This window comes from Nicotiana sylvestris, chromosome 11, assembly GCF_000393655.2.
Source record: "Nicotiana sylvestris chromosome 11, ASM39365v2, whole genome shotgun sequence".
In the NCBI taxonomy this organism is placed as follows: Eukaryota; Viridiplantae; Streptophyta; class Magnoliopsida; order Solanales; family Solanaceae; genus Nicotiana; species Nicotiana sylvestris.
Window position 1 is genome coordinate 159,763,098 of NC_091067.1, and position 72,089 is coordinate 159,835,186.

A 72,089-nucleotide genomic window follows, 5' to 3' on the forward strand; every position below is an offset into this window, starting at 1 on the left:
AACTGAACTTTTCTCTTTCAGCCAGCATTAGAGTTTTAAACTCTAAACTGAGCTTTTCTATGCAATCAGCATTAGGGTTTTAAACCCTAAACTGAATTTTCCTTTTAGTCAGCATTAGGGTTTTAAACCTTAAACTGAACTTTTCTCTTTCAGCCAGCATTAGAGTTTTAAACTCTAAACTGAGTTTTTCCATGCAATCAGCATTAGGGTTTTAAACCCTAAACTGAATTTTCCTTTTAGTCAGCATTAGGGTTTTAAACCCTAAACTGAACTTTTCTCTTTCAGCCAGCATTAGAGTTTTAAACTCTAAACTGAGTTTTTCCATGCAATCAGCATTAGGGTTTTAAACCCTAAACTGAATTTTCCTTTTAGTCAGCATTAGGGTTTTAAACCCTAAACTGAACTTTTCTCTTTCAGCCAGCATTAGAGTTTTAAACTCTAAACTGAGTTTTTCCATGCAATCAGCATTAGGGTTTTAAACCCTAAACTGAATTTTCCTTTTAGTCAGCATTAGGGTTTTAAACCCTAAACTGAACTTTTCTCTTTCAGCCAGCATTAGAGTTTTAAACTCTAAACTGAGCTTTTCCATGCAATCAGCATTAGGGTTTTAAACCCTAAACTGAATTTTCCTTTTAGTCAGCATTAGGGTTTTAAACCCTAAACTGAACTTTTCTCTTTCAGCCAGCATTAGAGTTTTAAACTCTAAACTGAGTTTTTCCATGCAATCGACATTAGGGTTTTAAACCCTAAACTGAATTCTTCCTTTGTTCGGCATTAGGGTTTTAAACCCCAAACCGAACCTCTCCCCAGCTAGCCGGTGTTAGGGCTCCAACCCTGAACCGAGCATGCATATCCTCTTTCATCAATTTTATGAACTTCCTGGTGAATAATTAACGAAATTTTCCTAGTGAAACTGGGGTAGAAAATTTCGTTCGTTTGTTTGTTTTTTCCTACATTTGACTAAGGTCCTGAACTCTGCCAGTCACATTTTATTCGGTATCCCGGAGATTAAACCAGTCGCCGCAACTCGCAAGCATCAAGATTCAGATCAGAGTCTACAAGCAGAATCAGCTAAGACCCAAGATCAAGTCGTGAAAGAATCATAGATAGGAATCTTGTAACTAGCAGTTGACATACGTATAAGTAGTTAGTTCAGTTTCTAATTTTCGTTTGGTTGTAATAAGGCGGTCAGTAACGTAGCAGTGACAACAGCAGCAGCAGTAGCAGCAAGCATTGCAATCCCATGGTAGTCCCAGCTACCAAAACTTCCCGAACTACATTGACCTGATTCCTGTTTAGCCCAGGATATGTAGGAAATCTTTGAAGCAAGATTCGGTCAGATCTTTCAAAAATGCTTCATACGGAGTGGTCTATAGGCAAAAATCGCTCATACACGCTCACTTTATCTTTGCACGAAAACCCTTCGTGTTTCCAAACAAAGAGGGGCAGCTGTGAGCAAGTGATTTTTGTTTTCGCAAGACAATCGCTCCAAAAGAAATAAAAACAAATATAATTGGCCCTGCTGTACAATTTCGGATTTCTGTGCGGCACTTTGTTGATTTATTTGTGACCTTAGCCCATTTTTATTTATTTACTTTATTAAAATAAAATTAAAAAAAAAATATATGTGTCCTGCATAATTCAAACCGTAATCCGGTCGTTAAATAGAAAATCATGAATAGGCATTTTCGTCCGTGATTTTATTTGGTTTGACTTTACCTGTTTTGAAATACTTTAGTGTGTGTGCAAATAATTGTATTGAGTGTGTATTTAATTTTAAATTTGATTTTTTGGCTTAGTTTTGTTTTAAAATAAATCAGAAATAAATAAATAAATAAAATAAAATAAAAAAATAAAGAAAAGACCCCTTCCCTTCCGGACTTGGGCCAATTTTAACAAAATTGGCCCAAACAAACAGCCCAAGACCCAGGCCTGCCCGGTCCAGGCCACCTGATGCCCAGGACGTCCAAACGACGTCGTTTGAGTCATACCTGATCTGGACCGTTGATCTCAGAATGATCAACGGCCAAGATCAATCCCCCGTAACCCACCAATAAACCCGACCCGTCTCACCCGGACCGACCCCAACCCTTTACCCTTGAAACGACACCGTTCCACTTAAGCTATCAGATCCAGACCGTAGATCTAGATTGATCTAACGGTCGAGATCAATCCACCCATTAACTATATAAAGTCATAATCCTACCCTGCCCCCCTATCCGAACCCCAGCCTTCGTCTTCAACCTCATCCCCTTCAAACCCTAGAGCCGCCCTTGTATCCCCCACCATGAAAACCGGCGGCATGAACACCGGTGACCTCGCCATGAACACCATAGAACCCCCTCACCACCCTGAACATAGACCTGTTGACCGTTTGGTTCGAATCACCCCCCAGGTCCTCGAATCTTCATTTGAAGATTCGAGTCAAACTCGATCTACACCAAACAACCCCAGCTTCATACCAGACACTCCCCAGACCTTCCTCGTGACCAAACCATACTTGGTTTGGTCCGAATCTAACCAGGGAAGCACGAATATTAGATCTGAGTTTTGAAACCACAAGGTCCTTCGTCACTGGTTCAAACCGGTTCAAACCAAAGAGTTTAAGGTCTGATGGACTTTAATCAAGTGTTTCTCATTTGAGAAACACTTCGATTGAAGCCCGTTCAGCCTTAAGAAAGTTGTTCAAATCCGAGTTCAAATTTTTAACTTTGCAAGCTTTAAGGTGAGTTTGTTTGGTTTCCTTTATTTGTTTTAGTCCGTGTGTTTTGTTTTAAATATCTGGTCATGTTTTGTTTCAATTTGTGTCTTTAAATTTTACCACCTTCTGATTGACCACTTTGCCTGAACCACTGTGTTTTGTTTGAACCCCTCCTATTCTGATAAGACATGTGTATTGGTTGTATCCCAAATTTGTACTGACTTACTGATTCCTCAAAGTATAATCCTGCTTAATCAGTATAAGTCGAGTCATGTGTCCCATGCTTTTGAATGTCTGATTTGGCTACGTTTGTGTATGTTAATACTAATATAGTCGAGTCGACATGTGTCGTCAATTATTTCAACTGTCTGAGCATAGTAAATCGATTTGCTTCTGTTGAACATTTGTTGAATCAATTCAGAACCAGTTTTGTTTACTTATAGCTGTTGATTTGGATCAGTTAATGTAAAAAGGATTGTTTATGTTTAAATTCTGAATTGGAAGGCATGTGCACTCGTGCACAGCATGTGCATTGGTGCACCTCATGTGCCTTGTGCACAGCCTGTTTTTCTGCATTAAGAAGCTTTTAAGTTTTAAACAATTTGACAGCATATGCTGTCAGATATATTCTACTGCCCATACTTGCTTTTAGATAATAAAATGAAAAGTTGAATCTGCCAGGGAATGTGAATGGGTTTTAATACTTAATTAGCTAAAGTTGGAATTGAAAATGGAAGGCACATGGGAAGGGTACTGTGATTTCTGAAAACAGGCTGTTAAAAAGAGTAGGATAGAGGCTTATAAAAAGGGGGGGCTGGAACTTGGAGGTTTGTAAAAGAAAAAATACTGTGAGGAGTTTGAAAAAGGAGAGCTGAAATACATACAAAATAGATACACATAGATAGAGGGAGATTAAGGGATAGAAGGGATACACCCAACAATCAGAAACTTTCTTCCTCCTATTGTTATTGGGTTTTCAGTTGTTTCAATTTGTTCAAGCCAATTCTGATCCTTTGAAATCCCAGTTGTGTCTATTAGTTGAGTGCCTTCATTGGTTTACTACTGTGTTTGGTCTGTCCGGAGTTCTGATTCTACTCCACTAGGTGTTGCTTTTATTTGGCTATTGCTTTCTATTGGCCATAGTTGCATTTCTGCACTCGAGCTTGCTTCTTGCTATATTGCTTTGCCTGCTGCTATCTTGCCCTGCTGCTGCTGCTATTTAGTTTCTTGCTGATGCTGATTTCCCTATCTTTTTCTTCTTCTCCTTTGCATTTTCAGTGTTTCCAGGTACACATTTCAAACCCAACTTTGGTGTTAACTGTAACAATTCAAAAGCATGAAATGAAAGGAGTTTTCCTGAAGAAGATTTAGATACCCGTTTGAAAATGTTTGTGATATACTGACTTCAGATTGTATAAATTGATTAATGTGATTCATGTAATGAAAGATTAATTAGATAATACTCCATCAAGTTTAGCCTCTAGCTTCTTAGTTTGTAGTTGTTTGCTGGTACAAAAATATAATGACACAATACAGAGAGGGCATGGAGAATTAGTATAGATTTTGACTAGGATTCCCGTTCAACTGAGCGACATGCATAGAATAGAATATTTCCACCTTACACGAATGTTTCTTTGTTCATTTTAGTTTTCTTTTATCATAACTCATTAGGCAGTACATAATATTATGTTCAAATCCCGTTAGTGACAATGCCTAGTAGTTAATTCCTTTAATTCGGCCCCAATCGGTCTAGTAAATTTCAATTCAAGAAATGTTTGGACACAAGTATAATGTTGGGTCAATCTCGAGTGTAATTTCTTGGCCCAATTAAAGTATGTTTCACGAGTTATGACATCCCTCCACTTTGTAAATAATCAATCAGAAATTGATAAGAATCCGAATTAGGCAAAAGCCTATAGTTGAATTAGCACGTACCTTTTCACTTAGTTTTAGAGACAAGCGCATTAGAAATGTAGCCACTTTAGGATATCTTTTCTAAAAAAATAGAGATGAGCCTCGCCAAATAAAAGTGCAACAACTGTGGGGCCCTCCATAAATAACCATGATAATTATCTAGAACTCAAGATAGGCCATTTAATAAATTTCATGGCTTTCCTACAAAATAATAACGCTTTAGACTCTTTAGGCACGGTTTAAGTAAATTATATTCTTAAAATCGGGTGCACATTGATGTGACCCAAATTCAAGTCTCAACGGAGTCAAAAATGTGTTAACAACTACGGGTGCATTGATTGTGACGTGGTTCGATATGCATTTTCACGACGTTGCAATTCTGTAAAATAAATGATAATAATAAAAGCGGTTAAAACTTAATAAAAGCACATAAGTCACAACATGTATTTAAATCAGATATTTAGCCATTATAACAATTTAAGCGACCGTGCTAGAACCACGGGATTCGAGGGTGCCTAACACCTTCCCTCGGGTCAACAGAATTCCTTGCTTAGAATTTCTGGTTCGCAGACTTCATTTGGAAAAGTCGAAAATCTCCTCGATTTGGGATTCAAGATAAACCGGTGACTTGGGACACCAAAAGCCAAACCTTTCCCAAGTGGCGACTCTGAATTAAATAAATAATCTCATTTCGAATATTGTCACTTAAATTGGAAAAACTGCCTCGCGCATTTAACCCTTCGGGGCCGGGTGTGCAAAAAGGAGGTGTGACACACAGTGAATATAAGGACCTAAGAACCCTAAAAAGACAATTTTTTCACAAATAAGTTCGAGCACGCACTCGTCACCTCGCGTACATGAACTATAATAAACATAGCAGACTCAAATCCTAAGAGGAAGTCCCCCCCCACAAGGTTAGGCAAGATACTTATCTCAAAGACGACAAACCAATACTTTAAAATGCATTTCTCCGATGAACAAACCTCCGGACTGCTTAAATCTAACCAAATTAACTTTAAAGCACAAATAAAATACATAAGAAATGATTCTGAATCAAAAAGTCTCAATCTTTAACAAAATCCAAAAATGGGTCCAAAAGATGACCCCCCCGGGCCCGCTCCTCGGAACCCGACAAATTTTACAAAAACCGAATACCCATTCCGATATGAGTTCAACCATACAAAATTTATCAAATTCCGATACCATTTGGTCCCTCAAATCATGATTTTTCATTTTAGGAATTTCTTCAAAAACCAATATTTCCCAACCCAAATCACAAATTAAATGATGCAAATGAAGATAAAATCATGGAATATGTTAGATTCTAGATGAAGAACACTTACCCAATCGGTTTGTGTGAAAAACCCTTAAAGAATCGCTCAAAACCGAGCTCCACAAGTCAAGATATGACTAAAATGGTCTAACCCTCGATTTGGGAATATATTCTGCCTGCCCAGGGGTTGTTCTTCGTGTTCACAACCCTTCTCTCGCGTTCCCGATGAGTAAATTCCTCGTCAGCGACTTCCAAACTCATTCTAGACTGCCTTTAGTATAATGACCATAACTTTTGCACACAACTACAAATGACAAATGATTTGATGTTCTGAAAACTAGATACCAAGGGCTATAGTTTCATAGGTTGCACATTTTCTGATCATTATATATTACAAGATATAAGCTTCCAAAGTCAACCCTGTGAAACAGAGATTTTCTAGCTCTCTCCGGGCAGCCTATAGTGTAACTATCATAAATTTTTGTACACAAATCTAAATGCCAATTAATTTACATTTCTGAAAACTAGACACAAATAGCTACAACTTTTATATTTGGATCCTTTCGAAATTCCTTATAGATTGTGAGATATGAGCCTCCGAAGTCAGACCTGTGCAACCGAGATTTCCTTCTTCGCGAATGCGAAGAACAAACTTCTATAAGCCAAATTCTTCTTCGACAACGCGAGGATCCTCGCGAACGCGAAGAACAACACCAAATATCAGATAATCAGCATTCAAAGTAGCCCAAAATGATTCGAAACACACCCAAAATACACCTGAGTCTCCCGGAACCCGTCTAAACCTACAAACAAGTCATATAACCTAACACGGACTCACTTGAGGTCTCAAATCACATCAAACAACGCTGAAATGACAAATCACACCATGAATCAAACTATGAACTTCCAAATCTTCCAACTTCGAAAACTTGTGCCAAAACCTATCAAATCAACCCAGAATGACGCCAAATTTTGTAGACAAGTCCAAAATGACATAACAGAGCTGCTCTAAGTCTCGGAGTCGTATTCCGACCCCGATATCTCAAAAGTAAACTATGGATAAAACTTATCCATTTTCCAAGCATCAACTTTTTCAACTTTCGCCGAAACGCCTCAAATTACCCTACGAACCTCCAAATCTGAATTCGGATGCACGCCTAAGCCCAAAATCATCATACGAAGCTGTTGAGATCACCCAAACCTATTCTGGGGTCATTTACTCAAAAGTCCAATTCCGGTCAAATTCTCACCGTTTAAACTTCCAAAGCTAGATTCCTTCTTCCAATTTGAATTTGAATTATCCGTTAGCTGAGTTCAATCATGCACGCAAGTCGATACTCATATTATGAAGCTATTCCAGACCTTACACCGCCGGACAGAGCTTAATTTCTCAAAACGAGCGGCCGGGTCGTTACAGGTATTTATTCCATTTTTAAAAAGTTTAGGGAGGTAATATGATTCCCGCAAAGATAAAGTGTGTAGTTATAAATTCGGGTATAGGTCGAAGGACACTTATGCATTTTTCCTATAATCTATATTATCTATATAACGGAGGGGCAAATAGAGCTGATGTGGAACTTCTCAAATGATATAAGTTTATATTGCACATAAAAATTTACACTTTTAAACTAAAGTTTGATGGACAATTCTGATGTGTGAAAACTTAAATGATTCACCGTTTAAAATATACTAAAAGATTGAACTATTTCATTATAAAAATCATGTTTTGCCATACGAAAAAAATAGGAGAATGTTTAATTTATTATAAAATTTATTTGTGTTTATATTTTCGACCTCCGATCTCTATTTTTCTTTTAGTTTTGTTACTTCAATTATTGGCTTTGCACCGATGAGATAAAAAGTTAAAATTGATGAAGTTTCAGTATTTAAGATTGGCTATAGATTTGCAAAGTTATGAGTAAGATGCATGATTTATGTATATGGATTGTACTTATGTATAATTCTCTCTAAAAAAATAGAAAAAAAGAATTATTATCTTATTTTACCCCTTTCGAAAATGAATACTAGTATTTACATACAATTCTAAAAAAGAAGAAGAAAGAAACACATTAGGGAAAATTGTTAAAAAAGAAGGACAGGGTGTAACGGGAAAATTATACTTAAGGGTGAAAAATGCAAAAAACGTTGGACTTGGCTAAAAGTACAATCCACTTAGGATCGTAAGTGAGTTTCCAGATAGTAGGTTAAAGTTTTAATGGTCACCTCCTTTCTATCTCCGTCTTCATCTCTCTATGTGTTTTTGGCATTTCCTATAGAATTTATTTTTTCTTTTCCCCTTCTTCCTAACATGGAATTTGGTCTCTGATGATGGTGGAACACAAATCCTAACAAAACACTGCTGGTGATTTCAGTTCTTCCATCTAAACCTCTTCTCAAGTACCTCTCTTTCCTTTTTTTTTTTCAAGATCCAATTCTTCAGTGGTTATAAATCTTGTGTTGACTAATTTGATTGAAGTTTTTGGTAGGTGACTTCAAAAATTCAATTATTATCATCTATAAAGCTTGTGGTGACTAATTTAATTGAATTTTATTCTGGGTGTTTTCAAGATTTAATTTTTGTCTATTTCTTTAAGTTGTTAGAATTTTCTAATATTTGTGTTTGTTCAGAGTGTATCATGAATCCTATAAAGGATAACATACAAAAGCTGGTATAGTTGACTCCAAATATTTTGTTTATTCATTTTTGACTATTGTAACTTTCTTTAAGTCTTCCCGGAATTCTCTCAACTTTCACGACCCACCTGGAGCCATGATTGACGCAATTCTATTATTTCCTTCATTTTGATTGGTGGAAGATGGCAACATTTGTTGCCAATTTAACCATATCACTTATCACATTCCTAGGCACCTCAGCTGGTTCGAGTCTCATTTAGGAGCTAGAGCCAAACCCTAAATAGATACATAAATATAATGATTCGACCGGTTGTTTTAAGTTCTATCACATCGTTCGATAGTTTGAGGCCATTGTCAGCTTCAGTTCAGGTATTATGACTTCTACGTGTGGTCGGAATTGAATTTTGGGAAGTTTGGAATTGATTTGAAAAGAAAATTCTCATTTCGGAAGCTTTAAGTTAAAAGAATTGGGTAAGGTTTGATTTATGAGTAAACGACCTTAGAACCGGGATTTGAAAATTCCAACAGGTTTGTATGATGATATTGGACTTGCACGTATATCCGGATCGGGTTTTGGATGACCCTAGAGCGTTTCGATGCCTATTGTGGAAGTTAGCATTTTTGGAAGAATTTCATAAATCTGGGTTGAAGTGCATTTCAGTGTTATCGATATCCGTTTGGGATTTCAAGTCTAGGAATAGCTCCGTATGGTGATTCTGGTACTGGGAGTGCGATCAAAAGTTGATTCAGAGGTTCGTAGGTCATTTTAGATTCGTTTGACTAAAGTTAGAAATTTGAAAGTTTTTGAAAAGTTTGACCGGAAGTGGACTTGATATCGGGGTCAGATTTCAATTCCGAAAGTTGGAGTAGGTCCATAATGTCGAATATGACTTGTGTGCAAAATTTAAGATCAATCGGACATGATTTAAGGTTTCGGCATCGAAGTAGAAATTAAAGTTTCAAGTTCTTTAAGTTTAAATTGGGGATATATTCGTGATTTTAACATTATTTGGTGTGATTTGAGTGTTCGACTAAGTTCATATGGCATTCTCGGACTTGTTTATATATTTAGGTGAGGCCTCGAGGGCCTCAGGTTGATTTTGAGTGGTTAACGGATCAAATTTTGGAATTGAGGAGCTGCTAAAGTTGGATGATTACTGGTGTAATCGCACCTGCGGAGTGGGCACCGCAGAAGCGGAAAAGGACTAGAGCAGGGGAAGTCGCAAAAGCATACATTTAGGCGCACATGTGGGTGCATAAGTGCGAAAGTGAAGGCCGCAGAAATGGGAAGGGTGCAAATGCGAAGAAGACGCCACAGAAGGGAGCCCCAGAAATGACTAATGGATCGTAGATGCAAAAGTCGTCTCGGCAGAAGGGTTCCTTTAAAAATTCGGAATTGGCCATTTTTCTCCCATTTTTCATTTGGCTTGGGTGATTTTGGGGAGCTTCAAGGGGAGATAATCCTCAAGTATCACAAGGTAAGTTGTTCCCACTCATTATAAGTTAAATACATGATGTAGATACGGATTAAAGCATGGAAATTAGTAGAAACTTGAGGCTTGAGAAAAAATCTAGAAAATTAGTACTCTTGGATTTTTTACTACGATTTTGGACATGAATTGAGAGAAAATTATATATTTGAGTTCGTGAGTTTGTGAGCAAACTTTATCTTCGAAAATTTTTGGAATCCGGGAACATGGGTCCGAGGGCGATTTTCTCAACTTTTCGGTCGGGGTTAGAAATTGTTATAAATTGGATTATTATGAGTAATTGAACATATATTAATGAGTTTGCATAATTATTGGCTAGTTTTTGAGCGTTGTGCATTGATTTGAGTCTTCGGAAGGGCGTGGAATGCCGATTATGGAACTTGAGAGCGAGGTGAGTCTCCTTTCTAACCTTATAAGAGGAAATTGTCCCCATAGGTGAATTAATTGGATATGTGCTTCTATTTGTAGTGGCTACCTACACACGAGGTGATGAGAGTCCGTGCATAGCTACTATTATGCTTAAGTCCGGGTAGTCTAGAACCCAAAAACATGCTTTATTTGAAATAATTATAACCTTATTGACAGTTTAAATTGCTTTAATCGTATCGAAGTGGTAAATAATTTTCTAAAAGAGTTAAACTTCGTTTTCTAGACTTGTAAAAGAGAAATTGACACCTCCTTGAGTAATTTTTTTCCTGATGAAATCTTGATTGACTGTTTGAATGTGTGTTTGTGTACTTGCATCGCATGTATGATTCGTAAGCGAGGTGATTGTTTATTTATATTTGACCACGTTGCATATATAATTCGCGAGGGGTAATAGATGCATCTACGGTTCACGTCATTTGACCCTCTAGCAGTGCATAATTTAAATATTTGTTGGATCAGACCGTACAACCTCAGCATAATTTGCGCATGCTTGTATTGCTTGCCTTGAGATTCATAGATGTTGATATTTGTTCTCCCTAGCCTTAGATAAATGTATAAATGGTGGAAATGAATTTGAAAATTTCCTATAAACGAACGAATTGCTTACTTGCCTCATGATATTGAGTTACAACCATTTTTATGAAAATTCATGATTTACTATATTATTGGTATATTATTATTGAACCACTAGTAAATGTCAAAGTCAATCTCTCGTCTCTATTTTTTCGAGATTAGATGGGATACTTGTTGGGTATACGTTGTTTTTGTACTCATACTACACTTGCTGTGCATTTTTGTTGCACTGGCTCATGTAAGTCTAGTGGCCTAGTTCGTCGTAGCAGCATGATTGATACGTAGACTTAGGTGAGGTGCACTCCTCGAGACGACCCGCAGCCAACAGAGTTTCCTTCTGAGTACTGTATTGTATTTTCTCTACTGTCCAATTTGTATTCCGAACGGTTATTGTATTACATTATTTCCTAGAAATAGCTCATACACTTGTGACACCGGGTTCTGGGATGATTATGTGATTATTCAATGTTAGTTTTGTTAAAGACATCATTTTTATTTCAGTAAATTTCATTATTTATTGTTTAATGTATAAAAGAAATGATTTCAATAAATGCTAAAATGAAAATTTAATTAACTTCTTGGTGTTGGCTTGCCTGACAGTAGTGTTCGGGGCCATCACGACCCTTAGTGGGTTTTGGGTTGTGACAACATGGTATCAGAGCACTATGTTCACGTATGTCTCACGAGTCAAGAGCAAGTCTAGTAGAATCTTACGGATCGGTACGGTGACGTCTGTACTTATCTTTGAGAGGATACAAAGCTGTTAGGAACACTTCCCTTCTTGATTTCTCATCGTGTGATTTGATTCCTTTGAGGATTATGCCTTTGTTTCCTTCATGCTCGATCTTACGCGATGTGAAGTGCTTATTATACATTAGGATTGAGGAAATTTAATGGTACTATAGATGTGGTGCGGGATGTCTCTCCCCGCATGGTTGTTTGGGCTATTGTCTTCACCTTGCAAAAGGATATTCTGTCATTCCAGCTCCGTAGTTGTACTTCTGAGAGCTTGAGGCCATGCACAGGTTGCTATGATGCTCATGAATGGTTATTGCACGGTATTGATGTGATGGTGGGATGCTCGTCTATGCGTGAGAGAAGTGTACGACTTGGAAGGAGGGTTTCTCAGTGCATGATTCAGATATTCGATATTGTATTTCTGGAAAAGAAAAGTCAATTGGACTATAAATGATCAAGTTTGGATTGATAGAGTAGCGAGACTCGGTGTTTTCAAGTGTGGTGGAATTTTCATCTACGGCGTGGTGTCGTCGTCCTCGATTGAATATGTTAAGTTTGCTGGTGTTATGATCATCTTCAAATCACTTGTGGGGCAGAATATCGTGAGATAGTATTAAAGAAGCGGCTGTCAGAGCTCGCAGGGTGCGGTGGTTCAGGATTGAATCGATATTTCTAATGTCGACGGCTCGAGAAAAGATGATCTTCGAAAAGGTTTAAAGTTAGTAGCGATCTATTGGTTCAAGTGCTACCGAGATAGATTTTGATCTAAGGCATCAGATGAGCAGCAAAGGATAAGGAAGAATATGTGGAAAGTGTCATGCGGTGGTTAACTTCTAGAAGGCCACGTGTAAGACCCAAAGTGGGAGAGTGACAGTAGCATATGAGTTCAGTGGCAGGATAACTACACAGTTTGAGGAAAAACTTAGGGTGATTTGGGACTTTTAGCGGACGATGATTGGGTCCACAAACTTAATTTGAAATACTGGCTATTATACGGCGAGGAATTGGATGCAACAAAAATGAGTTGTTAGATATGAGGAAGGATGCAACATAACTTTGAATTGGGAGATGTTGTCATGTATTTAGTTGATGTCCATGAGGAATGAACGGACTTGTTCAGCTAGTGATTGAGCATGGGCTCAGGATGGGTTGTTGATTTTTGTAGTAAGTGTGTAGTGTAACGTCGTTGGGAGATGGCGGCGTGTAATTTCCACATGTGAGTTATGTCTTGTGAGCAGGTCAGCGGTCGCGTGGTTGGCAAAGCTTCTGCGAAGAATTTTACTGATTATCCAGGAAGAAGTCGAATATGTGAATGTTGCTAGAGATTTAGAGTGTTCATGAAATGCTAACAGAAGGATTTCGAGGAATTTGGCGGGTTGGTTGTGTAAGATCATGTCATCAATGAAGAAAGAATCTTGGTGGGTTCCAGAATTGTGTAATTGTAGCTTCAAGCTAAGTGGGAGAGTCCTACCGCCTGCGATTGGGTTGCATGGTTACCTACTAGTGAGGTTTCTAGTTATCAGCATAACGGCGAGTTATTTCAGCTAAGGGAAAAGAATATGAGTGGTAATTTGGGCAAATGGGTTGAGAGATATGTGCTATAAATGGCCTTATCGATTCTTGTTCAGGCTTTGGGAAGACTCATGATTTGTGTTTTGTATGGAGGTGGTTTACAAGGGAGTGATTCAATCGAGTGCTCCATGGAGATGGGTGTTCATGTGCCAGCGGATCCTTGAAGTTGATTATATTCGGGACCAAGCCAGAGTGGGTTACTCTCAATAACGGTCCTAGTGAATTCAAAGGTTAAAATGTGGTGCTTAAGGATTTCAAGCCTGCGGTGTGGTTAAAAATCGAGCTTTTGCAGCAGATCCTAATAGGAGGCTCCGAATGTTCTATGATAATTTCGACTTGTAGTGTAGCAGTTGGGTGAATGAGAGAAACAGACTTCGGATTCGTAGAGGGATTATCGGAATGGGTGTATCACTTGAGGATGCGAATATACGCCCAATGAAGGTATGAGATGGTTCGTGGGATTTGCGATAGCATGGTCTTGTGATATAAGGCCACTCGAGATGAGTGCAGATTGAGTGCGTAATGTGTTGAATGGAGTTATTATTATTTCTAAGGCAATCAAGGATAAATTGGAAGAAGTTAGATCGGTTAGCCATAATGGAATTGGCATATTGGTGTTAGTGATCAGTTCCTTCAGCGTGATTAAGTTATGCATGTGATTCGTGACGGCGTGTGAGGCTTGATGGCCGCCATGATTGATTTTATTTGGAAATATTCAGGTATTATAGTCTGTTATGTGTAGGCGGATCCTGAAATGGTTATGGTGGTTCAGACCACTACTTGAGGATTGGAATGTCCTATGGTTATGAGAAGTTAGTCGCGTTGCGAGGGTTCTCTTGGAGTGAGTTAAGTAAAAGTTTCTAGGTGATGAAGTGTTTACCCTATTAGTGGTTCAGGAGTTATGATGAAATTCTGATGTTATCACATATTGGCTTGTTAGGTGCCGTGAGCGGTATGTGATTAGAAAGTGAGGATCCAGGTTACGGTGAATATTCTACTAGATTGCCCACATACTTGTGACATCAGGTCTTGGCACACACGCTAGTAGACTTATGATTTTGGAATTGTTTACATGATTACGATATGTACTCTTTTGCTTCCATTTAATTGTGTTCCATTTGCAAATTTTCTAAATCTTTTAACAAATGAGAAAGTAACACCCACTTCATAATTTATTTAAACTGGAAACCACTAGTTTGATCAGTGTTGGCTTGCCTAACAGCGGTGTTGGGCATCATCACGGCCTGAAATGAAAATTGGGTCGTGACAAATAAACCATCGATTCGATTCGGTTAACGGTTTCGGTTTGATTTTAAACAACCGTACAATTAGGGTCAATGTTTATGCCAATATGGTTTAAATATGCTCCGGACGTAATCCTATCGTGACAACATTGCCCGAGAAAAAAATTAAAATAATTTTGGGTTGACTTTTACATAAACTTAATTAAAATAATGTATTTTCTATTATTTGCTCTATTCATGTTATTTGCATGTTATTGCTGATTTACCGCTTTCCTATCTATTATCACTAATATAAATTGTCATCATGTGACTCCTAAAAATATGTTCGCACACTCACGCCAGAACACGATGTTCTTCTGCAACCTTAAGCTTGTCTTTTAAATGAGATAACTATGAGTTAGTTGGATGATAGTGCAACCGTGCGACTCTGATGTTATTCTTATCCCAAGTTGTCCGCTTGGAGCCACTAGTCTGAATGTCCAATACTAGCAAAACTTCAATAGAGCGATCCTTGAAATAGGTCATCACACATCAAACCATTTGATCTTGGCGGACTTAATAACCAAGTATCTTAAATGTTTAAAAAGGACTAATAGAGAAATTAAAAGCAAAGATGGACTAGAAAGAATGATTGAAAAAGATTTATTATTCCACTTCCAACCAAGAGGTTGTGAGTTTGAGTCTCCCCAAGAGCAAAGGTGGGAAGTTCTTGGAGGGAAGGATGTCGGGGTTCTATTTGGAAACAGTCTTTCTACCTCAGGGTAGGGGTAAGGTCTGCGTACACACTACCCTCTCCAGACTCCACTAAGTAGGATTATACTGGGTTGTTGCTGTTGTAATGTTTGTTATTCAGAGTTAATTGAATTGTTACTTTGTTAAATTTAATTTGTAAATTGAGCTTATAAGTATGACACACATTTAGGGGTCGTTTGGTATGATGGATAAGCAAAAATAATCATGGGATAAAAAATTAGTACCCTTTATCCCTTGTTTGGTTACTAATCCTGGGATACGTTATCCTAATTATAAACAGTATTGAGATAGCTTATACCTTTGCCAGAGGGTGGAACAACAATCCAAGGATAAGTTATCCCGCGATAAAGCAGTAAAATTGACATCCTAGGATTAATACAACATACCAAACAACTAATAAGGAATAATACTAGGATGTCTAATTCCAACATAATTAATCTCAATACAACTAATCTCGGCATAATTTAAATTCAAACCAAACGACCCCTTAGAGTATACTTTTGACATCAATATTTGATTTATCCCTTGGATTATCCTTTATAAAATTATAAATACAAGTATTTTGGTATGAAATATTTTAGAAAGAAAAATATTTGGGATTTTTATATAATATAGACGCCTTCAAATAATAGTCGATATATATATATATATCTAATATGGATCTTCTTTATATATGGATCGCGTCAATTTGTTTGATGGAGCTACGATCTATATATATAGAGAGATCTACAATTGCCTAAAAACTTGAGGTATCTTGTAATAAAGAGATAGTTACCTAAACGTGTAAGCCACTTTTTGCTCTTGTTTATCTTGTAAGCCACTTTTTGATTATATATATATTCAATATAATCATTCAAAAATAATTATATATATATATATATATATATATATATATGGCTTACGCTTGTAATTCTTTTTGATGGACCGGTCAAATATGCCAAAGCCCAAGAAGATTTTGGATCACTTGATTAGAGTCAAATAGCACGAGCTAGCCAGTTTTCGGACGGGTCATTCAAAAATAGCTAGCGTTTGCAAGTCATTGAAAAATAGCTACTATTTTGCTGCAATAGAGACCGGTCCAGCATAATATACTGGAGTTCGGTGCACCTGTGTATGAACTTCCAGCATATTATGCTGGACCACTATACTTTGCTAGCTCCAATACAATATACTGGAGCTTCAGTATATTATACTGGACTTCCAGTATATTATGTTGGAGTATTTTTCGGATTTTGAACAGTATTTTTGTTCTAATTTATCTTTACATAAAAAATGTCTAAATTTCAATGACTTTTGAAACTGTGGCTATTTTTGAATGATCACTTATAAACTTGGGTATTTTTGAATTTCTCCCCTTGGTTAGAAGGAACTTGGCCCAAGCCCAACTACCTTCTACTAGCCGGACGAAAAACAAACTATTGGATCGACAATTTCCAAGCTACTTTCTAGTCCATCTATCCTCAGCGCTAGTTTGCTCCTTCGTATCTCTTTCTGCAGCGAGCTTTTCAGCTTCTTTTTCCCTTACGACATCAAAGTGTATGTTTCTGCTTTTTCTCTCCATACATATTTTATTTCCTGCATATTACTTACCATTTAGGCCAAAACCCTTATCTTTTGCGTTGTTTTTTAGTGTTAACAACTAATTTTAGTTAATGGGTGTGTTTGGTATAACGGAAAATATTTTCCAAGAATATATATATGTTCTTATTGTTCATACCAAACGCACCCAATATATGTTTCTTGTTGTTTTTACTGGGTCGTTGTTGTTGTATGTTCTTGTTGTTTTTAGTTGTTTATAATCAAGATTCTGTTTGTAGATGTTTATGTTGCAGCACAGTGCATCTCTTTTCCAACTACCTCGGACTTCCCATAGCAGAGTTTTTTCACCCCAATTTAGTCATTGCCACTCAATTCTAAGTTTTCATCCCAAGCAAAGCTCATGTATGAGGACGCTAACGAACTGCCAAAGGGCAAAAACTTTGCTGACCACATTTGAAGAAAACAACGATGATGGCGATTATATTGATGTGGAAATGGAGGAGGGGGAGGAGGAGGAGGAGAAGGAGGGCTTTTCTCGTAGTAGAGGGTTTAGAGGTAGAGAAGATGAGAAGAATTATGACAAAGATCCTGAGCTTGCTGAGATTCTTGGCAGCTGTCTTGATGATCCGGATAAAGCTCAGTCAATGGTCAGTTTTTTTGCTGGCTCATATGCTTTTTGAATTAATTTGCGGTTGTTTGTTTTTGTTTCCTTCGTCTTTGGTACAAATCATCTTAATTATTGCCGATCATAAGGTTTCAGGTTAAAATCCGTTGAATCTCAGCAGAGACAATAAAGCACTAGGTGATTTCTTCCGTTTGCTGCCCAAGCCTTGGTGGGCAGAGTTGTGGGAGGTAGCAGGTACCCAATAAAATAGCGAGATGCGCGCAAGCTAGACCGAACACTATCATCGTAAAAAATAAAAAAAGATTGCCCGATTGTTTGTTCCTAATAATTTTGTAGCCATTTAGTTAATTTCTCTTGAAAGGAACAACAACAACAACAAACCCAGTGGTTTCCCATGAGTGGGGTCTGGGGAAGCTAAGATGTACGCAGCCTTACCCCTACCCCTGGAAGGGCAGAGAGGCTGTTTCCGATAGACCCTCGGCTAGAGAACGAGTGAAAAAGAAAAGGTAATTGCAACAAGTAGGAATAATAGCAAGATGATATAAGATCGAATCCAAGAATGCAATCAAACTCTAGGTAGTAATAGTCATCTATGAATAACAGATATCATATTAACACTAATGCTAGCGAACTGAGTAAGACAAAGAAAAATGCTCGGCTACCTAAAAACCTTCTACCTTAATCTTCCGGACATACTCACAAATAGAAATTAGGATGATATTTATTTCGTAGCTCAAAATTAGTCTCAACTTCTTAGAGAAACAAGAGAATGAAGGCACTTGGATCGTCAAGTGGGGTTTGAAGAGGGTAATGTGTACATAGACCTAATCCCTACTTTGTGAGGATAGAGGGGTTGTTTCCGATAGACCCTTGGTTCAAGGGTCATGTATCATACACACTAAAATAAAATTTCATCTTCCATGCAAGGGTAGAAAACATCTGAGCCGAGAAGTATACTTGCCATCCAGATGGAAGACCTCTAAGTCTTAGCAAACACATAATTAACAATGAATCAGAAACTACTCAACATTAGTCAAATAAACGAGAAAATTCCCAATATAAAATATCTATACTATACCATTTTGTGGCATAATGCAGGGGAGAGTTGAAAGAAGAGACTCCAACTCAGAAGTTGAATGGTTTCTCAACAACTTTCTTACTGACACTGTTGGTATCAAACACTGTCGATATCTTGTCTATGGGAGGAACAAAGCTAAAGATGGTCCCATCCTTAATTCCTGTTCACGCTTTAAATCACTAAAGTTTCTCTAAGAATATGATGTGGTTCTGAGAAGATAGAAACAGGACGGGACGAAACTTCAATGAGACGGACAACAAGCCAAATAATCAAGGGAAACTAGTATTGGATATATCACTATTAAACAGATATAAATAAGAAAACGCTCCTTCAAATGAAAAAATGATCAAAATTAGCATTTAATTGTAGGTTGTTGAAATACCTTGTCGATTATGCTCTCAATAATATCATCTGAAAGGTTCATACCAGTCCCAGCAAGGGTAGCAACCACCATTTGCTTCACCTCTTGCCTCTTGAAAGGAAGTGCAAATTAATTCAATTACTTTGATATAGTTATGCAGGTTATGGTTTTTGTTACACTTGTCTTCTGTGTTTCATGTTTGTGGCTTTTTTCAATTGGGTGTGAATTAGAATTGGAATTTTTTGTTGGTTTGAACATCTGTGTTAGAGGTATATTGGACATCAGTGAAGTAAAACAAATGTCTACTTTTCTAGTTGCTCGTAGTTTGCTCTGTCTACTTCTAATTTAATATTGTTGCTAATTAACTGTATTTACTTTGTTATCAGATGGAGGAGAGATTGAGAAAGAAAAGGAATAAAATAGTACATACGAAGACAGGTTCAGCAACACCCGTGAATGTGACGTTCAACAAGTAAGTTTAGACTCATGCACGAGAGTAGACACTAACCATGCTGAGAAAACATATTACTTGATGAATCTAACAATCATTAATTGCATCCTTTTGGTTTGTCTGATAGAATTAGCAATATTACCTTTCTCACTGAGTTCCACTCTAAAGCTGAACAAATCCGTGAGATCTCCTTGTTCTTCATACAATTTTTTTTTTAATTCCATTGACTGGGGTTTTATTTTATCTGCTAACCTCAAGTTGGTGAAACACGTATGTTGATGCATCTAGTCTAGCATGGACTCGCTCATCAGGATTGGGCATGAGCGGATTCACACTGAATAAAAATTAAACGTAAATGAAACAACTGATACTAATATATAATCTTAGTTTTCGACTTTTTGGGAATTAGCTGATGAATTAGTTGTCGTTGTTCTTACTACCTTTAGTAGTTATTATATCCATCATGCTTCTTGGATTATTTACAAGTGGTATTCTGCTTGCTGTTGCACCAGGTGCTAAAGCATGGGTGTTTTGTATCCGTTGAGCAAAAATGGATTGTAATTGTTATCTGAAAAAATATCTTGAATCGTTTCATAATCTATATATATTGTCAGAACACATTAATGTCTGCAAAGGACATATTTGATTATTTTATAGGTCACAATGTATATAACAAGAAATAATCCAAATAACAAGAAAGTACCAAAATTATATTCATCTTTGCCTTTTGTACAATACTTTTTCTTTATAAACCGCGGTGTCAGGGCCAGCTTGCGCGCACCTCGACTAATTTCAGGAGGTACCTCCCACCATCACAAGTATCGAGTAATTCTGTAAATTTGATATTAGCCCTTCACTCGACGTGCATGACTTTCTTTAGAACTGCTGTCAGTTCCATTCCAATTAAATTGTCATAGAAGGATTTCTAGTTCAACAATAGATGACTATAGACTAGAACACCCCATTGCTAATATAGTCCTGAAATGCCTAATATTATAGTTTTGTTAGGAAAGATAAAAGAGGTGCCTGTTTGAGAGAAATCAAAAGTCGTCTTTCTTTTTATTCAACTCCTTTCCCTCTTGACTTGTATGCTTGATTATATTTAGAAGGATAATAGGGGATTGAACCTTTTCTTGAGTGAAAATGCTCGACAGTTTCTCTGTTTTTTGGTGAATATGCCTGGTGATGACTTACCCCGCAACGAGCACAACTTCTTCAGTATTCCACCTTTCTCTGAAGCACGTTTATGTCAGCAATTGAACAGAAAGTGTGAGTTTTAGCGTAGTAGTACAATTCTAGTCCTTTGGTTGTATCTCATTACAGTTACATTTTCCCACAATCCTGACTGAAGGATAATTATCTGACAAATATTCTGCATGCCGTTGAAAGAGTACCATGCTAGATCTGAGATTTGCTGGCAGATCCTTTCAGGAGTGAATTTTTCATAACAAATTTTGCTTACTTCTGATTCAGATTTGATTTTACAAACTCCTACATATGGTTTGAGTTCTACAATGCCCCGTTGGAGAAGGATATCTCCTTGATTTGTGATGTAAGTAATTTACGCTTCATGATTCTTGATACATTTGCTTATGGATTTTATCGACTTAGTTTTCATAACTTTGTTGCAGACAATTCGTTCTTGGCACATTGTTGGACGTCTTGGTGGATGCAATTCACTGAATATGCAAGTAAGTTCCGCAAATTATGTACTTTTTATGTGCTTATTTTAGAGGTTGGAAACAAAAAGAAATAATCTGTCAATCTAAAATGGTAGTAATGTGTTTACTTGATGAAGCTCAAACAATAGCCTTTCACAGCGTCAGAGGTGTCTTATATTTTAGGCTCAACCAACTAAGTTTCTTCATGGCAGTTGTCACAATCTCCTTTGGACAAAAGGCCAAGTTATGATGCTGTTCAGGGGGCAAATGTAAATCCTACTACGTTCTATAACATCGGGGATCTTGAGATTCAGGATAACCTGGCTCGCATATGGTAAAGGTTATTTTGTTGAATTAGTTATCCTTGGATATGAAATGGTGCTTGTTGCTTATAAATTGACTTTTTCTTATGATAGGGTGGACATTGGGACAAGTGAGCATTTACTGTTGGATGTACTGATTAATGCTTTGACACAGATAAGCTTCGAGTAAGCTTCAGTTCCTTCTTCATTCTGAAGTAGACTTTCTCTTTCTCCCAACATGCAAACAATTTTTTGATTCAAGATGAGTATGCCTGGAACCTAAATCCTAGGCTCTGCAGACCATTATTGGCAAACACCACCTTCTTTTTCATCTCAATTAATTGTGTTGGCCAACAGAGCATCACATTAAATAGGCTGTCTAAGTTGTACTTTTCAGGCAGATTGTTTGTGTTGTATTCTTGCCATTTGTTTTCCGCATGTTGCTAGTTTGTAGCCATAGACTCACCTCGATAATATCTTCTGAACAGCTATGTTGGTATCAAGCAAGTAGTATTTGGTGAATCTGAATTTGAGAACTGGAGGGAGAACTTGACATCGGAGGATGCCGGTTACAGTGTTCACAAGATATAGATGACTGTTGACTCTGAAAGCTCTTATGAGAAGATGAAACAAAGATATTGAAGGTAAAGAAAGGTTGTAAGGACAAAAACAACTACAGAGAGCAGGCTTTTACCACTCAGGCTTTCAAGCTGCTAATACTGGTGCTATTCGAGGATTTTCCGTCAGAAGCATTTCAACTTCTTGATGAAGCATCTAGTTTTGGCTTCCAAAAATGCATTTTGGGCTCACTACGTCCGTACTTTTTGGAGATGAACTTAGCCTACGGTCTTCTATATTGATTAGGTACGTGTAGCCATGCTGGTGTGAGGGACAACAGAAGTATAGAAAGCTGCAAGTTTCCTCTTGACTGGTTTCCCTTAGATTTTGACTACAACTTCGTGTAAGCGACAGAGTCGTATCAAAGCAATATCTTCCACCACCTATCAATTGGCAGTGGAAGTGTTTTTACCATTATAACAAACCTCACTCATCATCAACTGTAAGTTGAAACAACAAATTAGATACATCTTCATGCGTAGAGCAGGAAATAATTCTCAAATTAGAGGTTGAAAATCACATTATACAATGCGAAAGTGTCATCCGATTGTACTATGAGAAACTGCTTTTAAGGTTTTGCTTGCTACGTTTGATAGACTTCTAAACTAAGAAACATGTAAGTTTCATCTATCACATGCTATTACAGGTGCGAAGGTGTAAGCTTCGATCAACCAAATGCAGATATTTTTTGACCACTTTGTTATCAATCTGCATGATTCCTGGAATTTATCAAGGTGAACTCAATTACTGCAAAATGAGGCATTTGCATCTATACTCGCTTTTTTGGTCACGTTTTAACTTATACCCGCTTTGCAAAAAAAATTGCAATCGTACCCACTTTTCGCGTAACTTCAGGCATACGGGCCTAAAGTAGCAAAGGCAATCACGCAAACTTCAACATTCTAGTAGACGGGCCCGAAGTAGCAAAAATTGTTGAACAAAGTCTTGGCTGAAGTTTTTGTTTGTAATTGCTAAACTTAAGCATTCTGGTAAGCTGAAGTTTTGTTTTCTATTTGCTGAACATCAACATGTTTTAGCTGAAGTTTTGTTCTATATTTGCTGAACTTCAGCATGTTTTAGCTGAAGCTTTGTTATGTTTGTGATGAACTTCAGGGTTGAAGTTTTTTTTGTATTTACTGAACTTCAACATTCTAGTAGCTGAAGTTTTTGTTTATATTTGCTAAACTTCAGCATTATTAACTTTTGCTGCTTATATCCAAAAGTTAAGAATAGGAGATTGCAAAAATGAAAGAAGAGTTGAAAACAAAGACTGGGCTTATAACCAAGCAGAAGAGACTGATTCAAAATTGGAGGAAGTAGTTGAAGGACCAATTAGACAAACACAACATTGAGTTGGAAAGGTTGTAAACTACAAAAGAGTTTCTTCTTTTGCGAGGTCCATTATGTTGTTTTCTCTTGCTATCATCCCTTAGCTTTCTGTATTGAAGGTGCTTGAAGACAACAAGCTCGCAACAAAGATGACTTGTGGCTAGCTTTTTGTATTTATTTGTTTGGAAGTTATTAGGTTGGTTGAAGTACATAAGCAACAAACGTTAATCTTCAGTAGAAAGTTCATACTATGAATTGAAGTTTCATAGCAGCACCAACAACAGAAGAAAGAAGAAGAAGAAGAAAACAAAGGAGGAGAGGGAGGAGGAGAAAGGGTGCTTAAGTTGTTTAAAAGTGGATACAAGTTAAATTCTTTTAAAAAAATAGGTATAGATTAAATTGGTCGCCCGTGCAATTTTTACTACAAAATGACAAACATCCTTAGGTCCATGTTCTGCATGCCATGACATTATCTATTTATTTTGTCCAAGCTAGATCTGGTATTTCACTAAATAGGTCCACATAAAATTAATCAATTACTATCAAATTTTCATGTCATTATTTTACTCGTTAAAGTAAAAAAATTCTAATTGATGACTTGTTCTTTTTTGCCTTTTTATCTAATTAATAAAATAAATCAATCTACTATACTTCAATATCAAGATAAGTGTAAACTTTAAAGTCTAGCAGAATCTCCACAAGATAACTGACATTACTTTTTTTTTGAAAGTTGAACTTTTATTGTAAAGATATTTAAATATTCTTTGAGATAGTTTTAAGAAAAAGCATAAAAAAATAAGGATGCTCAACTAACTTAAGCTATATGGATTTGGACCAAATTAAAGCAACAACAATAACCCCTCGATTTAGGATAGGTAAAAGGATGGCAACGACATATATAGTACTTCATAATTACCTCTATCTTTTATTAAGTTTACGATTTACCTAAAATTAATAAAAGATGACTTATCTACGGATTGCAACTCCACCTGCTTTTTCTAGTTTGTTACCAATTAAGGTCTGGAATCGAATGAATTGAGACTAATCAACTGAATACACAACGATGTTCTTCTTCTCTTCTTTCATTTTCCTTTTAAAGAAAATTACTAGTAACTAGTAAGAAGCACGTCTCTATATTTCTAAGATTTGAGACATTGAAAATGAAATATTTTTCTTCCACGAAAGTGGAACTAACCGTATGCCATAGTTTGTACATTTCTTGTAAGATGTAAATAATTGATTTTTTGGTAAAAAATGCTTAATGTAACCCCAAGTTACTTTAAGAATCTACTAAGTATTATCTTGCTCAACTTGTAAATTTTACTGCTGTGAAACTGCTGCGACTACATGTTACGTTTTTTGTTAAATGACAAATCAATTGTCATTTAAAGACAAAATCAAGATAGTAAATTAATATACGAATTATCAGTGCACTCGTTAGCAAAATATGTGCTAACGTAATTATATATATTTTTCCTATTTTGATATACATAGGAGCAGTCAGGAACCCGCCTGGATAATAGAGGAATACATTCAATTTCAAATTCAGCAATCAGGATCCCGCCTGAAGAACAGAGGTAATACAATTCAAATTTTAGTTTTCAATCGACTTTTTGTCCTTTTGAAGTTAAGAGCCCGCCTGAAGAACACAGGCATACAATTCAAGTTTCGGAAGTCAGGAGCCCGCCTGTATAACAGATGTATTTCAAGTCAAGTTTTAATCAAATTCTTATTAATATCCAGTAACATGTACCCAATTGTTTTGTCTATTTTTATGAAGTCAGGAGCCCACCTGGATAACAGAGGAATACATTCAAATTCAAAATTCAGAAGTCAGGAGTCCGCCTGAAGAACAGAGGAATACATTCAAGTTTAGCAGTTTGAAAAGGAAATTCAATTCAGAACGCAATTCAGAAGTTGATGAAGGATGTGAGCTGCTCAAGACATGGCCGAGGTCACAATCACTACCTGTCTGGTCTTGACCCAAAAGCTGTAGAAGAACGAGCTAACATGAAGAACCATTCAAGACTCAAGATCAAGCTTCAGAAGACTTATAGATAGGAATCTTGTAACTCGTAGTCGATAGGCTTAGCTAGTCTTTTTCATCTTTTGAGTTTTGATGTAATAACAGGGACTGCAGACCGGAACCTCGACGGAACGACACCTCGACCGGATTTCCACCTCGGCATACTCCGTCATCTCACTCATCTCTGAACTACACGTGGCCTGATTCCTTTATAGCCAAGGATATGGCAGCTCAGATACCAGGGCTCGGTCACACTCCCTTCTCTCTCAGTCTTAGTCTCTCCAAATAAGGGTCGAGTCAAAAACCTGTCTAGTCAGTCTTTGTCTGAAAACTCTGTACGTTTCCAGTCAAAGAGGAGCAGCTGTAGACATGTGATTTTTGACCCTCCCCAAGATCTTTTATATATTTATTTAATTTAGGCATAATATAGATATTTTAAGTAATTTTGACTCTTTTACTCTATTTTATTACAAGAAAAACAAAATCACAAAAATAGGTTCATTTATATTTTGTAGTTTTTCTTAATTAAAAAAAAATCTCTTAAAAATATATACAACAATAGTATCGTATTTTTATTTTTATTTTTATTTTTAATATAATGTTTGAAAATACAAAAGATAGATTTGTTTAATGGTTAGTTTTGTTGTAATAATTATTTTAATAGTATGATTAATTAATAAATGAGCGCGTATTTTTAATCTCATTCGCGGCAAAAGAATAGAGCTTGAGCTCGAGCAACCCATCTTTAGACCTAATTTTGGACCTAACCCAAAATTGCCAAGTCCATAATTCCTAGGCCCATACACCTTAACCTAAAACCCTACCACTGACCTAAACCTATATATATTAAACAAGGACTAAAAACTAAAAAAAAAAAGGGTCTGGAAAAACAGAAAAGCTGCGAGCAGCTGCGCAGGGAACGAACCCCCCCCCCCCCCCCCTTTGCGTCGTCTTCCTCGCGACCCCTCTCCCACATCGGAGCCTACCCTTTCTGCTCCAACAACACACAGAGACACACAGCCAACGACCACCCCAAACGACCCAGCTCTCTACATCGACCAAACCAACGACCCCCACCCTGTTGAGTCGCCTGTTTCAACACCAACGAACCAACCTGTTCATCTCTGGCTTCAACACGACGAACCAACCAAACTTCGAACCCCAAATCGCTATTCCCTGTCATGGAATTTGCTGGTTTCGTTTTCTAGTTTAGTTCGACTTTCCGGCGAGTTTCGAGGCTGAGGAGTCGAGGTTTGCCTATGTTTCATCGACTTCCGACAAGTTCCGAAGTCGAAGTTCCGTTGGTCTTGGTCACGTCTCCATCCAATTTTGGAGCTGCAAGTCAGCTGAACTCGGATTCATTTTGAAGAGACTTATTCTCTGTTTGTCTTTGTGCTGCTGTAATCAGGTATTACATTTTGTTTGAATGATATAAATTTCAGAATTGTATGGAATTATTCATTCCTCGTCTGTTTCATTCCCATGATTGTTTGACAACTATTTTCGTTCTTTTATGTGTTTGTTGAAGCATTGTGATGTGTTTAAGATGAAGTGTGAAATCAGAGAGTACTATCAATGTTGGAAATTCATTAAAAATGTTTAGTTGGCTTCTTATGATTTCACTGTAGTGTGTTTGGATAATGGACATTCCTTATAAAATTAGTTATGTAGCATTTGTATGATGAATAGGCATCAGTTCTATAGTGTATTAACGTGCGTTTAATATATAAATGCATTTGTTTAAATGGCCAATGTTTGAATGTTGGTATATTGTCAAAATCTTGGGAAATTTACTAAGTCTCGAACATCGTAACTATGGGTAATTAAGTTATCGTGGCCATGAGTACGATTCCCGTGGCATGGTTACGGTATGTGAATCTTAATTCGGGGGTGCATTTCATGTAACCCGATTATACAACTTCGAATAATAAAATCCTTTGAAATTAGAAATCGAGGCGTGCCATATAGCGAATTTCCATGGCCCTTCGCAAAGTTGCAAACGCGTAGTTGCTTTAGGCACGCCATTTAATAATTCACCTTCCTAAACTCGGGTGCACATTTATGTGACCCAAATCCAAATCTCAACGATGTTAAAATATGTCAAAACCACGGGTGCATTTATGTGACGTGGTTCGCGACATGTTTTAATAACGTTACAATTTTCTTTTTTTTTTAAAAAATGAATAAAAGCGGTTTAAAGTTAAAATTTGCACATAGGTTTGAACATGTATCAAAATCAGATAAAATCAAATACAACAGTTGAGCGACCGTGCTAGAACCACGGAACCTGGGAATGCCTAACACCTTCTCCCGGGTTAACAGAATTCCTTACTCGGATTTCTGGTTCGTAGACTGTAACAGAGTCATAAATTTCTTCGGTTCGGGATTCAACCGGTGACTTGGGACACCATTAATATCCCAAGTGGCGACTCTGAATCATTAATAATTAAATCCCGTTCCGATTGTCCTTTAATTGGAAAAACTCCTTTACGCCTCTTCCGGGGGTGTAGGTGAAAAAGGAGGTGTGACACCTTCCAACAGGGTAATCACATAAACAGAGTGCTAATAATGAAACGTACCCATAAGTGGAGCAACAAATATGGGAACTCACCCCGATAAGCAGAACTGTAATGAACTACGGATGGTGCTCCTCTATAACAAACTGAAATCATACCTAAATGATATTCAACTAGCGTAGCGGCCTTTAAGCCTACTATATGAAACACATCAACGAGCCGGGCTTCCCCCTCTTGGGCGCCCTTTACACATCGACCCGAAGTCTGGGACAATCTCTCACCATATGGCTAGTATCTCAACACTCAAAGCAACCTCCATGCTGACGAGGCTGTGGGAACTGTGCGGTACGGGTACTCCGAGACCCATGAACAACTGAGTCACTATGCAAAGCCTAAAGCGTAAACTGAACTGGCTGACCCACAAAACCTCTACCATGTCGCACCCTGCCTCCAAAATAAGGACCAACATATCTCCCCGGTCTACGAGGCCTCCTCTCCTCCTCAAACTCTCTCTATTGAACTTGTCTGCCCTCTCTCTCATGGCCCTGCCTATCCTCTCTCTCCTAGCTTTGCCTGACCTCTCCTTCTCAAGCCAGTATGCCCTCCACCCTTCTAGTAATACTCATGGTCTGCTGATACAAAATATCAATCTCCAACTCCCGAGCCATGCTAGTCTTGACGCTAGGATAGAGTCCCTAAATGAACCGACGGACCCTCTCCCGAATAGTAGAAACCAAAATCGGCGCATGTCTGGCCAAATCACTAAATCTGATGGCGTACTCTAATACTAACATAGTGCTCTGGCGTAGCTGCTCAAACTCTGCACGCCATGCATCCAAAGGGACTGAGGTACGAACTCTCTCAAGACATCTTTGAAAATTGAACCCATGTAAGTGAAACTGACTTGGTCGGGCTACCCAACTCATATGCCTGCCACCACTGATAAGCCTCCCCCCTAAGCTAGAATGTAGTAAAAGCAACCCCACTCGTCTCAACAATACCCATAGCGCGGAGAATGCGATAGCACTCCTCTAGAAAACCCTGTGCACTCTCTGAAGCTAGACCACTAAACGCAGGAGGGTCGTACTTATTGTACCTCTCAAGCCTAAGCTACTCTTCTTCAGATGTTGCTGCCCTGACTATGGGTTGAACTAGAACCACAGGTTGTGCTGCAATGACGTCTGGAACCTGACCAACATGACTTGCTGCTCTGGAGTGTGGGAGACGAGAATTTGAGTTCCTCCCTCGATCTGTAAAGTAGCTGGTGCAACCGGAATCAACCCCGCTTGAGACAATGTACCAAACATGCTCAGAAACTATGCTAAGGTCTCCTGAAGTCTGGAGGTAACAGCAGGCGCCTCCGGTACCTGCCCCCAACTGGAGCTACTGGCGGCTTCTCAACAGCTGCTCTGGTAGGTGCTCTAGCTGTGGCACGTACTCCTCATCGGCCTCTATCTCTGCCTCCAGCGACACCTTCTCCGGGAGCAGCGTCATCGGTAACTGCAGCGCGTGTCCTCACCATCTGTGAGAGAATGGAATGATAATAGTTCAGACACCGAGATCAATAAGCTCGCATGATAGGAATGAAAGAAGTGAGATTGTCCTAATAGTTCCGTAGCCTCTCAAAGATAAGTACAGACGTTTTCGTACTGATCTGCAAGACTATACTAAACTCACTTATGACTCGTAACACCTATGAACCTAAAGCTCTGATACCAACTTGTCACGCCCCAAATTTCCCTTCGTTTGGGTATCATGATGGCACCTAGTCTTAGGGACTAGGTAAGCCTAACTCATACTGAAATACCACAATAATAAATGAAATTTAACAGTCTTGAAGCAGAAATCTCTAGAAAATTTATAATTCCCAAAACCGATAGTACAAGTCATAAACTCTAAAGAGTTAGCTACCACTTCTAAATATAACTGTTCGGAAAAGAGTGAAAACAGTTGAATACAAGTAAGAAGGTGACTCTGAAGCCTGCGAACGCAGCAGTAGGTTTACCTTGAGTCTCCTCAGCAATGATCTTCACAACTACTAATGATCGATACCTAGATTTGCACAACAAAAATGTGCATAATAGTAGCATGAGCACAACGGTGCCCAATAAGTATGAAGACTAACATTGGTGGAGTAGTGGCGAGGAACAGTCAAGACACCTACCAGTCTAATAAACTGTACAAAACTAGGAACAACGGAAGACAATGTATATATAAAGACTACACGAAATGGCTAACAATGCTACAATCACAATAAGGGAAGAAAATAGCAAGTACCAGCGGAAATACCAAAATAATGACATAGAAGAGCGAGCGAAAACACAAACCAAAATCCTAAATCCACAATACAGTAAAGGTAAGCAATAACTCAGATCCTACGACAGGTTCACATCAGGTCTTATACAACAATTTCCACGAAGTACCGAATCTCGGACAAATGACAACTCACGAGTCCCTGTACTTGAAATCTAATACTTGGCATCCTGTGCCCCCATCACACCTCATGGTCATGCTGACAACTCACTTGCTAACTAGAGCCACTCACACATATATAACAAGTAAACAAGGGTATGCATCTATACTCAGCAAAATCAGGAGGACTTCACATCCAATAGGAGTGTTCAACTATGTGTATGCTTGTGCAAGTGCTTTAACATAGTTCCTACCAGTTAATAAGCATAAGGAAAAGAACGGACAATATGTAAGATGTTTCCTTACAACTTTCATGAGATAAAGCTCATACAGGTAAGCGTACCACAACACAATATCAACAACAAGAATGCCCCCAGGCCATCACAAATCATCACAATCAATCCCTGGCATAGCCCACCTTGTCACGTTGCATGTGCAATATATAAATACTAGCAATAGCACGGCAGAAACCTCATGCAACCCCATAACAACAACCGCACGGCAGAAACCTCGTGCATCATAATATCAACAACTGCACGGTAGAAACCTCGTACACCACCACAACAAGTACAGCAGCAACAATGATAATATATACAAGAACACAAAAAGTAAATCTACTTAAGAACTTTCGATCATAAGGAGATGATAATACTAGCTCACATGGAATAACCACAATAGAGAATACTAAGCGTAATAAAAACAACTCAACAAGGGGAAAATAATATGAAGCAACAATCCCACAATATATAATTCAGCAACAAGAAAGCTAACACAAATCAAATAATTTCAAATAAGGAAATGTCGACTAAATATAGGATATCTAAACTTCTTTTAAGGTTGGGCAATTTACAAAGAATATACAACAATTTCAATTAAGAATGAATAGCGGGAAGATAATCACAGCCTCAATTAAGACTAAACAATTATAGAGGAGATAATAATAATTTCCAATAAAGACGAGCAGTTATGAAAGATAGCATGACAATAGAAGAGGTAAAAATCTTCAGTTAAGAAAAATAAGAGTCAAATAGGCAATAAGAATGAATCATAAGCAATTAATTCCAATTAGAGCATGTAGAGGTAAAACTAGTAAGTGAAAAACTCAAGCATATCAAGTACACATTCATACACAGTGAATATAAGGACCTAAGAACCCTAAAGGCCATTTTTTCACAAATAAGTCCGAGCACGCACTCGTTACCTCGCGTACACGAACTATAATAAACATAGCAGACTCAAATCCTAAGAGGAAGTCCCCCCCACAAGGTTGAGCAAGATACTTATCTCAAAGACGACAAACCGATACTTTAAAATGCGCTTCTCCGATGAAAAATCCTCCGGACTGCTCAAATCTAACCAAATTAACTTCAAAGCACAAATAAAACACATAAGAAATTATTCTGGATCATAAAGTCTCAATCTTTAAAAAAATCCAAAAATTGGTCCAAAAGTCGACCCCCTGGGCCCGTACCTCGGAACCCGACAAATTTACAAAAATCGAATATCTATTCCGATACGAGTTCAACCATATAAAATTTATCAAATTCCGATACCATTTGGTCCCTCAAACCATAATTTTTTATTTTAGGAATTTTGTTTAAAATCCAACATTTTTCCCAACCCAAAACACAAAATAAATGATGAAAATGAAGATCAAATCATAGAATATGTTAGATTCTAGGAATAACACTTACCCAATCGATTTGTGTGAAAACCCCTTAAACAATCGCTCAAAACCAAGCTCCACAAGTCAAGATATGAATAAAATGGTCTAACCCTCGATTTAGGAATATATTTTGCCTGTCTAGGGGTTGTTCTTCGCGTTCACGACCCTTCTTACGCGTTCGCGATGAGTAAATTCCTCGTCAGCAGCTTCCAAACTCATTGCAGACAACCTTTAGTATAATGGCCACACAGCTCCAAATGACAAATGGTTTGATGTTTTGAAAACTAGACACCAAGGACTATAGTTTCACAGGTTGCTCATTTCCTTGAGTCATTATATATTGCGAGATATAAGCTTCCAAAATAAACCCTATGCAACAGAGATTTTCGAACTCTCCCCTAACAACCTGTAGTGTAACTACCATAACTTTTCGTACACAAATCTAAATGCCAATTAATTTACATTTCTGAAAACTAGACACAAAGGGCTACAACATTTGCTTTTGGTTCATCTCCATGTTCCTTATAGATTGTGAGATATGAGCCTCCAAAGTCAGACATGTGCAGTCGAGATTTCCTTCTTAACGAACGCGAAGAACAAACTTCCAAAAGCCAAATTCTTCTTCGAGAACACGAGAGGATCCTCGCGATCGCGAAAGACAACACCAGATATCAGATAATCAGCTTCTAAAGTAGCCCAAAATGATCCGAAACACACCCAAGTCCCCCGGGACCCCGTCTAAACACACAAACAAGTCATATAACCTAACATAGACTCGCTCGAGGTCTCAAATCATATCAAACAACGCCAGAACAACGAATCATACCATGAATCAAACTATGAACTTCCAAATCTTCCAACTTCGAAAACTTGTGTTGAAACCTATCAAATCAACCCGGAATGACGCCAAATTTTGCAGACAAGTCCAAAATGACATAACAGAGCTGCTCTAACTCTCGGAATCGTATTCCAACCCCGATATCACAAAAGTCAACAATGGGTCAAACTTCTTTACTTTCCAAACTTAAACTTTTCCAACTTTCGCTGAAACGCCTCAAATTATCCTACGGACCTACAAATCCGAATTCGCACGCACGTTTAAGTCCAAAATCTCTATACGAAGCTGTTGAGATCACCAAAACCCATTCCGGGGCCGTTTACTCAAAAGTCCAATTCCGGTCAAATTCTCACCGTTTAAACTTCCAAAACTAGATTCTTTCTTCCAATTTGACTCTGAATCATCCGTTAACTGAATTCAACATGCACGCAAGTCGATACTCATATTATGAAGCTATTCAAGACCTTATGTCGCCGAACAGAGCTTAATTTCTCAAACGGGCGGCCGGGTCGTTGCATCCTCCCCTCTTAAATCCAACATTCGTCCTCGAACGTGCCAATATTTGCCTCGAAGTCCTCAATTCCCTAAGTGCACACTTCCAACATACACCCGGGGGTGATCCCACGCTACCCTAATCCACATAAATCTGACGACACCATCTCAACTGAAATTTGGCCTTTCTAGCAATACCGATAAGCGTTAGAACCAGAATTCTCACCTTCCATCCATTTCTAAAAGACCCGATTCCAAAACCATACCCGATATCAGTCTCAACTAGCTGCATCAATTCATGCCAACGCCCACATAGTACAACCTTACAATATGACACATCACACATATGCCCACAATAACATTTCTGATCACAATATTCGCCCGAAATAAAATTCAGCACCGGCTATAAGCCTCATATTCAATAGGAACCCATTTCAAACCTCCACAATACTGGCGATGATGCAATAACCACGAAAGCCACTTCACTAAACACCCGAATCACTAAATCTCAGCTAAAACCAATAGGCACATACACCACAAACTAAAAGTCAAGAAGCACAGAACGAAAATGACTGAATATGGAAAGGGAAACACATAAGGGAACTATCAAACAAGCCCGACAATCACAAATTTTTCTATCAATACTAATCTACAAAACAATCTAACAAAAAAGAAATAAAGCATATAAAAGAATCAGAAGGATCTCATATTGATATAACTCCCAACGTGGTACACAACTCGGTCTAAACATATCAAATCATATGAAATCATAAGGGTCCTACCCTTCACTCTGAATCACAAGTAGGGTGTACATCAAACCAGCTGAAACCTTTCACTAGATCAGTTCTGTCAACAAAATTACAACACGTATTGGCTCCCACACCTGTAGAGCATAAAAATCATAGCTTGTAGCCAAAAATACTAGGAAATCACTTCAAACCTACCGAAATAGACAACAAAAATTTACTACTAGTCTCAAAACTCTCGAAAATGACTAGAAACAGACGATAGACATGGCTATCACTCATAGAACCTCCCAACAGGGTAATCACATAAACATAGTGCTAATCATGAAACGTACCCATAAGTGGAGCAACAAATAGAGCAACTCGCCCCGATAAGCAGAACTATAATGAACTACGGATGGTGCTCCTCTGTAACAAACCAAAATCATACATGAATGACATTTAGCTGGCGTAGCAACCTTAAGCCTACTATATGAAACATATCAACGAGTCGGGCCTCCCTCTCTTGGTCGCCCTCTACTCGCCTGAATACCTCGTTGTGACACATCGACCCAAAGTTTGGGACAATCTCTCACCATATGGCTAGTATCTCCACACTCAAAGCAACCTCCATGCTGACGAGGCTGTAGGAACTGTGTGGTACGGGTACTCCGGGACCCATGAACACCTGAGTCACTATTCAAAGCCTGAAGCGCAAACTGAACTGGCTGACCTACAAAACCTCTACCATGTCTCATCTTACCTCTAAAATAAGGACCAGCAGATCTCCCCGGTCTACGAGGCCTCCTCACCTCCTCAAACTCTCTCTTCTGATCTCGCTTGCCCTCTCTCTCATGGTCCTGCCTTTCCTCTCTCTCCCGGCCTTGCCTGACCTCTCTCTCTCCAGCCATCATGCCCTTCACCCTCCTAGCAATACTCACGGTCTGCAAATACAAAATATCTATCTCTAACTCCCCAGCCATGCTAGTACTAATGTTGGGATGAAGCCCCTCAATAAGCCGACAGACCCTCTCCTAAATAGTAGAAACCAAATCGGTGTATGTCTGACCAAATCACTAAATCTAACGGTGTACTTTGATACTGACATAGTGCCCTAGAACTATTGCTCAAACTTCGCATGCCATGCATATGAAAGGACTGAGGTACGAACTCTCTCAAGAACATCTCTGAAAATTGAACCCATGTAATTGAAACTGACTCGATCGGGATACCCAACTCATATGCCCGCCACCATTGATAAGGCACCCCCTAAGCTGGAACGTAGTAAAAGCAACCCCCACTCGTCTTAACAATACCCATAATGCGGAGAATGCGATGACACTCCTTTAGAAAACCCTGTGCACTCTCTGAAGTCAGACCACTGAAGGTAGGAGGGTCGTACTTCTTGTACCTCTCAAGCCTAAGCTTCTCTTCTTCAGATGCACAAGACTCTACTAAACTCGTTTATAACTTGTAGTACCTATGAACCTAGAGCTCTGATACCAACTTGTCACGACCCAACTTTCCCTTCGTTTGGGTATCGTGATGGCACCTAGTCTTAGGGACTAGGTAAGCTTAACTCATACTGAAATACCACAATAATAAATAAAATTTAATAGTCTTGAAGTGAAAATCTCTACAAAATTTATAATTCTCAAAACCCGGTAGTATAAGTCATAAGATCTATAGAGTTAGCTACCACTTCTAAATATAACTGTTTGGAAAAGAGTGAAAACAATTGAATACAATTAAGAAGGTGACTCTGAAGCCTACGAACGCAACAACAAATTTACCTTGAGTCTCCTCAACAATGATCTACACAACTACGAATGATTGATACCTGGATCTGCAAAACAAAAATGTGCAGAATAGTAGCATGAGAACACCACATCAATGCCTAGTAAGTATCAAGACTAACCTCGGTGGAGTAGTGACGAGGAATAGTCAAGACACCTACCAGTCTATTAAACTATACAAATATAGGAACAACGGAACATGATGTATATATAAAGACTAAACGAAATGGCTAACAATGCTACAATCATAATAAGGGAAGAAAATAGCAAGTAACAGCAGAAATACCAAAATAATGACAAAGAAGAGTGAGCGAAAACACAAACTCAAATTCTAAATTCACAATACAGTAAAGGTAAGCAATAACTCAGATCCTATGACAGTGTTCACATCAAGTCTTATCCAACAATTTCCACGAAGTATCGAATCTCGGACAAATTACAGCTCACGAGTCCCGGTACCTGAAATATAACACTTGGTATCCTGTGCCCCCATCACACCTCATAGTCATGCTGACAACTCACTTGCTAACTAGAGCCACTCTCACATATATAACAAGTAAACAAGGGTGTGCATCTATACTCAGCAAAATCAGGAGGACTTCACATCCAATGAGAGTGTTCAACTATGTGTATGCTTGTGCAAGTGCTTTAACATAGTTCCGACAAACTAATAAGCATAAGGAAAAGAACGGAAAGCACGTAAGATGTTTCCTCACAACTTCGACGAGATAAAGCTCATACATGTAAGCGTACCAAAACACAATATCAATAACAAGAATGCCCCTAGGCCATCACAAATCATCACAATCAATCTGAAAATGTTGGTTTATGTTTAGTTAACAATGGCATGCTGAAAATGTTGGTTTATGTTTAGTCAACAATGGCATGCCAATTGGAAGAGTTGGTGGAAAGAGTTGGTGTGGATGCTAGGAGGAAGCTTCCTCCTTTGATGTCACCCATGACATCAAGAGGAGGTAGTTTGATGTCAGCAATGACATCAAGAGGAGGTCTTTACCTCTATAAATAGATGCACTCCTTCACTTGTAGAAATCATCCCAAAATAATACAATACATTGTAGTGAGTAGAGAGTTAAGAGAGAAATTCTCTTAAGTGTAATTGGGAAATCTCCCCTTCCTTTGTTAATATTAAAAGGGCAATTGTTCTCTGGTGGACGTAGGATTATTTTGATCCGAACCACGTTAAATCTTGTGTTCTTTCTTTTACGTTTCCGCTAACAATTGGTATCAGAGCGACAGGATTCTTTAACGATCCAAGGAGGAAGAACAAGCAAATATGAGTTCCATGAAGTTTGAAATTGATAGATTCAATGGACGCAACAACTTCAATATCTGGAAGATCCAGATGATGGCGTTACTGCGGAGGGAAGGTTCAATCCATGCTATTGACAGAAAGTATCCTACGGATATATCAGCTCCCGACAAGGAGAAGATTGAAGGGGATGCATTGAGTGCAATCCAACTATCCCTTGCACCTAACGTGCTTTGTGAAGTGAGTACGGGTACCGAAGAGACGGCCAAACAGTTGTGGGAAAAGCTAGAAGGGCTATACCAAGACCGATCAGTGACAACAAGAATGTTGTTACAACGGCGTCTTCACACATTTAAGATGGGGTCAGGTACTTCGTTACAAGATCATTTAGATGCGTTTAATAAACTTGTCATGGACTTACAGATTGCAGGAATTAAAAGGGAGGAGGAGACGCTTGCATGTGCTTTGCTATTTTCATTGACTTCAGGATATCGTGATATTGAGAATTCAATGATGTATAGCAAGGAGCCTATCAAGCTTGAGCAAGTGCGGCAGGCACTTAACTCTAGTGATGTGCGGAGGCACATTGAAGGAGATAGAGATGACCAGGCAAGTGGCCTCTTTGTAAGAGGCCGGACTAGCCAACAGGGAAAGACCAAATCAAAGCACAGATCAAAGTCTCGTGTGAACAAGAAGAATACAGAGTGTTGGGGTTGTGGCAAGAAGGGGCACTTTGAACGAGATTGCCCAATGTCAAAGTCCAAGGAAAAGGCGAGTGCATCTACAGTTGAACAGGTACATAATTTTGATAATGATTATGTACTAACAACATCGTGTAATAATAATAGTAGTTATGAAAACAAATGGGTGTTAGACTCTGCTTGTACTCTGCATATGACGTTCCGAAAAGACTGGTTTAGCAGCTACGAGAAAAGTGGAGGAACCGTAGTAATGGGCAATAATGCAACTTGTGCAATAGTTGGCATTGGCTCAGTTCGGGTTCGCTGCCATGATGGAATCGTGAGGACTATTACACAAGTCCGTCATGTTCCTGATCTGAAGAAGAATTTGATCTCCTTGGGTACTCTGGATGAACAAGGCTACAGGTACATGAGCGAAGCAGGAACTATGAAGGTGACTAAAGGTTCTTTAGTCATGCTGAAAGGCAAGCTGGAGAATGGCCTTTACACATTGGCCGGAAGCACCATTGTTGGCTCTGCAAATGCATCTACAGTGCAGTTATCTAATGATGACAAGGCAAGACTATGGCACATGAGACTGGGTCATATGAGCGCACGTGGACTGGAGATGTTGAGCAATCGTAAACTTTTGGAAGGTGAGAAGATCAGCACGCTTGACTTCTGTGAGCACTGCGTTCTAGGGAAGCAGAAGAAGGTCAGCTTCAGCACTGGCAAACACAAGACAAGAGGAGTGCTAGACTACATCCATTCAGATTTATGGGGTCCTTCTAAACTTCCATCGAAGGGCGGAAAGAGGTATCTTCTCATTTTTATTGATGATTTCTCACGAAAGGTTTGGGTGTATTTTTTGAAGGCAAAAAGTGATGCTTTTGAAGCATTTAAAGAGTGGAAGATTTTGATTGAAAATCAAATGGAGCGGAAAATCAAGTATCTTCGCACAGACAATGGCTTGGAGTTTTGCAATGAAGAGTTTAATGAATTCTGCAAGGTTCATGGGATCTCAAGACATAGGACTGTCAGGCATACCCCACAGCAGAATGGAGTTGCCGAGAGAATGAACAGAACTCTTCTTGAAAAGGCTCGTTGTATGCTCCTACAAGCCAAAATGTCCAAAGTATTTTGGGCTGAAGCAGTTCACACTGCTGCTCATATTGTCAATCGATCTCCAGCATCGGCAATTGACTTTAAGACTCCGAATGAGGTATGGTCAGGTGAACCCTCTAACTATTCATACTTACGAGTATTTGGGTGTCCAGCTTATTATCACGTTAATGAAGGAAAGCTTGAACCAAGGGCTAAGAAGGCCATATTCGTAGGGTATGTGGATGGAGTAAAAGGGTACAAACTTTGGTGTTTGTCTTTACTCAAATTTATAGTTAGTAGAGATGTCACCTTCGATGAATCCTCTATACTTGATCCCCGTAAAGTTTCCGTGGAGTTTTCAGGAAACAAGAACAACGAGCAGGTGGAGCTTCCGGTGGAGCTTGCCAAGGAAAAGGATCAAGAGACTCAGGTTAAAGATGAGTCAGAAGATGTAGGCGTTGAAGAACTTGCTGTCAATGAACCATACACAATTGCGAAGGGGAGGGAGAAGAGGCAGACACGAGAACCGGAACGCCTTATAAATCAAGCAAACTTGATTGCATATGCGTTCGTAGCTGCACAAGAAGAGATTAAAGATCTGGAGCCCTCCTCGTATATTGAAGCAACTTCTTGCAAGGATGCCGCACAATGGCGGTTAGCCATGACTGAAGAGATGGAGTCTCTTCACAAGAATCAGACATGGGTCTTAGTGAAAAGACAAAAGGGGAAGAGGACAGTTGGATGCAAGTGGGTCTACCGAAAGAAAGAGGGAATTCCTGAAGTGGAAGATGCTAGGTTCAAGGCGAGATTGGTTGCAAAAGGTTTCAGCCAAAAGGAGGGAATTGACTACAATGAGATTTTCTCTCCGGTCGTGAAGCATAGCTCAATTCGCGTGCTACTAGCATTGGTTGCACAATTTGACTTGGAGCTTCAACAGCTTGATGTCAAAACTGCTTTCTTACACGGTGATCTAGAAGAGACAATCTATATGGATCAACCTGAAGGTTTCCTAGCTGAGGGAAAAGAAGATCACGTATGCCAACTAAAGAAGTCTTTGTATGGTTTGAAGCAATCCCCTAGACAGTGGTACAAGAGGTTTGATGCATTCATGACTACACATGAATTCTCAAGGAGTGCATTTGATAGTTGTGTGTATCACAAGAAGATGTCTGGTAACTCAATGATTTATTTACTGTTGTATGTTGATGATATGCTTATTGCTGCTAACAACATTACAGAGATAAATGCTTTGAAGAAACTATTGAGTAAGGAATTTGACATGAAGGATTTAGGAGCTGCAAAGAAAATCCTTGGTATGGAGATTTCAAGAGAAGACGATGTTGTACATCTTTCTCAGAAGAGGTATATTGAAAGGGTTCTCGAAAGATTCAATATGCAAACGTGCAAGCCTGTAAGTACACCATTAGCTCCTCATTTTAAACTTTCAGAGTCACAAATGCCTCAGTCCGAGGATGAGGTGGAGCATATGTCAAAGATTCCTTATGCCAGTGCAGTTGGTAGTATTATGTATGCTATGGTATGCACACGTCCAGATATTGCTCAATCTGTAAGTGTGGTAAGTAGATACATGTCCAACCCAGGAAAGAGGCATTGGGAAGCTGTCAAGTGGATATTGAGATATCTCAAAGGAGCTTCTGGTGTTGGTCTTACCTTTCGAAAAAGTGGTACATGTATTTCAATTCTCGGTTATGTGGATTCTGACTATGCAGGAGATCTTGACAGAAGAAGGTCCATAACTGGATACATCTTTACCCTCGTTGGCAGTGCCGTCAGTTGGAAGTCGACTTTGCAGTCGATTGTCGCTTTGTCTACGACAGAAGCAGAATACATGGCAGCAGCGGAGGCGGTAAAGGAAGCTATCTGGTTGAAAAGTTTAGTAGCGGAATTGAGTTTGGTTCAGCTGGAATCAACTCTTAGATGTGATAGTCAGAGTGCTATTCATCTAATGAAAAATCAGAGATTTCATGAGCGCACTAAACACATTGATGTCAGATTTCATTTTATTCGAGATGTTATTGATGAGGGAACTATCAAGGTCGTGAAGGTTATCACAGACGATAATGCTGCAGACATGTTGACCAAGATAGTCCCGCTCGCTAAGTTTGCACACTGCAAGGACTTGGCGGGGGTGTGCATCAACTGATGCAACTCCGAAGAGAACAGTTGCTAGGTGGAGGTGGTATGTTCAACAATGGTTTGATTCTTCTTGTTTCTTACAACGGGGTTGCCCAGTAAGCTTAGAAGTTTTGGCCAGAGTTGTTCACACGCTCGAAACGCAAACCAAGGTGGAGATTGAAAATGTTGGTTTATGTTTAGTCAACAATGGCATGCTGAAAATGTTGGTTTATGTTTAGTCAACAATGGCATGCCAATTGGAAGAGTTGGTGGAAAGAGTTGGTGTGGATGCTAGGAGGAAGCTTCCTCCTTTGATGTCACCCATGACATCAAGAGGAGGTAGTTTGATGTCAGCAATGACATCAAGAGGAGGTCTTTACCTCTATAAATAGATGCACTCCTTCACTTGTAGAAATCATCCCAAAATAATACAATACATTGTAGTGAGTAGAGAGTTAAGAGAGAAATTCTCTTAAGTGTAATTGGGAAATCTCCCCTTCCTTTGTTAATATTAAAAGGGCAATTGTTCTCTGGTGGACGTAGGATTATTTTGATCCGAACCACGTTAAATCTTGTGTTCTTTCTTTTACATTTCCGCTAACACAATCCTTGACATAGTCCACCTTGTCACGCCGCATGTGCAATATATCAATAGGAGCAATAGCACAACAGAAACCTCGTGCAACCCCATAATAACACCGCACGACAGAAACCTCGTGCATCACAATATCAACAACCGCACGGCAGAAATCTCGTGCACCACCACAAAAAGTACAACAACAACAATGACAATATATACAAGAACACGATAAGTAAATTAAATCAAGAACTTTCGATCACACGAAGACGATAAAACTAGCTCACAAGGAATAACCACAATAAAGAATACTAAGCATAATAAGAACAGCTCAACAAGGGAGAAAATAATATGAAGCAACGATCCCACAATATGTAATTCAACAACAAGAAAGCTAACACGAATCAAATAATTCCAAATAAGGAAATGTCGACTAAATATAGGATATCTAAACTTATTTTAAGGTTGGGCAATTTACGAAGAATATACAACAATTTCAATTAAGGATGAGCAGCGGGAAAATAATCATAACCTCAATTAAGACTAAATAATTACAGGGGAGATAATAATGATTTCCAATAAAGACGAGCAGTTATGAAAGATAGCATGACAATAGAAGAGGTAAAAATCTTCAGTTAAGAAAAATAAGAGTCAAATAGGCAATAAGAATGAATCATAAGCAATTAAATTCCAATTAGAGCATGTAGAGGTGAAACTAGTAAGTGAAATACTCAAGCATATCAAGTACACATTCATACACAATGAATATAAGGACCTAAGAACCCTAAAAAGGCAATTTTTTCACAAATAAGTCCGAGCACGCACTCGTCACCTCGCGTACACGAACTATAATAAACATAACAGACTCAAATCCTAAGAGGAAGTCCCCCCCACAAGGTTAGGCAAGATACTTATCTCAAAGACGACAAACCAATACTTTAAAATGCATTTCTCCGATGAACAAACCTCCAGACTGCTTAAATCTAACCAAATTAACTTCAAAGCACAAATAAAACACATAAGAAATGATTCCGGATCAAAAAGTCTCAATCTTTAACAAAATCCAAAAATCGGTCCAAAAGTCGACCCCCCGGGCCCGCACCTCGGAACCCGACAAATTTTACAAAAACCGAATACCCATTACGATATGAGTTCAACCATACAAAATTTATCAAATTCCGATACCATTTGGTCCCTCAAATCATGATTTTTCATTTTAGGAATTTTCTTCAAAAACTAATATTTCCCAACCCAAATCACAAATTAAATGATGCAAATGAAGATAAAATCATGGAATATGTTAGATTCTAGATGAAGAACACTTACCCAATCGGTTTGTGTGAAAAACCCTTAAAGAATCGCTCAAAACCGAGCTCCACAAGTCAAGATATGACTAAAATGGTCTAACCCTCGATTTGGGAATATATTCTGCCTGCCCAAGGGTTGTTCTTTGTGTTCACGACCCTTCTCTCGCGTTCCCGATGAGTAAATTCCTCGTCAACAACTTCCAAACTCATTCTAGACTGCCTTTAGTATAATGACCATAACTTTTGCACACAACTACAAATGACAAATGGTTTGATGTTCTGAAAACTAGATACCAAGGGCTATAGTTTCATAGGTTGCACATTTTCTGATCATTATATATTACAAGATATAAGCTTCCAAAGTCAACCATGTGAAACAGAGATTTTCGGGCTCTCTCCGGGCAGCCTATAGTGTAACTATCATAAGTTTTTGTACACAAATCTAAATGCCAATTAATTTACATTTCTGAAAACTAGACACAAATAGCTACAACTTTTATATTTGGATCCTTTCGAAATTCCTTATAGATTGTGAGATATGAGCCTCCGAAGTCAGACCTGTGCAACCGAGATTTCCTTCTTCGCGAATGCGAAGAACAAACTTCTATATGCCAAATTCTTCTTCGAGAACGCGAGGATCCTCGCAAACGCGAAGAACAACACCAAATATCAGATAATCACCATTCAAAGTAGCCCAAAATGATTTGAAACACACCCAAAATACACCCGAGTCTCCCGGGACCCGTCTAAACCTACAAACAAGTCATATAACCTAACACGGACTCACTTGAGGTCTCAAATCATATCAGACAACGCTGAAATGACAAATCACACCATGAATCAAACTATGAACTTCCAAATCTTCCAACTTCGAAAACTTGTGCCGATACCTATCAAATCAACCCAGAATGACGCCAAATTTTGTAGACAAGTCCAAAATGACATAACAGAGCTGCTCTAAGTCTCGGAGTCGTATTCCGACCCCGATATCTCAAAAGTCAACTATGGATAAAACTTATCCATTTTCCAAGCATCAACTTTTTCAACTTTCGCCGAAACGCCTCAAATTACCCTACGAACCTCCAAATTTGAATTCGGATGCACGCCTAAGCCCAAAATCATCATACGAAGCTGTTGAGATCACCCAAACCTATTCCGGGGTCATTTACTCAAAAGTCCAATTTCGGTCAAATTCTCACCGTTTAAACTTCCAAAGCTAGATTCCTTCTTCCAATTTGAATTTGAATTATCCGTTAGCTGAGTTCAATCATGCACGCAAGTCGATACTCATATTATGAAGCTATTCTAGACCTTACGCCGCCGGACAGAGCTTAATTTCTCAAAACGAGCGGTCGGGTCGTTACAAGTATTTATTCCATTTTAAATTAGGGAGGTAATATGATTCCCGCAAAGATAAAGTGTGTAGTTATAAATTCGGGTATATGTCGGAGGACACTTATGCATTTTTCCTATAATCTATATTATCTATATAACGGAGGGGCAAATAGAGCTGATGTGGAACTTCTCAAATAATATAAGTTTATATTGCACATAAAAATTTACACTTTTAAACTAAAGTTTGATGGACAATTCTGATGTGTGAAAACTTAAATGATTCACCGTTTAAAATATACTAAAAGATTGAAATATTTCATTATAAAAATCATGTTTTGCCATACGAAAAAAATAGGAGAATGTTTAATTTATTATAAAATTTATTTGTGTTTATATTGTCGACCTCCGATCTCTATTTTTCTTTTAGTTTTGTTACTTCAATTATTGGCTTTGCACCGATGAGATAAAAAGTTAAAATTGAAGTAGTTTCAATATTTAAGATTGGCTATAGATTGCAAAGTTATGAGTAAGATGCATGATTTATGTATATGGATTGTACTTATGTATAATTCTCTCTAAAAAAATAGAAAAAAAGAATTATTATCTTATTTTACCCCTTTCGAAAATGAATATTAGTATTTACATACAATTCTAAAAAAGAAGAAGAAAGAAACACATTAGGGAAAATTGTTAAAAAAGAAGAACAGGGTGTAACGGGAAAATTATACTTAAGGGTGCAAAATGCAAAAAACGTTGGACTTGGCTAAAAGTACAATCCACTTAGGATCGTAAGTGAGTTTCCAGATAGTAGGTTAAAGTTTTGTTGGTCACCTCCTTTCTATCTCCGTCTTCATCTCTCTATGTGTTTTTGGCATTTCCTATAGAATTTATTTTTTCTTTTCCCCTTCTTCCTAACATGGAATTTGGTCTCTGATGATGGTGGAACACAAATCCTAACAAAACGCTGCTGGTGATTTCAGTTCTTCCGTCTAAACCTCTTCTCAGGTACATCTCTTGCTTTTTTTTTTTTCAAGATCCAATTCTTCAGTGGTTATAAATCTTGTGTTGACTAATTTGATTGAATTTTTTGGTAGGTGTCTTCAAAAATTCAATTATTATCATCTATAAAGCTTGTGGTGACTAATTTAATTGAATTTTATTCTGGGTGTTTTCAAGATTTAATTTTTGTCTATTTCTTTAAGTTGTTAGAATTTTCTAATATTTGTGTTTGTTCAGAGTGTATCATGAATCCTATAAAGGATAACATACAAAAGCTGGTATAGTTGACTCCAAATATTTGTTTACTCATTTTTGACTATTGTAACTTTCTTTAAGTCTTTCCGGAATTCTCTCAACTTTCACGACCCACCTGGAGCCATGATTGACGCAATTCTATTACTCCCTTCATTTTGATTGGTGGAAGATGGCAACATTTGTTGCCAATTTAACCATATCACTCATCACATTCCTAGGCACCTCAGCTGGTTTGAGTCTCATTTAGGAGCTAGAGCCAAACCCTAAAAGGATACATAATCATTTAGGGGTCGTTTGGTATGATGGATAAGCAAAAATAATCATGGGATAAAAAATTAGTACCCTTTATCCCTTGTTTGGTTACTAATCTTAGGATACGTTATCCTAATTAAAAACAGTATTGAGATAGCTTATACCTTTGCCAGAGGGTGGAACAGCAATCCAAGGATAAGTTATCCCGTGATAAAGCAGTAAAATTGACATCCTAGGATTAATACAACATACCAAACAATTAATAAGGAATAATACTAGGATGTCTAAGTCCAACATAATTAATCTCAATACAACTAATCTCAGCATAATTTAAATTCAAACCAAACGACCCCTTAGAGTATACTTTTGACATCAATATTTGATTTATCCCTTGGATTATCCTTTATAAAATTATAAATACAAGTATTTTGGTATGAAATATTTTAGAAAGAAAAACATTTGGGATTTTTATATAATATAGACGCCTTCAAATAATAATCGATATATATATATATATAAATAATAGTCGATATATATATATAATCAATATATATATTTTTTATATATTTGGCTTACGCTTGTAATTATTTTTGATGGACCGGTCAAATATGCCAAAGCCAAGAAGATTTTGGATCACTTGATTAGAGTCAAATAGCACGAGCTAGCCAGTTTTCGGACTGGTCATTGAAAAATAGCTAGCGTTTGCAAGTCATTGAAAAATAGCTACTATTTTGTTGCAATAGAGACCGGTCCAGCATAATATACTGGAGTTCGGTGCACCTGTGTATGAACTTCCAGCATATTATGCTGGACCACTATACTTTGCTAGCTCCAATACAATATATTGGAGCTTCAGTATATTATACTGGAGTTCCAGTATATTATGCTGGAGTATTTTTCGGATTTTGAACAGTATTTTTGTTCAAATTTATCTTTACATAAAAATGTCTAAATTTCAATAACTTTTGAAACTGTGGCTATTTTTGAATGATCACTTATAAACTTGGGTATTTTTGAATTTCTCCCCTTGGTTAGAAGGAACTTGGCCCAAGCCCAACTACCTTCTACTAGCCGGACGAAAAACAAACTATTGGATCGACAATTTCCAAGCTACGTTCTAGTCCATCTATCCTCAGCGCTAGTTTGCTCCTTCGTATCTCTTTCTGCAGCGAGCTCTTCAGCTTCTTTTTCCCTTACGGCATCAAAGTGTATGTTTCTGCTTTTTCTCTCCATACATATTTTATTTCCTGCATATTACTTACCATTTGGGCCAAAACCCTTATCTTTTGCGTTGTTTTTTAGTGTTAACAACTAATTTTAGTTAATGGGTGTGTTTGGTATAACGGAAAATATTTTCCAAGAAAATTTTTTCTTGGAAAACAAGCAGTAATCTTAGTCATTTTCCGGTGTTTGGTACGCAAATTAAGGAAAATGACTTCTCAAGATTATTCATAAATAATTTAGATATAATAAACATGAAGTCATAAACTTTCAAACCAATAACCTTCCGAACCCACAAATTTCATAAACTTTCGAACCGCTAAACTTTCGAAACCGCGGAATTTCAAACTCGTAAACTTTATAATGTCCCGTAAACTTCCAAACACATAAACCGCCGAACTCATAATTTTGTAATTTGTAAAATTTTGAACTTTTAAACCGATAAATAAAAATATTACAATTGAAAAATATATTTAAAAAATATTATTTTATATTACAAATAATTTAGGTAAAAAATAATTTTTTTGCCGGGGGTTGGGTGGGGTGGGGCGGTAACGGAAAAACTGAAATTTGAAAAAAAAAACGTTTTTTTTTGAAGAGAGGGGGTGAGCTGGGTTAGTGAGGGTGAGAAAGGTTGAGAAGGAGTTTTGAAAAATATTTTCCCTTCTCTAGATAAGTAAAACATTTTCCTTTCATAAGAAAAATGGTTCCAAAACATTTATAACATGGGAAAATTAGAAAACTTCATACCAAACGCACCCAATATATGTTCTTATTTGTCTCATATATATATATATACACACACACATTTATTAGTTAATATGTTCTTGTTGTTTTTAGTTGTTTATAATCAAGATTCTGTTTGTAGATGTTTATGTTGCAGCACAGTGCATCTCTTTTCCAACTACCTCGGACTTCCCATAGCAGAGTTTTTTCACCCCAATTTAGTCATTGCCACTCAATTCTAAGTTTTCATCCCAAGCAAAGCTCATGTATGAGGACGCTAACGAACTGCCAAAGGGCAAAAACTTTGCTGACCACATTTGAAGAAAACAACGATGATGGCGATTATATTGATGTGGAAATGGAGGAGGGGGAGGAGGAGGAGGAGGAGGAGGGCTTTTCTCGTAGTAGAGGGTTTAGAGGTAGAGAAGATGAGAAGAATTATGACAAAGATCCTGAGCTTGCTGAGATTCTTGGCAGCTGTCTTGATGATCCGGATAAAGCTCAGTCAATGGTCAGTTTTTTTGCTGGCTCATATGCTTTTTGAATTAATTTGCGGTTGTTTGTTTTTGTTTCCTTCGTCTTTGGTACAAATCATCTTAATTATTGCCGATCATAAGGTTTCAGGTTAAAATCCGTTGAATCTCAGCAGAGACAATAAAGCACTAGGTGATTTCTTCCGTTTGCCCACCAAGCCTTGGTGGGCAGAGTTGTGGGAGGTAGCAGGTACCCAATAAAATAGCGAGATGCGCGCAAGCTGGACCGAACACTATCATCGTAAAAAATAAAAAAAGATTGCCCGATTGTTTGTTCCTAATAATTTTGTATCCATTTAGTTAATTTCTCTTGAAAGGAACAACAACAACAACAACAACAACAAACCCAGTGGTTTCCCATGAGTGGGGTCTGGGGAAGCTAAGATGTACGCAGCCTTACCCCTACCCCTGGAAGGGCAGAGAGGCTGTTTCCGATAGACCCTCGGTTAGAGAACGAGTGAAAAAGAAAAGGTAATTGCAACAAGTAGGAATAATAGCAAGATGATATAAGATCGAATCCAAGAATGCAATCAAACTCTAGGTAGTAATAGTCATCTATGAATAACAGATATCATATTAACACTAATGCTAGCGAACTGAGTAAGACAAAGAAAAATGCTCGGCTACCTAAAAACCTTCTACCTTAATCTTCCGTACATACTCACAAATAGAAATTAGGATGATATTTATTTCGTAGCTCAAAATTAGTCTCAACTTCTTAGAGAAACAAGAGAATGAAGGCACTTGGATCGTCAAGTGGGGTTTGAAGAGGGTAATGTGTACACAGACCTAATCCCTACCTTGTGAGGATAGAGGTGCTGTTTCCGATAGACCCTTGGTTCAAGGGTCGTGTATCATACACACTAAAATAAAATTTCATCTTCCATGCAAGGGTAGAAAACATCTGAGCCGAGAAGTATACTTGCCATCCAGATGGAATACCTCTAAGTCTTAGCAAACACATAATTAACAATGAATCAGAAACTACTCAACATTAGTCAAATAAACGAGAAAATTCCCAATATAAAATATCTATACTATACCATTTTGTGGCATAATGCAGGGGAGAGTTGAAAGAAGAGACTCCAACTCAGAAGTTGAATGGTTTCTCAACAACTTTCTTACTGACACTGTTGGTATCAAACACTGTCGATATCTTGTCTATGGGAGGAACAAAGCTAAAGATGGTCCCATCCTTAATTCCTGTTCACGCTTTAAATCACTAAAGTTTCTCTAAGAATATGATGTGGTTCTGAGAAGATAGAAACAGGACGGGACGAAACTTCAATGAGACGGACAACAAGCCAAATAATCAAGGGAAACTAGTATTGGATATATCACTATTAAACAGATATAAATAAGAAAACGCTCCTTCAAATGAAAAAATGATCAAAATTAGCATTTAATTGTAGGTTGTTGAAATACCTTGTCGATTATGCTCTCAATAATATCATCTGAAAGGTTCATACCAGTCTCAGCAAGGGTAGCAACCACCATTTGCTTCACCTCTTGCCTCTTGAAAGGAAGTGCAAATTAATTCAATTACTTTGATATAGTTATGCAGGTTATGGTTTTTGTTACACTTGTCTTCTGTGTTTCATGTTTGTGGCTTTTTTCAATTGGGTGTGAATTAGAATTGGAATTTTTTGTTGGTTTGAACATCTGTGTTAGAGGTATATTGGACATCAGTGAAGTAAAACAAATGTCTACTTTTCTAGTTGCTCGTAGTTTGCTCTGTCTACTTCTAATTTAATATTGTTGTTAATTAACTGTATTTACTTTGTTATCAGATGGAGGAGAGATTGAGAAAGAAAAGGAATAAAATAGTACATACGAAGACAGGTTCAGCAACACCCATGAATGTGACGTTCAACAAGTAAGTTTAGACTCATGCACGAGAGTAGACACTAACCATGCTGAGAATACATATTACTTGATGAATCTAACAATCATTAATTGCATCCTTTTGGTTTGTCTGATAGAATTAGCAATATTACCTTTCTCACTGAGTCCACTCTAAAGCTGAACAAATCCGTGAGATCTCCTTGTTCTTCATACGATTGCTTTTTAATTCCATTGACTGGGGTTTTATTTTATCTGCTAACCTCAAGTTGGTGAAACACGTATGTTGATGCATCTAGTCTAGCATGGACTCGCTCATCAGGATTGGGCATGAGCGGATTCACACTGAATAAAAATTAAACGTAAATGAAACAACTGATACTAATATATAATCTTAGTTTTCGACTTTTTGGGAATTAGCTGATGAATTAGTTGTCGTTGTTCTTACTACCTTTAGTAGTTATTATATCCGTCATGCTTCTTGGATTATTTACAAGTGGTATTCTGCTTGCTGTTGCACCAGGTGCTAAAGCATGGGTGTTTTGTATCCGTTGAGCAAAAATGGATTGTAATTGTTATCTGAAAAAATATCTTGAATCGTTTCATAATCTATATATATTGTCAGAACACATTAATGTCTGCAAAGGACATATTTGATTATTTTATAGGTCATAATGTACATAACATGAAATAATCCAAATAACAAGAAAGTACCAAAATTATATTCATCTTTGCCTTTTGCACAATACTTTTTCTTTATAAACCGCGGTGTCAGGGCCAGCTTGCGCGCACCTCGACTAATTTCAGGAGGTACCTCCCACCATCACAAGTATCGAGTAATTCTGTAAATTTGATATTAGCCCTTCACTCGACGTGCATGACTTTCTTTAGAACTGCTGTCAGTTCCATTCCAATTAAATTGTCAGAGAAGGATTTCTAGTTCAACAATAGATGACTATAGACTAGAACACCCCATTGCTAATATAGTCCTGAAATGCCTAATATTATAGTTTTGTTAGGAAAGATAAAAGAGGTGCCTGTTTGAGAGAAATCAAAAGTCGTCTTTCTTTTTATTCAACTCCTTTCCCTCTTGACTTGTATGCTTGATTATATTTAGAAGGATAATAGGGGATTGAACCTTTTCTTGAGTGAAAATGCTCGACAGTTTCTCTGTTTTTTGGTGAATATGCCTGGTGATGACTTACCCCGCAACGACCACAACTTCTTCTGTATTCCACCTTTCTCTGAAGCACGTTTATGTCAGCAATTGAACAGAAAGTGTGAGTTTTTGCGTAGTAGTACAATTCTAGTCCTTTGGTTGTATCTCATTACAGTTACATTTTCCCACAATCCTGACTGAAGGATAATTATCTGACAAATATTCTGCATGCCGTTGAAAGAGTACCATGCTAGATCTGAGATTTGCTGGCAGATCCTTTCAGGAGTGAATTTTTCATAACAAATTTTGCTTACTTCTGATTCAGATTTGATTTTACAAACTCCTACATATGGTTTGAGTTCTACAATGCCCCGTTGGAGAAGGATATCTCCTTGATTTGTGATGTAAGTAATTTACGCTTCATGATTCTTGATACATTTGCTTATGGATTTTATCGACTTAGTTTTCATAACTTTGTTGCAGACAATTCGTTCTTGGCACATTGTTGGACGTCTTGGTGGATGCAATTCACTGAATATGCAAGTAAGTTCCGCAAATTATGTACTTTTTATGTGCTTATTTTAGAGGTTGGAAACGAAAAGAAATAATCTGTCAATCTAAAATGGTAGTAATGTGTTTACTTGATGAAAGCTCAAACAATAGCCTTTCACAGCGTCAGAGGTGTCTTATATTTTAGGCTCAACCAACTAAGTTTCTTCATGGCAGTTGTCACAATCTCCTTTGGACAAAAGGCCAAGTTATGATGCTGTTCAGGGGGCAAATGTAAATTCTACTACGTTCTATAACATTGGGGATCTTGAGATTCAGGATAACCTGGCTCGCATATGGTAAAGGTTATTTTGTTGAATTAGTTATCCTTGGATATGAAATGGTGCTTGTTGCTTATAAATTGACTTTTTCTTATGATAGGGTGGACATTGGGACAAGTGAGCATTTACTGTTGGATGTACTGATTAATGCTTTGACACAGATAAGCTTCGAGTAAGCTTCAGTTCCTTCTTCATTCTGAAGTAGACTTTCTCTTTCTCCCAACATGCAAACAATTTTTTGATTCAAGATGAGTATGCCTGGAACCTAAATCCTAGGCTCTGCAGACCATTATTGGCAAACACCACCTTCTTTTTCATCTCAATTAATTGTGTTGGCCAACAGAGCATCACATTAAATAGGCTGTCTAAGTTGTACTTTTCAGGCAGATTGTTTGTGTTGTATTCTTGCCATTTGTTTTCCGCATGTTGCTAGTTTGTAGCCATAGACTCACCTCGATAATATCTTCTGAACAGCTATGTTGGTATCAAGCAAGTAGTATTTGGTGAATCTGAATTTGAGAACTGGAGGGAGAACTTGACATCGGAGGATGCCGGTTACAGTGTTCACAAGATATAGATGACTGTTGACTCTGAAAGCTCTTAGAGAAGATGAAACAAAGATATTGAAGGTAAAGAAAGGTTGTAAGGACAAAAACAACTACAGAGAGCAGGCTTTTACCACTCAGGCTTTCAAGCTGCTAATACTGGTGCTATTCGAGGATTTTCCGTCAGAAGCATTTCAACTTCTTGATGAAGCATCTAGTTTTGGCTTCCAAAAATGCATTTTGGGCTCACTACGTCCGTACTTTTTGGAGATGAACTTAGCCTACGGTCCTCTATATTGGTTAGGTACGTGTAGCCATGCTGGTGTGAGGGACAACAGAAGTATAGAAAGCTGCAAGTTTCCTCTTGACTGGTTTCCCTTAGATTTTGACTACAACTTCGTGTAAGCGACAGAGTCGTATCAAAGCAATATCTTCCACCACCTATCAATTGGCAGTGGAAGTGTTTTTACCATTATAACAAACCTCACTCATCATCAACTGTAAGTTGAAACAACAAATTAGATACATCTTCATGCGTAGAGCAGGAAATAATTCTCAAATTAGAGGTTGAAAATCACATTATACAATGCGAAAGTGTCATCCGATTGTACTATGAGAAACTGCTTTTAAGGTTTTGCTTGCTACGTTTGATAGACTTCTAAACCAAGAAACATGTAAGTTTCATCTATCACATGCTATTACAGGTGCGAAGGTGTAAGCTTCGATCAACCAAATGCAGATATTTTTTGACCACTTTGTTATCAATCTGCATGATTCCTGGAATTTATCAAGGTGAACTCAATTACTGCAAAATGAGGCATTTGCATCTATACTCGCTTTTTTGGTCACGTTTTAACTTATACCCGCTTTGCAAAAAAAATTGCAATCGTACCCACTTTTCGCGTAACTTCAGGCATACGGGCCTAAAGTAGCAAAGGCAATCACGCAAACTTCAACATTCTAGTAGACGGGCCTGAAGTAGCAAAAATTGTTGAACCAAGTCTTGGCTGAAGTTTTTGTTTGTAATTGCTGAACTTAAGCATTCTGGTAGCTGAAGTTTTGTTTTCTATTTGCTGAACATCAACATGTTTTAGCTGAAGTTTTGTTCTATATTTGCTGAACTTCAGCATGTTTTAGCTGAAGCTTTGTTATGTTTGTGATGAACTTCAGGGTCGAGTTTTTTTGTATTTGCTGAACTTCAACATTCTAGTACCTGAAGTTTTTGTTTATATTTGCTAAACTTTAGCATTATTAACTTTTGCTGCTTATAACTAAAAGTTAAGAACAGGAGATTGCAAAAATGAAAGAAGAGTTGAAAACAAAGACTGAGCTTATAACCAAGCAGAAGAGACTGATTCAAAATTGGAGGAAGTAGTTGAAGGACCAATTAGACAAACACAACATTGAGTTGGAAAGGTTGTAAACTACAAAAGAGTTTCTTCTTTTGCGAGGTCCATTATGTTGTTTTCTCTTGCTATCATCCCTTGGCTTTCTGTATTGAAGGTGCTTGAAGACAACAAGCTCGCAACAAAGATGACTTATGGCTAGCTTTTTGTATTTATTTGTTTGGAAGTTATTAGGTTGGTCGAAGTACATAAGCAGCAAACGTTAATCTTCAGTAGAAAGTTCATACTATGAACTGAAGTTTCATAGCAGCACCAACATCAGAAGAAAGAAGAAGAAGAAGAAGAAGAAGAAAACAAAGGAGGAGAGGGAAGAGGAGAAAGAGTGCTTAAGTTGTTTAAAAGTGGATACAAGTTAAATTCTTTTAAAAAAAATAGGTATAAGTTAAATGGGGGCGACCAAATAGGGCGCCCGTGCAATTTTTACTACAAAAGGACAAACATCCTTAGGTCCATGTTCTGCATGCCATGACATTATCTATTTATTTTGTCCAAGCTAGATCTGGTATTTCACTAAATAGGTCCACATAAAATTAATCAATTACTATCAAATTTTCATGTCATTATTTTACACGTTAAAGTAAAAAATTTCTATTTGATGACTTGTTCTTTTTGGCCTTTTTATCTAATTAATAAAATAAATCAATATACTACTTCAATATCAAGATAAGTGTAAACTTTAAAGTCTAACAGAATCTCCACAAGATAACTGACATTACTTTTTTTTGAAAGTTGAACTTTTATTGTAAAGATATTTAAATATTCTTTGAGATAGTTTTAAAAAAAAAGCATAAAAAATAAGGATGCTCAACTAACTTAAGCTATATGGATTTGGACCAAATTAAAGCAACAACAGTAACCCCTCGGTTTAGGATAGGTAAAAGGATGGGCAAATTAGAGCAACAACGACATATATAGTACTTCATAGTTACCTCTATCTTTTATTAAGTTTACGGTTTACCTAAAATTAATAAAAGATGACCTATCTACGGATTGCAACTCCACCTGCTTTTTCTAGTTTGTTACCAATTAAGGTCTGGAATCGAATGAATTGAGACTATTAACCAAATCAACTGAATACACAGCGATGTTCTTCTTCTCTTATTTCATTTTCATTTTTTAAGAAAATTACTAGTAACTAGTAAGAAGCACGTCTCTATATTTCTAAGATTTGAGACATTGAAAATGAAATATTTTTCTTCCACGAAAGTGGAACTAACCGTATGCCATAGTTTGTACATTTCTTGTAAGATGTAAATAATTGATTTTTTGGTAAAAAATGCTTAATGTAACCCCAAGTTACTTTAAGAATCTACTAAGTATTATCTTGCTCAACTTGTAAATTTTACTGCTGTGAAACTGCTGCGACTGCATGTTACGTTTTTTGTTAAATGACAAATCCATTGTCATTTAAAGACAAAATCAAGATAGTAAATTAATATGCGAATTATCAGTGCACTCGTTGGCAAAATATGTGCTAACGTAATTATATATATTTTTCCTATTTTGATATACACATTTATGAGCTAAAAATCAATTAAGAATTGCACAATTGCGCTCAGATACTGCATCCATCCCAAATACCTAGGCACCCAGAGACGAGGAATGCATAGTAATCGACGAGATGCTTCAGGGAATTGAAATTAAGCATAGATCCAGAGATTTCCGAATAGGGCAACCTTTCAAATTGCTGCTAAATCCATAGGCAAGTAAGAGGCAACATGGTGAACTGAAACAATTTAGTAGCCAGAGAAAAAGAAAGCAAAAGTGAATTCCCATAGTAGCAGCGAGCAAAATGGGAGCAGTCTAAACAGTGAAAATGGGATTTAGGAGAGCATTACAAGCAACGTGCTGCTAGGCGAAATACCCTGAATACTACATCCTAGATCGAGGAAGTCCAGTAGCCATTGCCTATAAGTATCACTAGCTTACGCTCTGACCCGAATAGTATAGGACACGTGAAATTCAGTGCGAATCAGTAAGGACCATCTTGCAAGGCTAAATATTGTCTTTGTTGTGACATGTATCATGTATGTACTATTGTTGCATTTCAAATCTTGGTCCTTGTTTTTATTTTTATTTTAAAGAAAGCACTATACTTATTATTGTCAAATGAAAGATGGTGGTTAAAGAATTCGTGGAAAGTTGACACTAACATGCCCTTGAGCAAAGGGGAGATGTATCTTCCAAAAATAGTACTGTACCGATAAAGACAGGAAGGAAATGATTCCATCTTTGAATTTGTTATATATGGTCCATGTTTGCTGCTAAGGCCTAAGAACTGAAACTAGCACATCAAAGGAACAAAGCCCTATTATTTCAAAAGCTCAAACTCAATCATCAGCCACTCCAAACCTACTAGAATAATTAATTATTATGTTAATTGACATTTACGATATGAATTCGAATCAACCTGTTTCCCATTATGAAGACAAATATCCTTGCTGTTGACCCTTAAACCGATGCCGGTGATCTTAATTAATACGTTAATGAATGGTTGTATTTTAATTTCTTATGCTGACCCCATGTGAGATTCAAACTATCTTTTTCCCATGCATATTGATTTGGATATATACAAAACATTAGAATCATGACATCGACCGGTTGTAGAATTAACCCATTGATAAAGATAATATGAAACAAAATATAAAATAATTCGATTAATTGTCATATGTCCACGAACAAGACGGTTATAGGCTGCTTGACAAAAGCAATTATTCCCGTTTTCTTGGCTTCCCCTCGAAACTATTTGATAGATAAGATACTATGTAATTGTATGGGATAAAATTGATCAACGACAGGTAGATGCTCAACGAGTTAATACGTGAAAGTAAAGAAAAGTAAGATGTGAGTCAGCAAATAACTAGCACCGATTATGAATATGTGGCCGGTGCTGAATAAGTTTCGAAGGTACTGAAACCGGGGACGAAGATCTGAAAGGAAGATATCGGTTGAAAAAGATAACATTCAATGAGCAACCGTTACAAAGAATCTTTGCATTAATACTCAACCGTTATGCAGCTATCAAAAGGGTTTTTATTCATATTAAAGAAGAGCTTGGTTTGAGAATCTTATCTCCCTGAATAAACAGAAGAATTTTGTATTCATTGTAGGACACAAAAATATCTGTACGCTAAAAGGGTATTAATTTTATTTACTACTTTCTTTCTTTATGTTCTACATATTGTTCTTATTCTTACTTTTGGAGAAGCTCATCTCACAATCACGTTTGTATTTTCTTCGAGTTTATTTAATCAGTTTATTTATGTTCTTAGTTATTTTAAATTCTTGGATAATATTAACTCACATGTCTATAAATCACGTTACAAGTTCAACTGTACCGTTTTACGGGTAAACAGTTTGGCGCCCACCGGGGACATAGACAATTGTGTTATTACTTTGATCCATTCATCTGTTACTAATGCATTTTGACGCTTTTCTTTAGTCAAAGTAAAAACAGATATGGCAGCTAACGATGTGAACAACTCTTTCAATATTGGACCAAACAACAAGCGTAAGGATATGTTCCAGCGCGATAATTCAACCAGCAAAACTCGCAACGGCAGAGATGAGACAACCTTGGTTCGCAAAGAACTAAACCATCGGCATGTGAGAAGTCCAACTCATAATGATATTAACGATGAACCTATTGTCGAAACAGTAAAAATTTTGAGAGCACAACAAAGGGAAATCATGAACCATCTCTCAAGAGAAGACCATATAATGACGGAGCTCCAGTAAGCACTTTCGGTTGCCTCAAATAATTCCAATGAAGGAGTTTGAGCCCCTCCCAGCGTGCCTGCAAATCAAACAGCGCAAAGAACTGATAGTGTTGCTTCGAGGGAGGAGTTCAATTTTAATAAAAATCAAGCTGGTGGTGCAGGTATTTGATTCGAGAACGACAACAACACAAATGATCCATTTAAACCCGAGCTCATGAGATTCATAAGAAAAATGGATGATTGGATGGATCAAAATGCTAAAGAATTCCACGCCCGGATGGATCAGATCCCGGAAGCACCACCGGTATTGAAGGGACCAACTTCAAAGAAGTATACGCAGTTCCGTTCAAATCAAGTGCGGCCCCGGAGATGATTCAAAAAGATTCAAGATGCTTGATATTCTAAAGTATGATGGAACTTTGGATCCACACGAGCATATCACAACTTACACGAAGCTATAAAGGGTAATGATTTGGCCTCACATGAGATCGAATCTATCCTACTGAAGAAATTTGCGAAACCCTAACCAAGGTTACTTTAACGTGGTACTCTCTTTTATCTGAGCATTCGATTGACTCTTTTTAAATGCCTGTAGATTCTTTTATTAAAGCTCATACCGAGGCGAGAAAAGTCCAAGCTAGGAAAGCAAATATATTCAAAATCTCTCAAAGAGAATCTGAATTATTACGGGAGTTCATAATTCAATTTTAAAAGGAGAGGATGTTGTTGTCGGTTGTATCGGATGAGTGGGCAGCTGAAGCATTCACCAAAAGCCTCAATCCATTGAGCTCCATTGGCTCCAGTAAATTGAAGGAAAACCTGTTGGAGTTTCAGGCAACCACATGGACAGATGTCCATTATGAATCAAAAATAAGATTTAAAGATGATCAACTGAGTTCTTCAGTGTCATCCAAAGGTCGCAATCATGATCAGAATCAGGAGAAGTTCAAAAGTGATTTTGATGTAGACTGAAGGTCTTCCAAGAATCATTTCCAGCCATATGAAAGAGTTGATGGGCAAGGAATTAAAGGTTTGTAGTCTTCAGAAAGGTTTGTATCAGATAGAAGGACGGACCATGGTCGAAGTAGTAGGTCTTTGAAGGAGAAAGAACCATCTGGGTCCCCAGATTCGGCATATCCCTGGTTGTATGATTACAACTTTAATATTAGTTTGGTAGAACTAGTTTCAGCTATGAGAAACATCAAGTAGGCAAGATTTTCGAAACCAATTCTGTCAGATCCTAGTCAAAGGGATCCTAGTTTATGGTGTGAATTCCACGAAACGCATGGCCACAAGACTGGGGACTGTCAGCATCTTCATGAAAAGGGTACATGAGTGGTCATTAATTCACATTCCAAACAAAGAGAACAAGGAGGAAGACACATTCGCCAATTTAGGGTCGTCCACGAAAATGAAAGGAGTCAATTCTGGTGTAGTTATTCAGTTGTTGGATTCAGTCCTGGACGTAGACGGGTATTGCGAAGTTAACTTGATCAACCTAATCTGGGATTGGAGAAACGAGTTTATAGAATATTTAAGGCATTGAGAATTGCCTAAAGATTCGAAAACTTCCAGGCACTACTAACTAAAGTTGCTCGTTTATTCCCTTGTTGATGGTCAATTATACCGAAGATCTTTTCAAAGACAATTGGCTTGAGGATTAGGAACATAAAAGGCTGATTATGTGATGAGAGAAGTTCATGACGGGGTTTGCGAAAATCATTCCGGTATGAACTCATTGGTTCTTAAATTGATAAGGCTGGTTACTATTGGCCCCAGATGGAACAAGACGTGAAGACATTTGTATAAAAATGTAATAAGTGTCAGCATCATGCGAAATTAGTGCATCATGCGGCAGAGATTCTGCATTCTGTGGTGCTACCATGGTCATTCATGAAATGAGGGATGGATATAGTTGGTCCTTTGCCTCAAAGGCCAGGGCAGGTAAAATTTATTTAGTTTTAACTGATTATTTTACTAAATAGGTTGAAACAAGTGCTTTCAAAGAGATTGAAGAATGAGAAGTGATTGATTTCATTTGGGATCATATCATCTGCCGGTTTGGAGTACCAAAAGAAATTTCTTGTGACAATGGGCCACCATTTATAGGTTCCAAAGTCATAAAATTTCTCGAAGAATTGAAGATCAAAAGGATCACATCTTCTCCATATCATCCAAATACTAATGGACAAGCGAAGTCAACCAACAAGGTGATAATTCAAAATCTCAAAAAGAAATTAGAGGATGCTAAAAGCAACTAACCATAAGAGTTACCAAGAGTGTTATGGACATATCGAACAACGACGAAGTCAAACACAGGAGAAACACCCTTTTTCCTTATGTACAACGTGGAAGCTTTGATTCCGGTAGAGAATGGGGAATCGACCATAAGGTATTCCCGAACAAACGGGGAGGACAATAATGAAACAATGCTAATTAGGCTGGATTTGCTTGAAGAGCGCTAGAATTTAGCATATGTGAGAATGGTGGCACAAAATCAAAGGAAGGAAAGGTACTATAATCACATAGCAAATCTTCGATATTTCAAAGTCAGAGATTTGTTTTTTCGGAAAGTGACTCAAAGTACCCGAGAATTTAAAGATGGAAAGCTAGGACCAACGTGGGAAGGACCTTACCAGATTTCACCTATAACCGGTAAAGGTTCATATCAGTTGGAAAATCAAGATACAGTAAAATACCAAGCAATTGGAACGTGACTCACCTCAAAAGTTATTATTGTTGAAGATCCTTATTGATATTGAATGTGTGTGCTGCACTTTTTTCCCCTTCGTCCAGTTTTTGTCCCAATTGGGTTTTTCTGGCAAGGTTTTTAATGAGGCGGCAACATAAAGCATACTATGAAGAAGGATTATCGACAACATCAAGACCTCCAGTGTTCTAATTCTTATACTTAGCATCCAAACACTAGAGGGGAGGGGGGCTATTGTGTATCAAATCACTAAAAGTGTCATTAAGACCAGAGACTGTTAGAACTGGAAGATGTATCTTATCGGGATCGGGGACTACATGATCAGACCCATAGAAATAAGTAGTACAAGTTAGCCACATATATTGGCATCTTTATTTGCTTAAGAATTTTTTTTTGTTTATGTAAATATACTTTTAAAAATGAAAGGAATAAATTAAAGTCCTTTTGTTTTTATCTTATTTCTTGTCCAAATGAAATGATATAATTTTTTTCATTTCAAAGTTACTTAAACTTCAAATGTTTGTGCCAGAATAAACAAAGTCTGGTATAGGTCCATAGTTGACTTTTTGGATAATGAGTCCGTATTTTGGTTTTAGAACCCGGTATAGGTCTAATACCCTATTTATGACTTGTCTGTGAAATTCGGTGAGAAACGGAGTTGGTTTTATGTGATTCAAACATTCGAGTGGAGAAAATAGAAATTTTAAAGTGTTCTTGAGAATTTCATTTGATTTGGTGCTAAATTCGTAGTTCTAGGTATTATTTTGGCGATTTGATCACGCGAGCAAGTTCGTATGATATTTTAAGACTTGTGTGCATGTTTGGTTTGGAGCCCCGAAGACTTTGGTGAGTTTCAGATAGGCTACAGAGTGAAAATAAGACTTAGAACATTGCTGGTATTTCAGTTGTTGGTGTAGGCCTCTGATCTCGCAAATTCGAGATCATGTATCGCAATTGCGACCTCTGCAGGGTTCGCATTTGCGATCTATTTCTCACAATTGCAAAGAATAGCTAGGCCTTATAGTTTTTGCATATGCGAACTATTTTTTTCGCATTTGTGAACTGGGACGGGGGAAGGCAGTGCTCGCATTTGCGGAAAGGGTCAGGCTCGCATTTGCGAGGTTTTCTTCATATTTGTGATGCAAGTAGGGATGGGTAAACCTTCACATTTACGATAGGTTCTTGGCATTTGCGAGGTCACAAATGCGATACCTGCAACTAATCAAAATGATTTTGGATGGGATTTTTCTCCCATTCTTCAAATTTTCAAAACCTAAAACACAAGAGGCAATTTTTGAAAGACCATTTCTTCCCCAAAATATTGGTAAGTGATTCTAAACTAAATTCTTTCAATCTTTCACTTCATTTTATAAGATTTCAACTTAAAATCCAAGGTTTTTTTTGGTGGAATTGGGGATTTTAGGTAGAAAATAGGGATTTCGAAATTTGGGGATTTAGATCTCAAATTGAGGCCGGATTCCAAAACCAATTGTATATCCGGGCTCAGGGTTGAATAGGTAATCGAGTTTTGGTTTGAATTTCGGGTTTGGACCAAGCAGACCCGAGTGTTGACTTTTGTTGACTTTTTCAATAATGACCTATAACTGCTACGTGTTAATCAATATCTTCTTCTGTTAACCATGTTAGCTCTTTTCATAATTCCCCTAATACCTATTATTTGCTTAATTTGACTTGTTTGCACCTTCTAGTTGTAAATTGCCGGGTTGGTCTTGCTGCGTAATATTATTTGTGTAGAACAACCGTTCATCCTCGAACGAACATAGAAAAGTACCTGAGATAGGGAAATGGTGTGGATATCTATTCCGCATATCGGACTCGGACTCTCAGGTAGCTGCCTCAACAGGCTGACCTTTCCATTGCAGTCAAACTGAAGGATAACTCTTTGATCTCAACTGACAAACTTGCCGGTATAGAAAAGCTATCGGCTCCTCCTCGAGGTCAAATCCTTATCTAGCTGAACAATACTGAAGTTTCACATGTGGGATGAATCACCGTGATACTTCCGAAGCATGGACACATGGAACACTGGATGTACCGCTAATAAACCAGGTGGCAACGCAAGTCTCTAAACCACCTCACCCACACTCTAAAGAATCTCAAAAGGTCTGATGTACCTAGGGATCAACTTGTCATTCTTTCCAAACCTTATTACACCCATCATAGGTTACACACAGAGCAACACTCTCTCTCCGACCATGAATGCAATATCTCGAACCTAACAGTCTGCATAACTATTCTGCCTGGACTGATCTGTGCGAAGTCTATCTTGAATGATCTTAACCTTATCCAAGGCATCCTACACCAAATCTGTACCCAATAACCGAGCCTCCCCTAGCTCAAACCATCCAACCAGCGATCGATATCGTCTACCATATAATGCCTCGTACGGAGCTATCTCGATGATCGACTGATAACTGTTATTATAGGAAAACTTCGCAAGCGGCAAGAACTGATCGCATGAGCCTCCGAAGTCAATAACACAAGCGCGAAACATATCCTCTAATATATGAATAGTGCGCCCGGACTGTCCGTCTATCTGAGGATGAAATGTTGTGCTCAACTCAAACTACGTGCCCAACTCATGCTGTATTACTTTCTAGAAATGAGAGATGAACTGTGTACCTTGGTTAGAAATGATAGATACGGGCACACCGTGAAGATGAACGATCTTGCGGATATAAATCTCTGCCAAACGCTCTGAAAAATAGGCAACTGGCACAAGAATGAAGTGCATTGACTTGATCAGCCTATCCATAATAACCCAAACTCCATCGAACTTCCTCTGAGTTCGTGGGAGTCCAACAACGAAATCCATAGTATAAAATTTGAAATATTGTCATCCATTTTGGGTCATCACACAGTCTTAAAAATCTTATTTTTATCTTCCTCGATTTGCATACACAGTCCGAGCGTGTTTCCAGAAAGATTTTATGTTAGACGTTTTTAAAAATAAGAAATTTTGCCTAAAAACTTCATTTGAGTTGACTTCGGTCAACATTTTTAGTAAACAGACCTGGATTCATGATTTGATGATTCCGGTGGATCCGTATCGTGATTTGGGACTTGGGCGTATGCCCGAAATAGAAATTAGAAGTCCCTAGCCAAAGATATTGGACTTTGTTGAAAATTAAAAGTTAAAGACTTGATGAATTTGAAAGATTTGACCCATAGTTGACTTTTTGGCTAATGGGTCTGTATTTTGGTTTCGAAACCCGGTATAGTTCCAATACCTATTTATAACTTGTCTGTGAAATTTAGTAGAAACGAATTTGGTTTGATGTTATTCAGATGTCCGGTATAGAAAATAGAAATTTTCAAGTGTTCTTGAGAATTTCATTTGATTTGGTGCTAAATCCGTAGTTCTAGGTGTTATTTTGGCGATTTGATCGCACAAACAAGTTTGCATGATATTTTAAGACTTGCGTGCATGTTTGGTTTGGAGCCCCAAGGGCTGGGGTGAGTTTCGGCCAGGCTACGGAGTGGAAATATGACTTAGAACATTGCTGGTGTTTCAGCTGCTGGTGTAGGCCTCTGATCTCGCAAATGCGAGATCAGGTATCGCAATTGCGACCTCTGCAGGTTCCGCATTTGTGAAGAATAACTGGGCCTTATAGTTTTCACATTTGCGAACTTTTTTTTTCCGTATTTGCGAACTAGGAGGGGGGAAGGCAGTGATCACATTTGCAATCACATGGTAGCATTTGTAGAAAGGGTCAAGCTCGCATTTGCGTGGTATTCTTCGCATTTGCGATGCAAGCAGGGATGGGGAGACCTTTGCATTTGTGATATGTTCTTCGCATTTGCGGGGTTCACATTTGCGAACCCCAGGTCACAAATGCGACACCTATAACTAATCAAAATTATTTTGGACGGGATTTTTCTCTCATTCTTTAAATTTTCAAAACCTAAAACACAAGAGACAATTTTCCAAAGATCATTTCTTCCCCAAAACATTGGCAAGTGGTTCTAAACTAGTTTTTTTTCAATCTTTCACTTTATTTTACAAGATTTCAACTTAAAATCTAAGATTTTCATGGTGGAATTGCGGATTTTGGGGTAGAAACTAGGGATTTCGAAATTTGAGAATTTAGACCTCAAATTAAGGTCAAATTCCAAAATAATTGTATATCCAGGCTCGGGAGTGAATGGGTAATCAGGGTTTGGTCCGAATTTTGGGTTTGAACCAAGCGGGCCCGGGTGCTGACATTTGTTGACTTTTTCAATAATGACCTAAATCGAATTTTTGTTATTGTGGGTGATTCCTAAGGCTTATTTTGAATCATTTGGTTGGTAAATTGCAAGATATTGTTGGTTCAGAGGATAGCTTGAAAGGCAAAGCGGTGGTTGAGCTTTGAGTGGTCCTTGGAACGAGGTAAGTGTTATGTCTAACTTTGACATGTGGGAATTAGGGACCCTCAGACTATTTGCTATGTGATTCTCATATGAATGGCGTATATGCGAGGTGACGAGTGCTTATACACCGCCAAATTATTTATTTTTCCTGAATTACTGTTTTTCCTTAATTGTTTCCTTCCCTATCTTAATTGTTATATGCTCTAAATGCTTTCCATGCTTAACTGCTATGTGTTAATCAATATCTTTTTCTGTTAACCATGGTAGCTTTTTTCATAATCCCCCCTAATCCCTGTTATTTGCTTCATTTGACTTGTTTGCACCTTCTAATTGTAAATTGCTGGGTTGGTCTTACTGTATAGTATTATTTGTGTAGAACAACTGTTCGTCTTCGAACAGACATAGAAAAGTACCTAAGTTGGGAAAAAGTTGTGGATATCTACTCCGCATATCGAACTCGGACTCCCAGTTAGCTGCCTTAACATGCTAACCTCTCCACTGCAGTTGAACTGAAGGATAATTCTTCGATCTCAATTGACGAACCTGCTAGTCTAGAATAGCTACCGACTCCTCCTCGTAGGTCAAATCCTTGTCTATCTGGACAATGCTGAAGTCTAACACGTGGGATGGATCACTGTGATACTTCCGAAGCATGGACACATGGAACACTAGATGTACCACTGATAAACCAGGTGGCAACGCAAGTCTTTAAGCAACCTCACCCATTATCTGAAGAATCTCAAAAGGTCCGATGTACCTAGGGCTCAACTTGCCCTTCTTCCCAAACCTCATTACACCCTTCATAGGTGATACACGGAGCAACACTCTCTCTCTGACCATGAATGCAATATCTCGAACCTTATAGTCGGTATAACTCTTCAGCTTGGACTGAGCTGTGAGAAGTCTATCCTGAATGATCTTAACCTTATCCAAGGCATCGTGTACCAAATCTGTACCCAATAATCGAGCCTCCCCCGGGTCAAACCATCCAATCGATGATCGACACTATCTACCATATAATGCCTCATAGGGAGCCACCTGGATGCTTGACTGATAGCTGTTGTTGTAGGCAAACTATGCAAGTGGAAAGAACTGATCCCATGAGCCTCCAAAGTCAATAACAGAAGCGCGCAACATATCCTCTAATATCTGAATAGTGTGCTCAGACTGTCTGTCCATCTGAGGATGAAATGCTGTGCTCAACTCAACCTGCGTGCCCAACTCACGCTGTATTGTTCTCCTAAAATACGAGGTGAACTGCGTACCTCGGTCAGCAATGATAGACACGGGTACACCGTGAAAATGAATGATTTCACGGATATAAATCTCTGCCAATTGCTTTGAAGAATAGTCCACTGGTAGAGGAATGAAGTGCGCTGACATGGTCAGCTATCCACACTAACCAAAACTGCATCGAACTTCCTCTGAGTCCGTGGGAGTCCAACAATGAAATTCATAGTATAAAATTTGAAATATTGTCATCCATTTCGGGTTATCACACAATCTTAAAAATATCATGTTTACTCTCCTCGATTTGCCTGCGTAGTCCGGGCATGTTTCCGGAAAGCTTTTATGTTAAAAGTTGTTAAAAATAATTTTTTTTGCCTATAAACTTCATTTGAGTTAACTTTGGTCAAATATTTTGGTAAATGGACCTGGATTCGTAATTTGACAATCCCGGTGGATATGTATCGTAAATTGGGACTTGGGAGTATGCCCAGAATCAAAATCGGAAGTCATTTGCCCGAGATATCAGACTTTGTTGAAAATTGAAAGTTAAAGACTTAATGAATTTGAAAGGTTTGACTCATAATTGACTTTTTGGATAATGGGTTGGTATTTTGGTTCCGGTACTCGGTATAGGTCCAATACCCTATTTATGACGCGTATGTGAAATTTAGTGAGAAACATAGTTGGTTTGACGTGATTCGAACGTGCGGTTGAGAAAATAAAAATTTGAAAGTGTTCTTGAGAATTTCATTTAATTTGGTGCTAAATTCGTAGTTCTAGGTGTTATTTTAGCGATTTGATCGCCCGAGCAAGTTCCTATGATGCTTTAAGACTTGTGTGTTCTTGTTTGGTTAGGATCCCCAAGGGCTCGGGTGAGTTTCAGATAGGCTATAGAGTGAAAATAGGACTTCGAACATTGCTGGTATTTTAGTTGTTGGTGTAGGCCTCTGATCTCTCAAATGCGAGATCAGGTATCGCAATTGCAACCTTTACAGGTTCCGCATTTGCATGATATTTCTCGCATTTGCGAAGAGGAGCTGGGCCTTATAGTTTTCACATTTGTGAACTGGGACGGGGGAAGGCAGTGATCGCATTTGTGGAAAGGGTCAGGCTCGCATTTGCGATGTTTTCTTCGCACTTGCGATGCAAGCAGGGATGGGGAGACCTACACATTTGCGATAGGTTTTTCGCATTTGTGAACCCTAGGTTGGAAATGCGATACCTGCAATTGATCAAAATGATTTTGGACAGGATTTTTCTCCCATTCTTCAAATTTCAAAACCTAAAACACAATAAGCGATTTTCCAAAGACCATTTCTTTCCCAAAACATTGGTAAGTGATTCTAAACTAGTTTCTTTCAATCTTTCACTTCATTTTACAAGATTTTAACTTAAAATCTAAGTTTTTCATGGTGGAATTGGGATTTTTGGATAGAAACTAAGGATTTCAAAATTTGGGGATTTAGGCCTCAAATTGAGGTCGGATTTCAAAATCAATTGTAAATCTGGGCTCGGGGGTGAATGGATAATCGGATATTGGTCCGAATTTTGGGTTTGGACCAAGGGGGCCCGGGTGTTGACTTTTGTTTCAATAATGACCTAAATCGAATTTTTGTTGTCGTGGGTGATTCCTAAGGCTTATTTTGAATCGTTTAGTTGGTAAATTGCTAGTTATTGTTGGTTCGAAAACTAGTTTGAAAGGCAAAACCGTGGTTGAGCTTTGAGTGGTCCTTGGAACGAGTTAAGTGTTGTGTCTAACCTTGACTTGAGGGAATTAAGAACCCTCAGACTATTTGCTATGTGATTCTCATGTGAGCGACGTATATGCGAGGTGACAAGTGCTTATATGCCTCCAAATTATCTATTTTTCCTTAATTGTTTCCTTCCCTGTCTTAATTGTTATATGCTCTAAATCATTTCCATTTTTAACAACAACGTTTTCGTCAATATCTTCTTCTTTTAACCATGTTAGCTATTTTCATAATTTCTCTAATCCCTGTTATTTGCTTAATTTGACTTGTTTGCACCTTCTAGTTGTAAATTGCTGGGTTGGTCTTGCTATGTAGTATTATTTGTGTAGATTCTATATTGGACAAGGTTTCCTTTTCTTGGTTAAGTTTGGTATTTATTCATCGTAAAGGCCTTGTGATTTAGATTGTTGATTTGACTGTGTACATTGAGTGTTTGGTACTGATATGGTAGGATTGGGCTACACACCGCAGAAGGCATAATACGGGAGGATTTATATGGTGGAATAAGGGTGAATATGTTTATACAGTGGGATCGGGTTGCACACAGTAACAAGTGAAATAAGGGTGGATTTATATGGACGAATAAGGGTAAATTATGATATTGATATTTATATATGGTGGGATCGGGTTGCACGCCATAATAAATCCATATTATATACTGTTATTGGTATTTTTAAGGTGGAATAAGAGAGGACTATGTGTTGTCTGGTGGGATCGGGTTGCGCGCCGCAACAACCTATATGTTTCCATTTGCCGAGTTGAGTTATTTCTCAGTATTTATTTGAACTAGTAAAGAATGGTAACTCTGGACGGCACTGGTGTATTTTTGAGGCTGTGGTTATCAATTTCTGTTGGCTATTTAAATTCTGTTCAGTATTTCCATTATTTTGTCATTATTATATACTGCGTACAGGTTATAATGTAGGTGACCCGCCTTAGCCTCGTCAATACTTCGTCGAGGTTAGGCTCGACACTTACCAATACATGGGGTCAGTTGTACTGATACTATGCTCTACACGCTATGCAGATTTTAGAGTCGATCCCGGTGGCGGCTACTAGAGAGCTCTGATCACGCCCAACTATGCCTTATAAAAAGGACCCTGCGGACGTTGCAAATATAACCTGAGTATTCTGCCCAGAGTCAAATCCACAGATAGTTAACCTATCAATCACTATCTTTAGACCCACTAAACTCTTGAGAACCAATTTCCCCAACTATTTGAATCATAGTTGATGGTGTCTTTAATAACTAAAATTGCAAGTAAATAAACAGTTGTAAACTAAGGATGCTAAGGTTGTAAACAATAATGAGAAAACGCTAAGGTAATGACTTCCCCTATTGATGGAATCCCTTCTGTTTATGCGTCATACAAATTGACCAACACCTCTTTATCAATCATGAACGCTCATCTTACCGTAAATCACTCCCGAGTAATCACAGTAATATACTCAATGCACTCTCTCGAGATACACTAGCTAGCTCTAATTAACACGGTGCACTTTAGATTGCACTCAAGGCTTCGTTATCCCTAATTCCGCCTTTAAACCCGCAGTTATAGATCCCTCTTATACTTTGGGGGTGGTGTTGTTCAACAATAACCTAAATATACACTCTCTCCCGAATTATGCACACTAAATAGGCACAACTAATTGAGGATCCTGCCAATTAACTACAACATGCACAAAGTTGAACAAATAAAGATTGAGACTAGCAATTTGTATTCACATAAACAAGAAGTTCAACCCTCAATAGGTTCCATCAAAACCTTAGACAAAGGATTTAGCTACTCATAACTATGGGTAAACAAACTAAAACAATATTCATCATAAAACTTGCAAGAAAAATCAAAGAAAAGAAATAAAGATGTTTTGGGTGATCTCTCACAATTGTTTTTTTTCCTTGCCAAAATACCCTCCAAATCAATATATGCCTCTCTTGGGCGAAGTCTAGTGTTTAAAATAGGGTTTTGGGCTAAAAATACCGTGTTTTGCACTTTAGTCCCTGAAGTTCTCTGCCTTCGCCGCATCTGATTCTCACTTTGTCTGCAACCATATTCTACCGCGGTTCTGTCGCGGTCGCGGTGGAACCACGGCAGTCCTCTTTCAGTTCTGACTTGAGCTGTTTCGCGTGGTTTATTTGACGGAATTTTACGATCGGCCTCTTTTTCTCTATATTTTATCCCAAAAGTACTCCATAGCCTTCTCTGGTCATATATAACCTGAAAAGCATGAAAAACACTAATAAGAGCATTTTGTTATCACTTTTATCATCCAAATTATACAAGAAGGTGGTTATTTAGGGCCTAATTATAGTTAAATTCACCTATTATCAACACCCCACACTTAAACCTTTGCTCGTCCTCGAGCAAGTTAAACCACACTTCTAGGCCTAATCGTTCGATGCATTACCCAATTTTTTTTGCCACATCCGCCATTATGAAGGAACAACCTAAGCAGTGCAACAGTCACACCTCAGATGAAGACTCTAACACCATGATACACTCATGCTCACTCTAGTTACTCTAACAGAGGTGAAAACTCACTTTTTCTTTCTGAGTCACATGCCCTCACATCATAATTCTGAGAGAAGTTCCACACATATAAAATTCAAGCAACAAGGAACCAAAGATAGGAAGAATTCACTCACTCTCAGCAAAGAACATTCACATGCCACACAGACACACCATAAGCTTGCCCCTAGTGTAGTACTCTACTAATCGAGCTATTCAGTCAAAGATCAAGAGGTCTTTATTTGGTTGTAATGTAGGCTAAGAGACGTGTAGGATATATTTGGATATAGTGACTAACCTCCCTAAGCACTTTTAATACACACTTCCTTTTATTTCAATTTCCATGCTCAACCCACTCGTTCTTCCACATTTTTGTTCATAGGTGACCCCCACTTTTCTTTAGGTGCAATTGTTTTTTTCTTTCCTTTACAAATCCATTGCACCATTCAAGTATTTATTTCCTAATTCCTTTTTTTCCTAGTTCCTTACCACTCCACATTTTGACTTTTGTATATTCTTTAGTAATTCAAGTGCTTCTAGGAGGTACAGGTTCAAACAGTCAAACTATTCAAACACAGGGATATAGGTCATTATAGGGTTATCAAAGAACAGACTTCAGGCTCAAAGGGGTTAACGATGACAATATATACAGGTGGATTTACAAATCTCTAAAACCAAATAGCTTCTATTTCGCTTTGCGAACACACAGGGCAAGTTCTAGGTATCACATGCAAGCACAAAATACAAGTAATAGCTCACACACACTTGGCATGTAACTCATTCCGAATCAGTTTATCAACACACACATACGAGCGTTCAAGCAAGATAAGATGTGCAACATTAAGGCATAGATTTACGAGTCTACAAACGAGCCTAGACATCGCACCCTCATGTTCGTTTTTGTTATTCTCAGGTGTGTACATCAAGGGTTTCATTCTAGCCTTCACCCATTTTGGTCCTAAAACTACAAACGAAAAATCTACCTAACCCGGTTCAAGTAAAGCCCTTGGAAAAGAACCGTGGTCAAAAGAAAAACCAAGGAAAAATTACTACACTACCTAAAAAAGAAAAATAAAATAAAATAAAGAAACTGCATGGACTACTTCCCTTAAGAGTACTGTCCAAGTGGTCCATCCTCAGGAAGAGTCCTCTACATTTTTTTTAAATCCGACTTTGACCCTCAAGAGACCCGTCGACAAGTGTCCGTCATTGGGCCAAGTCAGTTACTTCTAATGTGAGTACAATCAATGATACACAACAACACCAATCAAATACTACAACATACACCATGTCTATATACACTACAATATATTACCCGAGCAAGTCTCCCACCCCAAACTTAAAAATTATGGCATGTCCCCATGTCATATCAAAAATAACGAGTAGAAGGGTAAAAAGACTTCCCTGAGCATTAATCAGAGTCGGAGACGGTGCTGGGGTCCACATGGCAAGCTCTTCCCAAAGCACGGAACCAGGACATAAACCGGCTCTCAGACCTGGCCTGCCGCTGAGACATGGCATCCATACGTGTGTGTAGGCCCTCCACCGAGGTGCGAAGATCCGCGACCTCTTCCTCTATAGTACGCAACATAGGCTGGGTGGACTATGATCTGGATAAGCCTGCCCCAGAATGGGGGGTCCGACACTATCATAGGATCTCCTGGATGGTGCCATGGGAACCGGGTCATCATCCTCATCATTGATCTGAATGGTGGTGCGTGCACCCCTGCCCACTCTGATGCCAGAAGCTTTGAAAGCTGCTTTAGGGGGCAACTCTCCATCAGTAGGATTGGTGGGGACATTCTTCAGCAGGCACAATGTAGTCACCAGGGAGGTGAAGTAGAATCCCTTTGACCTCAGCG

At 38.1% G+C, this 72,089-nt stretch overlaps 2 protein-coding genes across 4 annotated transcripts; both read left to right on the forward strand.

Annotated features, from left to right (window-relative positions):
• The first annotated feature begins 16,730 nt into the window (after window positions 1–16,730).
• Window positions 16,731–22,553, forward strand: LOC138882051 (uncharacterized). Its single transcript, XM_070162392.1, has 8 exons — window positions 16,731–16,857; window positions 17,139–17,507; window positions 19,311–19,396; window positions 20,849–20,927; window positions 21,007–21,066; window positions 21,249–21,370; window positions 21,453–21,524; window positions 21,827–22,553. The coding sequence occupies exons 2-8, from the start codon at window positions 17,139–17,141 to the stop codon at window positions 21,927–21,929; spliced, it is 891 nt and encodes a 296-aa protein (XP_070018493.1). The 5' UTR covers window positions 16,731–16,857; the 3' UTR covers window positions 21,930–22,553.
• Window positions 22,554–26,229: 3,676 nt separating this feature from the next.
• On the forward strand, window positions 26,230–53,182 carry LOC104233514 (uncharacterized). 3 transcript variants are annotated; one of them, XM_070162389.1, is made up of 10 exons: window positions 26,230–26,719; window positions 45,146–45,170; window positions 46,707–46,879; window positions 47,761–48,129; window positions 49,942–50,027; window positions 51,478–51,556; window positions 51,636–51,695; window positions 51,879–52,000; window positions 52,083–52,154; window positions 52,457–53,182. In XM_070162389.1, the coding sequence occupies exons 4-10, from the start codon at window positions 47,761–47,763 to the stop codon at window positions 52,557–52,559; spliced, it is 891 nt and encodes a 296-aa protein (XP_070018490.1). In that variant the 5' UTR covers window positions 26,230–26,719; window positions 45,146–45,170; window positions 46,707–46,879; the 3' UTR covers window positions 52,560–53,182. The 3 variants fall into 3 exon arrangements, with proteins under 3 accessions (XP_070018490.1, XP_070018491.1, XP_070018492.1); XM_070162390.1 differs by having other exon boundaries at window positions 46,710–46,879; XM_070162391.1 differs by lacking the exon at window positions 46,707–46,879.
• The last annotated feature ends 18,907 nt before the right edge of the window (window positions 53,183–72,089 follow it).

Coding starts and splice junctions, on each gene's coding strand:
- LOC138882051 (XM_070162392.1), top strand. CDS start 17,139: ATGTTTATGTTGCAGCACAGTGCATCTCTTTTCCAACTACCTCGGACT. Junction 20,928..21,006: donor ATATCTCCTTGATTTGTGAT/GTAAGTAATTTA, acceptor ACTTTGTTGCAG/ACAATTCGTTCTTGGCACAT. Junction 21,525..21,826: donor TTGACACAGATAAGCTTCGA/GTAAGCTTCAGT, acceptor TCTTCTGAACAG/CTATGTTGGTATCAAGCAAG.
- LOC104233514 (XM_070162389.1), top strand. CDS start 47,761: ATGTTTATGTTGCAGCACAGTGCATCTCTTTTCCAACTACCTCGGACT. Junction 51,557..51,635: donor ATATCTCCTTGATTTGTGAT/GTAAGTAATTTA, acceptor ACTTTGTTGCAG/ACAATTCGTTCTTGGCACAT. Junction 52,001..52,082: donor GATAACCTGGCTCGCATATG/GTAAAGGTTATT, acceptor TTCTTATGATAG/GGTGGACATTGGGACAAGTG.